This window comes from Lissotriton helveticus, chromosome 7 (genome assembly GCF_964261635.1).
Source record: "Lissotriton helveticus chromosome 7, aLisHel1.1, whole genome shotgun sequence".
Classification (NCBI taxonomy): Eukaryota; Metazoa; Chordata; class Amphibia; order Caudata; family Salamandridae; genus Lissotriton; species Lissotriton helveticus.
In genome coordinates, this window is record NC_136068.1 from 604532955 (window position 1) to 604605043 (window position 72089).

Below are 72089 nucleotides of genomic sequence, written 5' to 3' on the forward strand. Positions count from 1 at the left end.
ACCTTGAAGCTGAGGTACCGGGTTTTTGTCTGGGCAAAGCCCGTGAAGAGGATGTAGATTAACGGCTAGAGTGGTCGACCTTGAGCTGAGATACCGGGTTTTTGACTGGGCAAGGGACGCTCAACATCAGGTGATTCTGGGCAAATCACTTAATCGCCCTGTGCCCAGCAAAATTAATCAAGTTGAGTGCTACTGGTGCTCATGTAAAGCGCTTGTGCTATATAAAACTTTGAACAAATAAATAAACTAAGCTCTGAAAACATCTCCACTAGCCTGAAGCCCACCTGTGAAATGGAAGTGTGGTACAATGGCACCTCCTGGACCTGGTGGCAGAGCATCGAATGCACAGTCTGTGCTAGTGCCAGGTGGAGGGGCTACCTTAGTCTGTTCTGGTGCCAGGAAAGGCACAAGCCCCAGGGAGAGGGACACCTCCATTATCCGCCTCCCTAACAGAAGTTGACTCCACCAGTGTGAGCTTCTGTGTAAGAGGGCATTCCCCCAAACACTGCTACTGTCGTAGACGGTGCCCTTACAGGACAATCAGTTTAGAGCAAGCAAAGTCTTCTTTTTGGCTGTCCAGCATTTCTATCAATCCCCTGCAATGGGCGTTCTAGATTTTTGTTTTGTTTGATGGTGTGATCAGGGGCGGCCTTAGGCATGTGCAAGCTGTGCACCTGTACAGGGCCACCAAACCCCAGGGGCCACCACGCCAATATATCCTTAATATAATAATCCTCTGAGGATGGATACATATTTGCGTGGCGGCCGCTGGCAGGGATTTGGTGGCCTCCGGCTCTGTTCCACTTCCAAACACCCTGACCCCCCTCTTCACTGGCCTCCGCGCTTCGCCCCGCCCAGGCCCCCTCTTCAGGGGCCCCCTACCTACGCTCCCTGCCCAGGGCCACCATGAGCCTAGAGCCGCCCCTGGTGTGATCTTGGGCTTTGAGGTATATTACGACATCATTCACTGGATGGCCACTTTAAGGGGAGTGTGACAGAAGGTTCCATACTATTTTCTGTTCAAGAGCCCAATTTCGTGCGTCATAGGGGTGCTCCCAGTTTGTGTGGTGTCACTCATGATGTACCTCTGAGGGCACCAGTTTCTTACACTCAAGAGCGATGCCCTCGCAGGTAAGTAAAGCTCAGCTCTCATAGCTGTGGACACCCCTGTAGAAGATTCACCTCTTCGTGCGTGCTCTGCAGAGAAAGGGGGGGGGGCTGTCTACCCCATGCCACCCCTCGGTGCCCTCCACATTTACCAACCCTCCAGGTGGGCGAGAAGCAAGTGCGCTGCCCATAGACACGCGGCTGGGTTTATGAGACTGAAATACCCGAGCAGAGTAATTTGCAATTTTGATGGTGTTTTACGACACGGCTCCTGCTGAAAGCGATTTTGATCCATTTACATAATGGCTTGCAAATTGCTGAACAGTGAAGTAATGCGCCATGAAACTGCCTGCACCAGAATCTGAGAGATAGGAAGGGAGCCTGGCACAGCCCTGGCTGCCTTGAAACAAGCAGAACCTCTCTTGAGGCCGGCGACCGCTCCTAGGAGATTGTACCCTTATTCGGACCACTGGCTTCAGGTGTATCTCAGAAAGCCCCTGTCTACCCCGCATGGCCGCAGCTACATGGCCCTATACGTTTTGGCTTTTTGATTTTCGAGCTCCTCCCCATTTTCATCTTATACATTATTATTATTATTATTATTATTATTATTATTATAAACCATTTTATAGCGCGCTCTGCTACTGGGGAGTATCCCGGCGCACATTATGATCAGAGATCTACCCAGGGGCATTTCTAAGGTGCAGCCAGGCAGGCCCTGCCTGCTCCAGGAGTACCCAAAGCGCTCCTCCTTTCATCATCCCAGGGAGTTAGCTCGGACGAATAAAGGGGGTGTGCGTGTGTGCGCGCGTGCGAGAACCAAGTGGTTGATGTTAAATTCCGACAAGAGGGAGCCCGAGATTTTGGCAGGCCTTTTTGGACTCTAGGGGGTATATTTACAAGCCCCTTGCTCCGCTGGCATGTCACTTATTCCCATATTAATAGTGACACACCGGCGTCGCACGGGGCTTGTAAATAAGCCCATGGGTCTCTGCCTTTCGGTCTCTGAGCTTTAGCAGTGCTACTGAGGTCTCTATTGCTAGAAATCTATGGTTGTCCCTTTGTATTTTTATTATTTCGCTTTGTTATTGTTGACCTCACTTTTACGACAGGAGGCAATATTTTTGGTAGTTCGTATTGCCCAGAACCAATGCTTGATTCGGTATGAATACATTTGAATGTTTTGGCTACTTTAGGAATAGTTAATAAAAATTAAATTCCCAAAAATACATTTGTAGTACCGTTTGATGGTGAGAAGTGTCTACTCTGACTGCCCAGGACACCTGTAACTGTGTGGGAAGCACCGAGGGGCTTCCCACGACGTTGACAGATTAAACAATCAATCGATCAATCAGTGGCTTGTAAAGGGCAGATACTCGCCAGTGAGGGTCTAAAGGCGCTGGGTGGCTACTGGACCCGCTGGGTGTAAGATAATTCGAAGAGCCAGGTCTTGAGGTCTTTCTAGAATTGGGTCAGCGACGGGGATTGCATGAGGTGGAGGGGCAGGGTGTTGTAGGTCTTGGCAGCGAGGTAGGAGATTGAACTTTCAGTGGTTCTGGTCTTGTGGATTCTGGGGAGGGAGGCTAGTGCAAGTTGGGCGGAACGGAGTTGTCTGGCGTGTACGTGGAATGCGAGGTGGTAGTCAAGTATGCTGGTCCTTTGTCGTGGGGAGCTTTGTAGGCATGTGTGAGGAGCTTGAAGGCGATTCTCTTGTTGACTGGGTTCCAGTGGAGTTGTCAGAGGTGTTGCGTGATGTGGCTGCAGCAGGTTATATCAAGGTTATGGCTACAGCCTTTTGGATATTCTTTAGTTTCTTGCGCTGTTTCTGGGCTATGCCGGCGTAGAGTGCGTTGCCTTAGTCTAGTCTGCTGGTGATGAGTGTGTGGGTAACCGTCTTTAAGGATTCTGTGGGGATCCATCTGAATGTCTTTCGAAGCAGGTGGAGCGTGTGGAAGCAGGCTGAGGAAACTTCGTTGATTTGGCGGTTCATTGTAAGCAATGAGTTCAGTATGATGCTGAGGTTGCGAGCGTGGTCTGTTGGGGACAGAGAGGTAGTACAGACGGCTCTTGAAATCAGGGAGATTCAGGTGCTGCCTGACAATCTATGGAATGGATAAGTGTTCTTCCCTGGTCAACTAATGAAGAAAATTAGGTCTAACTGTAATCCAAAAGCAACAAGGGGATATGATATACCTCTGTCGAAGGCCCAACTTGTGTAAAAGGATGAGAGTAGCTAGGTGGTTTGGTCTTTTCTGGAGCCAATAACATCCTGTGCATCATTCGAGAATGCATCAGAAAGAAGATTGATCCCATTATCACCTTGTCCTAAAACTGTTGGGATGGGTTCACTGAAAAAAATTAAAAACCAGAAATATTGTGAGACACAAATATCGTATTAAAACTATCGAAGCCAAAAATGTTGTTATCCTATACTTATAATAAAAATGACTAAAATATTGGGGGGAAAAATCGTTGTCACTAATATTGTTGTCAAAAATGTTTTTTTTAATAAATATTAAACATTTAGGGCCTCATTACGATGTTGGGCAGACACTGGCGGTCCAGACACCGCTAATACAATACAACCGTACTTGGTGCGGTCTCATAATCCCATTTCTCTATGGAAGCTTGTGCTGCGGCTGTAAACTGGCCACAGCACAAGCTCCCATAAAGAAATGAGAGTTTCTGTTAATCCCTGCACCACTTGGCAGGCGCCTCACGGTGTCTGCCACACGGTGCGGGGATTAACAGGGGGACTCGGCCCCCAACCGAAGGCTGCAGGGAGAAAGGGGCCCTACTAGGGGCCCCCAAAGTTGCTCTCCGACAGGATTTTCATGTCAGAAACCAGCATCGTAATCCCGATGGCGGAAACGCTGTCTTTAAGGGATTACATGCTGGCTCCGACTGGCCGATGGACTCCTTGAGGCCATCGGAAGCCAGCCGTAACGACTGGCCTGTTTCACTTCCGACCGCTGTCATTGTAATATGGCGGTCGAAAGTAAAACATATGATATCAGTCGGAAAGCCTCTGACCTCAGGTAGAAGGCTTTCCGACCGACATCATAATGGGGCCCTAAATATATTAAAAAGTAACAGTAATATAATTAACATTAAAAATACTTAGTTAATTTAAATATATATAACTATTTCACTTATTTCCCAAAATACAACACACATAATAATACATATATATATATATATATATATATATATATATATATATATATATTACCTACTGGCGGTCGCCAGTAGGTATATATAGTTAGGATTTTTTCTCTATGGGATTTTTGAAAATTCTATGTCTAATAACTTTGGCGTTTGTGGACGGAATTGGCTGAAATTTTCAGGAAAATGGCACATTTTGTTTCTGAGCAGCCCTTGAAAATTTGGGGGGGGTTCGTCAAGGGGGGGCCGAGAATAAAGGGGGGTCCCAAAACGTGTTTTTAACATTGAGTTTTCCATAGGGCGGTTGGCCTCACTTTTAGCCCGAACGGCTGAATGGATTTGCACGAAACTTGGCAAAATTGTAGGGACTGGTAGCCCGATGTGCCTTTTGTAGGTCTCAATATATGTGCTTCAGTGGATTTTGAGAAATTAACGTTCAAAAAAAGATATATATCTGTAACAGCGGACCGGGCAGTGCTCCAGTTCGCGTACTTTTCGCGCAACGGAGCTTTGTGAAGCGAAGCTGATTGGTTCTCCGGCGTCTGTAAACATTCCAAACAGTCCGTAGCGGCCGCCATCTTGTCTCTCGGTAGGATCGAGAGACAAGAGGAGGCCAAAGCGAAGGGGCAAATGACCATAAGGGGGCATAGTAGATCCTCCTTGACCTCTTAGGTTTGATGTGGAGGTTTTAAAAGGGCCCCGCGAGGCAAAAAAAAATAAAATAATAATAATCGAACGGCTGAATGGATTTGCACGAAACTTGGCAAAATTGTAGGGACTGGTAGTCCGATGTGCCTTTGCTAGGTCTCAATATATGTGCTCCAGTGGATTTTGAGAAATTAACGTTCAAAAAAAGATATATATCTGTAACAGCGCTCCGCTTCGCGGAGATAAAATTATATCTGTATTACCTAGCTGTTGCTAACACCAGTTAGCGACGGCTAGTAGGAGATAGCGACCATCTTGGGCCCCACTTTGCATGTGAGTGATATTTATCACTAATGACATGCAAAGTGGGCATGCCAAGATGTTAGCGACTGGAAACAGTCGCTAACATCGCTATCTCCTATTATCAACTTTTGGAAATATTCGCGATAAGCGCGAATATCTCCAAAAGCTAGCACCTGCCCTGAGCAGTTCTAAGGCATGTTATCCAATGGGAGGTGGATAACATGGCTAAGAGCATTAGCTCGGTAATGCATGAATATCGCTGAGTTTTCAGCGATATTAATGCATTGCGGTCGTTTTTTATCGTATTTGCGATAAACCTTGATAATAGCAAGGTTTATCTGCGATAATTTCTGACGATGCTTAGCGGTAAAAAAATCGTTGCTAAGCATCGTTAGGGATAAATATCGCTTAACTTTGGTAATATGCCCCAACGTCTGTTAACGTTCGATTCGAAGGAAATCAGGAAGTGTTGAAAAACATTGTCTGCGCCATCTTGCCTTTTTTCAAATGCCACACTTTTGTCGTGCACGGCAGTCATTTTAGATGCCTTGACCAGACCCACTCTGTGCACGCTGTCGACCCTTAGCATGACTCCCCACCCTCGCAAGCATCTCCCCCAGGCAGTGGTCCCCCCCGCTCTCTGTCTTATGCATGGGTAATAAACCACCCCCCATCTGCGCTGCTCTTCCCTGAGAATCACACCCTGTGCCCGCCCGACACCTCCCTTTCGCCTTATTCACTACCGCACCCTCTGACACTCCTTTTCCTCTGTGTCCGATTGTCCAGGCCGGTCCTAGGGTATCAGCTAGCCCTGCAGATGTAGTTTATGGCCCCAGCTGTAAAGAATCACCCCTCTTCAAAGGAGTTATAGTAGATCAAGGCCCACACTCGATGAGATCCGTCACAGCAGACGCGTTCCTATTATCTGAAAACCATCCTGTATTGTGATTGGGGAGGGGACCGAGCCTGAAGCGGAAGATTCCAGGGATGACTCTTTGTACATCAAAGTTTTTACAATTATGTGTCACATTAAAAATATATAGCACTCCAACAAAGTAGTAAGATTATAAAACTTTAATAACTTATAAATATATACAAGAAAACAAAAACAGTAATAACATATAAACATTTTTAGGGAAAAACAACGAAGTAGCGGTCGGCTGTGCGAATAGTCCCAACGCAGCACAACGTCCAGATTTCTGGCGTGGGGCATCGCGGGGGGTGGGTCATCAGTAGCAAACTGTTGTGCGAATAGTTCCAAGGCAGCAGAAAGATGGCACCAAGGTGATGTCCAGTAAGTTGCCGCACTGGTTTTGGTATCCTACAATGCTGCTCCGAATAACGGCGTGGGGCGCCCCGGGGGAGGCGGCGTGAACGGGCCTCTCCAGGTGGAGTGTCATCTGTTGTAGTAGGGCGCCCCTTTACCGTTTCAGTTGCCATTCCGTCCGTTTTTGGTCCACTGTGTCAAAAGCCGCAATTCAGCTGAGTTGCGCCCACTCTTGCGGTGCAGCGATAGGCGGCTGTCACAGGACTCTCAAAATGGCGGCAGGCTGTTTCCTTTTTGGGCCTGGTCCACTGAAATGGCCCTGGGACACCTTGGAAATCGGACGCTTGTCTGCTAGGTATTGGACCCCATTCTCGAAAGCGTCCCCTCCGCCTTGAGGATTTATCAAAAGTTTTGGGGGCCCCCGACTCCTGTAGGCTTCTGGTGGGGAGCGGTTGCCATGATTGCTCGCGGAATGACCACGACGGAGCTACGAGATGGTGGTGCTTTCATGCTGAAGCCAGCTTCAGTCTGAAACATCCAGAAACAAGGTGGGGCTTTCATCGTTTGGGAAAAAAAAAAAGTTTTCATCCAATGAAAAGTGTTGTTTTTAGGTCATATGATCAAGCCTTCCATCATTAGGAAACCAAAAGTAAAATGAACCAATGAAAAGTTTTATAAACAAGTCACATGACCTGTTATGCGGCATAGGGTATAAAATGCGGAGAAAATACGTTGGCACGGGAGGCGGCGTCAGTAGCGGACCGATGTGCGAATAGGCCGAAGGCAATACAACGCGCCAAGATCCGGATGGCACCGAGGTGGTGTCCAGCAAGTTGCAGCACTGGTGTGGCCATCCTACAATGCTGAAAGTCGGCGTGGGGCGCCCCGTTGGCCTGTGAGTTTGCGTCAGTAGCGGACCGATGTGCGAATAGGCCGAAGGCAGCACAACGCTCCAAGATCCGGATGGCACCGAGGTGGTGTCTAGTAAGTTGCCGCACTGGTGTGGCCATCCTACAATGTTGAAAGTCGGCGTGGGGCGCCCCGTTGGCCTGTGAGATGGCGGCAGTAGCGGACCGATGTGCGAATGGGGCCAAAGGCAGCGCAACAATATTTTCGGAATAGAAGACACCACAAGGCGCTGAGATGCCAAGATCCGGATGGCACCGAGGTGGTGTCTAGCAAGTTGTGGCACTGGTGTGGCCATCCTACAATGGTAAAAGTCGGCGTGGGGCGCCCTGTTGGCCTGTGAAATGGTGTCAGTAGCGGACTGATGTGCGAATGGGGCCAAAGGCAGCGCAACAATATTTTCTGACTGACACCACAAGGCGCTGAGATGCCAAGATCCGGATGGCACCGAGGTGATGTCTAAGTTGCGGACCGATGTGCGAATGGGGTCAAAGGCAGCGCAACAATATTTTCTGTATGGAAGATACCACTAGGCGTTGAGATGCCAAGATCCGGATGGCACCGAGGTGATGTCTAGCAAGTTGCTGTACTGGTGTGGTCATCCTACAATGCTGAAAGTCGGCGTGGGGCGCCCCATTAGCCTGTGAGATGGCATCAGTAGCGGACCGATGTGCGAATAGGCCGAAGGCAGCACAACGCGCCAAGATCCGGATGTCACCGTGGTGGTTTCATAGTTGAGAGGCACTTCATCTGCAGTGGGGCGCCGAGATCCGGATGGCACCGAGGTGATGTCTAGCAAGTTGCTGTACTGGTGTGGTCATCCTACAATGCTGAAAGTCGGCGTGGGGCGCCCCATTAGCCTGTGAGATGGCGTCAGTAGCGGACCGATGTGCGAATGGGGCCAAAGGCAGCGCAACAATATTTTCTGAAGAGAAGACACCAAAAGGCGCTGAGATTCCAAGATCCGGATGGCACCGAGGTGGTGTCTAGGAAGCTATGCAGTTGAGTTGTGTGCGCACTTGCGGCGAATAGGTCGAAGGCAGCATAACAATGTTTTCTGAATAGAAGACACCACAAGGCGTTGAGATTCGGTTACCACCGAGGTGATGTCTAGCAAGTTACCGCACTGGTGTGGCCATCCTACAATACTGCTCCGAATAACGGCGTGGGGTGCCCGAAGGGGGGGGGGGGAGGCGGCGTGAACGGGCCTTCCTAGGTGGAGGCTCGTCTGCTGTAGTGGGGCGCCCCTTTACCGTTTCAGTTGCCATTCAGCTGAGTTTCGGCTGCTCTTGATGCTACAGCGACAGGCGGCTGCAACAGGACTCTCAAAATGGCGGCCTGTTCTTTGGATTTGGGCCTGGTCCACTAAAATGGCCCTGGGACACCTTAGAACTCGGACGCTCGATTTTTTTTTTCCTTTCCTGTACATGCAAAAAAAGGTAAATGCCCGGTACGTTACACGCTTCATCTGCCACGATGAACTCTCCAGAGGAACCGAAAAAATATATAGTTATGGTAACTATACCATGCATCGTCATATGGAGAGGTGGCACCAATTAATTATAGTGCTGCATAAAAGAGAGATTTGGAGGAGAACCCTTGACCTGCTAGTACATTCATCAAAGAAGTGGCACTGACAGCATCAGAGGCAAGGGAAACGGTCCCAAATATTTAGAAGAACTTTGGAAAGATTAAAATGACATGTTTAGATTGTGGCAAATTAATTTCATGTGGACAGATGAGTGTTACTCTAATAAATACAGCATATGAACATCATCATAGTCGATGGTTGGTAGAGACATTTTGACTATATCCTGGACCTGCCCGTCCTCGCCCAAAATGGCGCCGGAATAAATGGGACTCGTAACTCCTTGTTGTGTACTGGTTGCAGAACCTTGAAATCACGAGATACGTATGCAGTTTTGAAGCACATGGCGGGCAGGGACGAGAATTGATTGAATATTTCGACATCCCTATTGATATTATGTTCTGATGTGTTATTGATTACTGTACTATTGAAAGTTCGAATTAACGTCACCGATGGTACTTGCCCGCAAATGTATATCTAGATAATTTTATTGTAACTGGCCCTGTCGTATTTTAATTATAAAATGTACGTCCACCGATTCCGTAACTGTTAGACACCTTAGTTCTTGCAACCTAATGGCCCGCCCGTTACGTTCCTCTACAGTGTAAATGTCTACTCATCATATACGATTACAGTTTGCTCCGTGGCCGGCCCACGTGGTTATAGGCTCGTATTTGTATAATGAAATTTTCACAATAAAGGTTTTTAAAAGAAAACATGGTAGTAGTATATACATTGGTAAAGTTTTTAATAATAGTCACTGTTTTAGAATCAGTAAAAGGCAAGGGAAATAAAGCAGACCAATTACATGAAGGGTAAAAGGTATAATTCGAAGGAACGCAGTAAAGATAAATGGTCAAGGGCTGTTGTGTTTTCTACTCCTGCAACATAAAGTGATCGATAAGAATCTCATATTCAGGCGTATCGGCGACTAAGACAGCAGGTCGACCCTCTTTTGCTCAACGGCTCCGTCATGGGACGAAGAAACGCTCTTTTTCTCGAAAAAAGAATATATTTTACTTGCAGGACAGTTGTAAATTTTCCGGGAAAGTACATTAGCCTGGAACATTATAACATATATTTAAGAAAAAATAATGTTCGGAAGTAATAAAAAGCGTAATTTTTAGGTCATATGACCAAGCCTTTCATCATTAGAATAAGAAAAGTAAAATGAACCAATGAAAAGTTTTATTAACAAGTCACATGACTTGTTATGCTTGGCCACTCGCTACAGACTTTGCCGTTGTTGTTGTCCCTCGCTGGAGCCCTGAATCACCGCCTAAAGCTACAGGAGTAGCCAACTGACTCTCACCTGCTGTTGCTGGAGCGGCGGGGACGCCGGAAAACACCGCGTGGCCGCAGAGGAGAGAGAGGCGCCGCCCCCGGGACTGCGAGGACCAGCATGCACCATCTCTAGCTGGTCCTCTTCCCGTGAGAGGCGCGCCCCCTCCCAGTGCCACACCCCCAGCCAAGTCCTTAACATCTCGCGGCACCCGCTTCGCGGGTGCCACTCGCTACAGACTTTGCCGTTGTTGTTGTCCCTCGCTGGAGCCCTGAATCACCGCCTAAAGCTACAGGAGTAGCCAACTGACTCTCACCTGCTGTTGCTGGAGCGGCGGGGACGCCGGAAAACACCGCGTGGCCGCAGAGGAGAGAGAGGCGCCGCCCCCGGGACTGCGAGGACCAGCATGCACCATCTCTAGCTGGTCCTCTTCCCGTGAGAGGCGCGCCCCCTCCCAGTGCCACACCCCCAGCCAAGTCCTTAACATCTCGCGGCACCCGCTTCGCGGGTGCCACTCGCTACAGACTTTGCCGTTGTTGTTGTCCCTCGCTGGAGCCCTGAATCACCGCCTAAAGCTACAGGAGTAGCCAACTGACTCTCACCTGCTGTTGCTGGAGCGGCGGGGACGCCGGAAAACCCCGCGTGGCCGCAGAGGAGAGAGAGGCGCCGCCCCCGGGACTGCGAGGACCAGCATGCACCATCTCTAGCTGGTCCTCTTCCCGTGAGAGGCGCGCCCCCTCCCAGTGCCACACCCCCAGCCAAGTCCTTAACATCTCGCGGCACCCGCTTCGCGGGTGCCACTCGCTACAGACTTTGCCGTTGTTGTTGTCCCTCGCTGGAGCCCTGAATCACCGCCTAAAGCTACAGGAGTAGCCAACTGACTCTCACCTGCTGTTGCTGGAGCGGCGGGGACGCCGGAAAACACCGCGTGGCCGCAGAGGAGAGAGAGGCGCCGCCCCCGGGACTGCGAGGACCAGCATGCACCATCTCTAGCTGGTCCTCTTCCCGTGAGAGGCGCGCCCCCTCCCAGTGCCACACCCCCAGCCAAGTCCTTAACATCTCGCGGCACCCGCTTTGCGGGTGCCACTCGCTACAGACTTTGCCGTTGTTGTTGTCCCTCGCTGGAGCCCTGAATCACCGCCTAAAGCTACAGGAGTAGCCAACTGACTCTCACCTGCTGTTGCTGGAGCGGCGGGGACGCCGGAAAACACCGCGTGGCCGCAGAGGAGAGAGAGGCGCCGCCCCCGGGACTGCGAGGACCAGCATGCACCATCTCTAGCTGGTCCTCTTCCCGTGAGAGGCGCGCCCCCTCCCAGTGCCACACCCCCACAACTTCCCACTTCCCATAAAACACCCAGGGAACGCGCGTCGCGGGACGCGCGCGGGACGTAGCCCGGGGCGAAGACCGGGCAAAGAGCGGGCCGTTTGAGGCCGTTCGAGTACGAGAGAGTCCGGTCCGGCCCACCCCCCTAACGTCACCTCCACGGCCATCTTCACATAGGCATTTATTACGCTCTGATCCCCCCAAATTCACCCATTGGAAAATGAATACGCGATCTAACAAACAGAAAAAAGCCAAAAAAAATGGGATAGGAGATAAATTGCTTGGTCCTATGGATGATCTCCTCGCCCAAGCAAACACATTCATCGATCAGAGCATAAGCTTAATTGAGGGGAGAGTTTCAACTGAACTCGCTATTGCACGCCGATCCTCAATGGGACTACTAGCTACCGCAAGAACCCCAGATGCCCAGCCAACGCCAACTCCCATGACTGTGTCTGCGAACAGACTCAGTCTCCCAAACAATGTAGACCTTTCTGCCACCCAACTCTCAGTAGCTTTCTCGGACAGTGACCTAGAAAAAACCCCAGACATCTTCCCTGACCCAACCCCTGAAGAAATAAGGCAAACGAGAGGGAGGAGGGAGGGAGCTATTAAAAAAAGAAATGTTAGCAAACAACCAGACCATATTGAAAACATCGAAACGGCTGACCTTATAGTCCTGGTAGGCGACACAAATCCAGTAGTATTTCCCCTTCACTCTGCCCCCCCGCCCAGTAATATAGCAACGATACATCACCTACCACACGATCCTCAAGATTTCCCACTCCCGGAACCTAAAAGCCCACGACATCTAGGAAAAGAAAGAGAATCAGCCAAATTAATCAAGGAGATAGCTTCTCTGCTGAACTCTTATATTCGTCCCTTAGAATCTAGACTCAGTAACATCGAGAGTCTAATTTTAAAAATTTCCAGCCCTCCCAAAACCACACCCCCACAAGTCCCTTTAAAGCCTCCTTCAGATTCCTCGACCATAACTCACCCAAACAAGAAATCGGTAACGTTGCCTCCTCCACAGACCAAAGAACAACCTACAGTAAAGGTCTCAACAGTACCAAATCCTCCCACTGTTCAAAAAACCACTCCCAAGTCCTTGACCATCCCTCTACCACCCGTCCCACTCTCCGCACCAATAGTAAATACCCCAAGCATAAATACCCCTTCCTTTAAGACCCCCGCTACGACAAACCCCCCCCCCCCCCATAACCCCTGCCATAACCAATATAAAACAAACAATAACAAAAGGAACCCCGAGAGAGATTACTGACCAAAGACCCCCTGTAAACCTGCCCCCCGCGGCATGTCCATACGTAGTGGTCATGACAGGGGTCCCCGAACTTACTGGGGAGGGGGCTGAACCCAACTGGTCACTGAAGAACAAAGTACAGTATTGGCTGAACACTAATCGCCCTGTTCCCCAACACTGGAAAAGCACAATAGCCTCAGTCTCCCGGACCTCGTGGGTGGGACACAGAAAAAAAACCATCCGGGGTGATTGTGTAGTAATCACGTTCGAGGATGCAACCATAGCAGAATATATCTGCTCCCGGGAGTTTAACACCTCTGGGGGAATTGCCACAAGACCCCTGTCATACTTCTACCCAAAACGATATCACAACAATAACTATTCCCGTGATATCGATAGCATTTGGAGGAAACCAATATTACAACCATGGGAGCTAGACGTCGCGGGTCCAAAATTAAGGCCGCGACATAACGAGCTAGACCACCCTTGGTGGCCATCAAACCAAAACCACCAGCAAAGAGAAGCACCATGGCAGATCATGGGCCCACATAATAGACCTAGAAATTGGGAGCAGTGGGAGAGACCACTGCAGAATCCATATGGCACCAGCTACAGAGAGCCCACCAATGGGCAAAACTGGCAAGGGATACCGTTAATGAATCATTTTAGCGGCCTGGAAATGGTCGATTGACAAAGAAGTAATTCCCCGGAGTCAGCACTAACAACTGTGGACCTGACTAACCCTACAATAGAATTTCCTCAAATGGAAAAACCACCTCTAGACAACGCACTCTCATCGTTATCCATTACCTTCTGGAATGTGGCAGGCCTCCGAAACAAAATAGAGGATGGTTCGGCCGCCGGTTTCTTGAAGGACTCACAAATCATTTGTTTACAAGAGACCTGGACATTGATCCCTTTACATCTTGCGGGCTATAGGACATTTTCATCCCCCGCTCTTCCCAGCATCGCAGGTAGACCGAAAGGGGGTCTGGTAACATACCTGGCTAACACAATTTCTGATTTGAAGATTACTAAGGTAGACTTAACTGCACACTTCCAGATCCTCACACTTACAATTGGGAAAAAACTTTGTTTCACAATAATAAACCTCTATAACAACTTAGAGGATGACATCTTTTTGAATGTTCTTTCATTAATTCAATCAAAAATAACCGATCATTGGCACGCCAAACAGAAAAAGGAAACACCGCAGATAATCTGGGGAGGAGACTTTAATATACACCCTTGTCCCTTGAATGACATATGTGGGATGAAGGACGAAAACGATAACCCATTGGTACACTTTTCCCACTCAGGAGTGGGGGCTGTCATGAACAGAACATTAGCTGATCTGGATCTACAAATTCTGAACCCTATACAACAGCGTCATAGCAAACTAGAACCTACCTATAGGGGAAGGGGCCACGCGACCACCGTAGACTTTGTATTTGTAACAGAAGGCTTAAAAGACCATATCAAAAATGTTAAAATTCTGGAAAATAATCTTAGTGATCATTCTGCCTTAAACCTGACCTTCTATATCTATCAACCAAGGTCACTGATGGCATCGATAGCAAACACGCTGGCCCAGAACAGATTGGAACTGGGGAAAAACAATGGTTATACCATAAAATGGGAAAAGGTGGACCCAAACACAATAACAAAGCGGCTAGTAGAATCCTCCTACAACAGCTTTCTGATCTGCCTTGACCCTTACGCAGAGCCAAAACAAATTCTGGAAAACTTCGGCATAATAATAGAGCAAGTTAAAAAACAGCTGACGAAAACATCTAGTCAAACAAAAACAAATCCCACAGGTTGGTTTAACCAAGACTGCACAAAAGCACAAACCAAATTAAGGAAAGCTCTCGGAAAACCAATTAGAGATGCAACAGAGATCCAAGCCCTCCGACGAGCGTACATCATTTCCAGAAAAGAGAGGAAAAAAGAACTGAAACTATCCCTGTGGAATGCCCTACATAAGAGCGCACTCCTGAAAGACAGTAAGACCTTCTGGAAGATTGTTAAATCACCCGCGCTGGCTGATTCTGCCGGCCCAAAAATAGATGTGGCCATTGACGAGGAGACGTGGGTGAACCATTTCACAGAAATGTTTAAATTGTCACCAAACAGCGAAGAAAATCACTCCAATATCCCTTCAGTCGCCTATCCTATAACTATGGACCTTGATATGCAGGACCTAGCATTGGCACTATCTTCAAGCAAAAGCGGGAAAGCTCCTGGCCCTGACGGGGTTCCAGTCGACTTGTTCAAACATCAGCCGGACTTATGGGTTCCAATACTGACAAGAGTCTGTCTAGCCACAATGGAACTCGGTCTGTTAGAGTCATGGTCCTCTTCAATTATGGTTCCAATTTTTAAGAAGGGGGACCGTCAGGACACAAAGTGCTATCGACCGATTTCGCTTCTAGACTCTCTGGGAAAAGTAGTTGGAAGAGTCCTCCTTGAAAAACTACAGCAATGGGTAGAAGATAAAACCATTCTTTCGGACTTACAGTTCGGGTTTAGGGAGGGCTTTGGGACAGTTGAGCAGGCCCTAAACTTGAGTCTGCTAACTTCAAAATATACCCATGCTAAACCTGGCTCCATCTACATGGTCTACGTGGACTTGTCCTCCGCATTCGACTGCGTATCGCATGCGAAGCTTTGGTCACTGCTGAGCGTAATGGGGGTCGACCCTCCCCTTCTGAACTTTTTGAGGGAACTATACAGTGAAGCCACGGCGAGAGTAAGATACGGAATAAACGGAGAATTGACAGCACCATTCAGGGTAGAGCGGGGAGTAAGGCAAGGGTGTGTCCTTGCTCCCTTTCTCTTTTCACTGTACACAAACGGCCTAGAAGAGTCTATGCTGCGAGGGGCGAGGGACCTCCCCAGTGTAAAAGGTCGCTTGATCCCCGCGCTCCTATATGCGGACGACGCAGTCATTCTAGCCCGCACCCCCAACGAACTGCAGAAATCACTAACTAAATATGCAGACTTCATGGGGGCTTTGGATCTGCGCATCAACATCAAAAAAACGTTCGTTATGGTGGCTGGCGGATCAAGAAAAGCAACCAAGTCAACCAAGTCGATCTATCTGAACGGTGAAAAAATTGAAAAGACCTCACAATACCCGTACCTAGGCATCATGATCGATAATACCCTAAATTGGAAAGCGGCGGTTGAGACCAGGAGGCATCTCTTCAAAAGAGCAATCATGGCGCTGATAAAATTCTCGAATAAACTGGGAAAAAGAGCACCAGTAGAATTGCTTCAAATCTACGCCGCAAAATGCCAATCTATTGCATTATATGGAGCAGGGATTTGGGGCCATGTTTCCTCCAGCCCAATACAAAAAGAAGAGAACATCTTCATCAGTTTCCTTCTCTCAATTCCTAGAGGCACCTCCACCTATGCCTCACATTTAGAGCTGGGAATCCCCCACATTGAAGACTTAATAAAAATTCAACCTCTCCTGCTCTGGAGGCGAGCCTGGCTGTCGGAAAAAAACACTCTGACTAAAAGTATCCTACAGGACACTATGGATTTGGACCACTCTCATAAAATCGCATGGCTCTCGTACGTTAGACATTTTTTTACTGATTTGGGCCAACAAAAGTACTTTTACACCCCAGAAACCTTGAGAGAAATTTCCAAAGAAGAACTGAAACGACTTGCGCTGGGCCATTTGGAATCATTGAGACTGACTACGCAGATCACAAAAAAATCTGTTATGCACGCAATCATGACCCAGCAGTCCTTGAGAATTCAGTCATATCTGACCATGGAGCTAACAGTCTACGAGAAAATGCTCATAACAAGATTCAGAATGAATCTTTTTTTCAGGTTAGTGACTTTCCCTGATAAAAACAGCTGGAATGTACAGTTAGACCCATGCCCGTGCGACGACTTTTCCAAACAGTCCACCATACATACAGTACTGTTCTGTAAGTTTTATCATCCCCATCGGAAAATTTGGTTAATTCCTTTACTTAAAAAATGGGGCCACAGACAATGTCGTCCAGCCATGCTGGCACTCCAAACCTTGGACTCTGAGTGTACTGTCTATTATGTTTTAAACTTCTTAAAGTGTATTATGAGGCATCGAAACAACTTGTAAAACAGTGGACTAATTTCTATTAATATTTGAAAATGCAATACTTTTTTAAAACGTCTATTTTAAATTGTACTTTTCAAACAATTCTAATTATTAATTCTGTATTATGTGATATCTTTTATGGTTTTGCAAATGCTAAAAAACCGAATAAAGATTATTATTATTATTGTTATGCTTACGTTACGCGCTGCACGCCCCGGATGACTTCCGGATGCGCTAACGCGGCGCGTCATATGACGCATTACGCGACAACGCAGGTCCAGAATATAGTCAAAATGTCTCCACCAACCAGCGGTTGGAACACAACCCCTTTCAGCAGGCTAAATAGTTCTGTTAAATGACAACAGAAGGGACAGGCAACAAGAACCATCAGTCAAAGAGGGGAGGGCTAGTTCTTCTCTACCGGGTTACATTGGGGCGCTACCGGAACTGATCGAATTGGTAGTCTACAGTGTTTCTGGATATTCAGACTGAAGCTGGGGTTAGCATGAGAGCAGCACCATTTCGTAGCTCCGTCGTGGCCATTCCGCAACCAATCATGGCAGCCGCTCTTTATCGTTATTTTGGGCGGGGTGGGTGGCGGAGCCAAGCTGTTTTGCAGCCATCATTGTGTGGAGTTCAGTTCATCTCACTAGTTTTGTATTTGTCATGAGGGGTTGTTCTTAATGTTTCTATTTTAGCGAGGTCAAAAAGAGATCCCATTAGTGGCCTACTGATTTTGCTCGATTCCTTTTCTTTTTTTTTTACACGATTTTTCGTTATCTGCGAAGACTAAACAGAGTATTGCGACTCTGTGTTTGTTTGTAAATAGAGAATGAACCAAAGAGAACCAATTCTAAAACAGTAAATACTTGGATAACAATCAATCAAATGGAGAGAGAAGCAGGCACGACGTATTACAACAGGGGCAAAGGCCTGCGTTAACTACCCTTCACTATGTGCAAAGAGAGAGTACTCCTAATAGAAATGAGGGGGGGGGGGCACCATTCAAAGCAGATCAGTGTGCATAAACACGAAAATGTTTTCACTTACCACGTACTTGACATTCGACAGCTTATGATATTTGCTATTAAAAAACCATTGAAATTCACTGAAAAAACCATAGGTTATAGACCATATATAGTTAGGAATTAGCATTTACAAAACCTTGAAAATTCACTGAAAAAACCATAGGTTATAGACCATATATAGTTAGGAATTAGCATTTAAAAAACCTAATTTTACTCACACAAAACCATTGAAATTCCATATATAGTTAGTTGCACTAACTATATATCGCGCACCCGCAATCCACTGCTGATCATGTCACATATTACATCATTCATGACATGGTCAGTGACATCACTGATGACATTACTGATGACATCTCAAATGACATCACTGATGAGATCACTGATGACATCATCCAGTGACTGTGTGTTTCTGTAAAGTTTAAATATGTTTTACATATTGAAGAATGAGTAGATGTATAAGTGTCTGGACGAAGGATTTAGTAGGTGCATGACTGAATGTATGAGTGAGTGATTAAATATGTCTCACTGAGTGCATGGGTTAGTGACTAAACTGTCTTAATTTGTGCATCATTATGTCTGTTGTTCTGTAAACTGCTGCATGTGTTGATCAGTAGCTATATGATTAACTATATGGGTTATTGATTGATTGTCCAAGTATTTGTATGGGAGACTGAGTGTGTGTGTGGCTGGCTGGGAGGTGTGTGACTCTGTGCAGATCAATGTGTACTTGTATCAATGATTGTATAAGAAAGTAAGTATGTGTTAGTATATGTTTGAAAATGTAAGGTGCTCTATGTTTAACTGTATAGACAAGAAAATGGAAGTGTGATTGATTCTTTACAGGACTGACTAGGTGTGTGAGTAACTCCATGGATGAGTGGCAGAGTCTGAGTGTCTGTATAGGTGTATGAGTGCATATGATAGTGTTGTAAAGATGAGTGATTGTATGTATGAATGATTGTATGGGTGAATGAGTGAATGTGTGTGTAGACGTAGGAATCAGTGAGTACGTATGTAGTAACTAGTATTGGTGTGTCAATGGTTTCAAAAATTATACTCTGTATTTAACACTGGGTGTAACAGAGGTTATTATAAAGTGTGAGGAGATGCATTGTATTGTCACATTAATGATATCATCATTGATGTGACCATTGATGTCAAAAGAGATATCATCAGTGATGTCATTTGAGATGTCATCAGTGATGTCATCAGTGATGTCACTGACCATGTCATGAATGATGTAATATGTGACATGATCAGCAGTGGATTGCGGGTGCGCGATATATAGTTAGTGCAACTAACTATATATGGAATTTCAATGGTTTTGTGTGAGTAAAATAAGGTTTTTTAAATGCTAATTCCTAACTATATATGGTCTATAACCTATGGTTTTTTCAGTGAATTTTCAAGGTTTTGTAAATGCTAATTCCTAACTATATATGGTCTATAACCTATGGTTTTTTCAGTGAATATATATATATATATATTCCAACAACGTATTCCAAGGGAAAACAATAAAGCCGCCACTCCAGTCACGAGTTGTTTTTAGACACAATTAATTTATTCTTGAATCCATTATCAGCAGTTTAGCACAGCGAAAACCAACGCATTTCGGTAGCTCCCCACTATCTTGATCACGGTTGCTAACCCTCTGTTTGCTGATTGTGTTTTTTAAAACGGGAGATCCCACCCACATGTAACACATGATCAACCTAATTCTCATGTCCCTTTTGGGAATTCTGGGATATGTAGTCCATCTAATTCATGCGACATTCCTTCATTATCATTTTATATTTACAATCGTAATTGTTAAATTAAATTCAATAAACATTTAATTCACGGTGAATTATATCAATTGATAACAGTTGTTTACAATTGTGTTCCTTCACCCAACTAATTCGTTTATACTTGTTATCGGGATGTTTCACGACCATTGGTTTAATCAAAAGTTCTCTTCCTGCCCTCCAGTGGGCTTTCATTCTCATATTATCCCATTCATTGTTTATGTCCCTTCTATTAGGACTCAATTCATGTGTCAATTTTGGTGGAGCAATTTAGGACTTTTTTTAGAGAGGTTCATATTTAGGGCCAGATGTAGGTAAATCTCATTTACCGATTCTAAAATACCGAGTCATACCGAATTGGTATTTCAGAATCGGAAAATGAGATGTAGATAAAAAATCGGTAAAAATTACCGATTCGGAACCAGTCGGTATTTGATATCGGTATTTACCGAGTCGGAATTTACCTACTCGGTAAAATCCAATTCGGTAAAACCCAATCACACCAACGGGTCCATGGCCCATAGGAATGAATGGGTAATACCGAATCGGAAAATACCGAGTCGGTAGATACCGACTCGGTAAATACCGAATCGGTAAAATCCGAATCGGTAATTTGAAAGTGACAAACATGTGAGCCTGTGAACCAATCAGGAACTCCAACCACACCCAAATCCAAATCCACTGGGGAACTAACCAATCAGATCCAAGCACCCCTCCCCAGTACCTGGGACTGGCCACACCCATGCAGGTGCAGAAACCAACAGTCAGGAGAGCAGGAGGACAGAGTGTGGAGCAGGCTTCCCTGAGCTAACCAACACAGCGCCATGGAGAGTCAGGAGGCACAGAGGGATGCGGCAGAGCGCAAGAGGAAGCAGAAGTTCAGCCAGGAAGAACTTCATGTGCTTGTATCAGAGGTGACAAGCATTTACAGCAAACGTTTTGGAAAGCTATCTCTGCATGTAGCAGAATCCATCAAACGCAGCACCTGGATGGAAATACAAGGCAAGGTAAATGCCATTGGTGTCACCCACCGTGACCTTGAAGACCTGAAAAAACGGTGGTATGACATCCGCATAATTACAAAGAAAAAACTTGCTGCCCACCGCAAGGAAAGTGATGCAACAGGGGGAGGAAGAAACCGAGCCCCAAGACTCAGCGACATCGAGGAGATGGTGGCATCCACCCTTGAGCAGGAATGCATCCACGGCATCGAGGACGCAGACAGCTCAGCAAGAGGCGCAAAAAAACAAGGTAAGATGCAAGTACATTGTCATTTACCCATTTACCTATTCCCCTCACACACTCTGTGTGCCCTAATCAGACTCCAGAACAGGTTTAACTAATGTCCTGCAATGCATCCTGGGAAATGTAGTCATGTGTAGATACCTCAGAGCAGTTAGCATGCATTGCAGCAAGGGGACCAACAGACAACTAGCATAGGCAAATGAGAGACAGGCAAAGGTGCAATAGACGTGTGTTTTATCATGAGACACAGGTGAAAAACTCCACTGACACAATGTCCATGTCTGTCCACAGGAGAGTCAATGCGCAGCACAGCAGAAGATAGAGAGAAGAGGAGGGAAGGAGCAGGACCAAGCACATCACACGGAGGGAAGGACCATGAGCAGGCAGCCGTGTCACCAGAGGAGCCTACATCACCACATCCACAGTCCCCTCTCTTATTCGAGAGTCAGGAGACAGGAGCGGCTGGACATTCACCCACCCCCACAACACCATCCCCAGTGCTGGGAAGGGCAAGGTGCCGTGATGTGCCCCCTCGCAGAATACTAGAAACATCGGAGGAGGAGGAGGTGGAGGGTGACACACAGGAAACAGGCAACACCGAAGAGCTGCCCACTCCCAGAGTTACGCGGGCCAGTGTCAGAGGGCGAAGGCCACGGGAGGCAGAGGATGTGCGTCAGGTTCAGGGTGTCTTCTGCGGACTGGAGGCCACCATGGTCAAAGTTCAGCGCCTGCAGGCAAAAGCGATGATGGGGGTTCAGAGGCAGGCACGCACAACAAACAAAAAGCTAGATGCAGTAGGCAAGGGCATAGGGGAAATGGCAGAGAACATGCAGTCTATGGCATCTGGCATATCTGACATTACACAGTGCATGACTGCCCTGTGTGACAAGTTGGACAGGGACCATTTAGAGAGACGCAAGGCCCGTGTGGATGTGCGGCAACAGACAAAGGCCCTGAACAGGTTTGCCACTGCTACCACCGTGCTGTGCAGACGGTCAGTGACGATGCAGGATGCCATAGTGCAGTGCTGCAACAATTTATCAGAAGGAATGGCCAGGATGACCTCAGCAATGGAGCTCGTGCTCGCTCAACAGACTGGCACTGGAGGCGACACTTGTGTGTTGGAAAGTGAGGGGTCCACCAGCAGGAGTGGTGCAAGCACTCCTGTGCAAGACTTACGTCGGAGCGGCAGGCGTCGGGGAAGTGAGCCAGGCCACACTGAGAACATTGACTCACAGCCACAGCAGTCCCGCCCTGTGGTCCGTGGCCACAAACAATGACTTTGCCCCCCACCCAAGGAAGAAGTCACGGTGGTGTTAACCGTGACAACACAGTCATGGACTGTTTGACATTGTGTGCCCAATGTGTGCTATCAATGCAGTAGCGTAGTGCAAATTAAACTACTTACACAAATTACTTTGCCTGCCTGTGTATCATTACTCACTCAGAAATATTGCTGTGTAATCTCTTCCCGTCTCAGTCTCCCATCTGTAGCTGCTGCTGCCACCGTAGCATGGGGCTCTGCCTCCTCTGTGTCGTCATCTATGTCCTCATGAAATGTGATCTCCACCTCTGTGCCTTCCTTTGTTGCGAGATTATGTAACATGGCACATGTCGCTATGATCTTGCAGCAGATTAAAGGGGTGTACTGCTGTGCCCCTCCACTCTTGTGGAGGCAGCGAAACCTGCTCTTAAGGAGTCCAAATGTGCGCTCCACTACATTTCGTGTAGATCTGTGAGCCACATTGTAGCGCCTTTCACTCCTGGTGGATGGGTTGAGGTAGGGCATGAGCACAAAGGACCGCAGGGCATATGCACTGTTGCCTAGGGGGGAGAAAGAATGACATTAATTGCATGTACATGAGACGTAGATCTGCTGTGAGTGTCATGGTGTGTCAATGTGAATTACCTAGCAGGTATCCATTTCCAAATTCTCCGGCAAGTAGGCGTGTGTATATTCCACTATTCTGGAATATATATGAATCATGGGTACTTCCGGGGAACTTGGCAACGATGTCTGTGATGAGATTCCCAGCGTTACATATGACCTGGACGTTGATGGAGTGCATCGACTTGCGGTTTCTGTATATGTGCTCTGTGGCTGCAGGTGGACAGAGTGGGACGTGGGTACCTTCGATGCAGCCTATCACGTGAGGGAAGTGTGCCAGGTGATAGAAGTCTGTCTTGGTTTTGGCTAAATCTGCTGGTGTTGCAGGGAATGAAATGTAATGCCCCATCCTCTGCATCATTGCGTCGAGAAACCTCCTGAAGAAGCGGGACAGGCAGCCCTGGGACACACCACCGACTGCAGCTATCACACTCCGGTAGCTCCCAGAGGCCAGCAGGTGTAGGCTACATAGCATCTGGACATGGGGTGGGATGGCGTGGGCCCTGGGTGTTGGGTGCTCCAGGAGTGGTTGTAGGTCCCTGATCAAGTCCTTGATGGTTTGGGGATGTAGCCTGTACCTCTGGAGTATTTCAGGCTCTGTCAGTTGGAACAATGTTATCCTCTGCCTGTACACTTGTTCCTCCCTTTGCCATTCTCTCTCTCCTGCTGCCTGTAGTCTTTGCCGTCTTGCTATGACGTAAAAAGCCGCCATTATGGTTCCAGAGGTGCATTTTGGGTCTCTTTTTATGGCCCTCCCCTGGTTACCACCTGCATTCAATCCATGGTAAATACCGACTCTTAAATACCGAATTTCAGCAAAATCGGTATTTTTGGGATTTCCTACATCTCCATGGCCTGTTTTTACCGTTTCTTATTTACCGATTCGGAAAATAAGAATTCGGTAGATTCCGCCTCGGTAATTTACCGATTCATATTTACCGAGTTGGTATTATTCCGACTCATATTTACCAAGTCGGTATTATTCCGACTCATATTTACCGAGTCGGTATTATTCCGACTCGTATTTTCCGATTCGGTAAATATTGGGCTCCTACATCTCAATTCATGGTTACCGGTCGGTAACGGCCGATTTTCGGCCGTTACCGACCGGTAAATGCCTACCTACATCTGGCCCTATGTCTTTTATATATGTACATACAGTTCTTCTGACTGATTAAGTCCAAAAGGAGTCATTGTTCGAAAGTTCAGAATGTGTCGCGACTCTTTTTGGCGCAACAATTTTTTCCGATGGCCACCTCTTTCTGATAGGGACATGGTTTCCAGTCCATGAAACTTTAGTAAGTTCCAGTTACGATTGTAGTGGGTTTCCATACGTTTAGCCACTGCGTTTCCTCCGTCCTTGTTCACAGTGGCCCTCACATGTTCCAGTATGCGTTTTTTTAATCTGCAAATCGTACTTCCTATATAACGAAGTTGGCAAAGACATTCTATCATATAGATTGTGTACTGACTCTTACAGGTTATCAGTTTCCTTATTTTCCAGATTTTTTTGTTTGCCATCGTTATTTCTTTTGTCGGATTTGCAATTTCGCACACTTTACAGTTGTAACATTTTGTGAATCCAGTAGTTTTCAACCATATTGTTTTCTTCTTTTTGCTGATGAAATGGCTGTACACTAATTGATCCTTTAAGTTTTTAGCTCTCCTGTACGTTATCACTGGATGTTTGCCCATTTTCTGACCAATTATCGGATCAAGGTGTAGAATTCTCCAATTCCTCCTCAAAATTTGTGTTATTTTCCTTGATTCCTGACTATAATCTAGGATTAGTCTGATCGGTTCTTCTGAAGTCTTCTCTTCAAGTTTTGGTTTCAGGCAAACTGACCTTTGTTTTTGGTTGACTCTCTCCCAACATTTGTCAATTACTTTTTTGCCATACTTTCTTCTTTGAAATCTTTTGATTGTACCTGCGCTATGCTTTTCCCATTCAGTTTTCTCACTGCAGATGCGTTTTATTCGGAGGAACTCTCCATATGGTGTGCTCGAGATTAAAGCAGGATGATGGAAGCTTGTAGCTTCCAGAGTGGCATTGGTTGCTGTAGATTTCCGGTGTAGTGTTGTTTCTACCCTGTTATTCCTCACGTAAACCTCAGTGTCCAGAAATGTTATTCGCTCTTTGCTTTTCACAAAAGTAAATCTGAGGCCTGGAGTACTACTATTCAGAATCTCAAAGTATTGTTCGAATTCTGTTTCACTCCCCTTCCACACAATGAACAGATCATCAATAAATCTTTTCCACGTAACAATGTGTTGGGTGAAATTTGAATTTTGTCTGCACCATGCCACTTCCTCCTCCCACCAGCCCATAGCTATGCAAGCATAACTAGGGCTGAAGGAAAAGCCCATAGCGGCTCCATTTCGTACGCGATAAAGTTGATCCCCGAATGAAAAGATGTCATTAGTCAACACTAAAGAAATAATTTCTAGTAACATGTCATTGTGTTCTTTGTAATGTATGTTCCGTTGTTTTAAGTGGTATTGACAAGCCTGTAGACCTAGATCATTGTCAATATTGGTGTACAAGGCAACAACATCCATTGATATAAGGAGATAATGATTCTGCCACTCCAAGTCTGTTAACATGCACAAAAAGTCTGTAGTATCTTTAATGTATGATCTTAACTTTTCAACATACGGTTTCAGAAAGTGGTCAATAAAGTTTGCCATCGGTTCCAATAATGAGCCCTTCCCTGACACAATGGGCCTCCCTGGTGGTTTTGTGGGGTCTTTGTGTATTTTCGGCAGAAAATACATGGTTGCCGTGCGTGGGAAATCTACAGTTAGATATTTCTTCTCATCAAAGTCAATAAGGTTTCTCCTTTCCCAATTGATTAGTTTTTGATCAATGTCTCTTTTAATTCTATCAAGTGGATTTTTTAGTAGTTGTTCATAATATAGGGGGTTCGTTAATTGACTCATCGCTTCTGTGGTGTAAAGGTCCCTGTCCCATAACACCACGTTGCCCCCTTTGTCTGCCATTTTAATTTCCATCCCTTGATCATTGATTAAAGTGGATAAGGCCTCTCGTTCTTGTTGGGACAAATTATCTTTACAGTTAGTTTTCGTGATTTTATACAGTTCATGTATTACTGCCTCCTGAAAAATGTCAATTTTATTGCCAGGCGTTAATTGAGGATAGAATTTTGATTTAGCCTTTAATTTGCTTGTTCCTGCCCCTAACTGGGGTATTACAGTTTCTAGATGTATTTCCTGTTCCTCTTCCACCTCCAAATTTAATAGTGCAAGGTAGCCCTCTGCGTCTTTCACACGCAATTCTGAAGTTGGATCCAAGGGAGTTCTGTTTATTTTGGGTTTGTTTTTTCTCTCCATGAAGTGTTTCACCAGTTTTATCTTTCGTATATACAAGTAGAAATCAATTCTAGTTTGTGCCATATTCATTCGTTGCGTAGGACAAAAATTGATGCCTCTTTTTAATAGGGATATTTCTGCTGGTGATATGTCCCTTTGTGATAAATTGACTACTTGTAGTTCTTTATTCATTTGCCCCGCCTCTGTTTCATACCTCTTGTTTCTGTGCCAATCTTTTTGTTTGATGTACTTTCTTCTCCAACCTCTTCTTGTTGTCGTTGTTGGTTAATTAGTCTTTGTTGCCATGATCTCGCACTTCCTCTTCCTCTTCCCCGTTGTTGTTTTTGCGCCCCCTGATCCTGTTCCCACTGAGGTTGTTGGAGAACGAGGCGCATATCTCCTAAAAAAATCCTTCTGGCGTCATCCATTGTTGGATCTTCTTCAATCGGTTCGTTTGACGTGAGAGAAGATAAGCTAGTGGAAGAGGTTGTTGTCATTCCTAAGTGTTTTTTGAAAGGATCAAATTTGCGCGCAAAGGGGAAAATCCTTCCCTCTGAGTAGTCATTGGCATCCCTTACAAATTTATTATGTTTTCTTTGTCTCACAGTTTCTTCATGCTTGTCTATTTGTTTCTTTAAATCCTCCTTGAATTTTGTCATTTCTTGATTCAACTTTAATGCGTCAAGTTCTTTTTCTACCTCTTTCAGCTGTTCCTTTATTTTTTCCAAGGCAATTTCAATATGCTTTACTAATATCTTTATCAATCCTAGCGATGAATTTAATGTGAATTCACCCGATTCTTGTAGTAAATCGTTCGTGGCATCTTGTTGGCTTGGCATTAACATTATTCTCAGTCCTCTGGGGACTCTTTCTGCTTCCAAATACTTCTGTAAAGCAATTAGTTTCCAGGATTTCTTAATTTCCTTCCTGTTTAACTTATCCCATAGTCTTATTTTACTTTTTGTGTCGTTTTTATTGGTCTCATTCTGTTTATTTGGAACTTTCTCCATGTTTCCTTTTTCAAACATATATGACAAGTGTTCTTTTCTTTTTGCCTCTCTTTTCTCCATGTCTTAAGCTGTGTTTTGTCCGCTGTGTGGATATATTTTTTATTTCCTTGAGTTGTCTAAATGTGACTGTTGGCTTAGTTCCGATGTCAGAGAATGTCAATTTAATCGCTTATTCTTGATGTATTTATTCGGCAAGACCTTATTCTTTTTTCTTTCTCACCCTCAAATCATAGTGCTCTTTACTGAAGACAAGCCACTACATAACCGGCCGGCTGTCTGATCAGCCCTCTGTTTCTTATCTGTCCCAAGCTTTTATTGCAGAGAAAGACGATACTTTTCGGAGAGTTAGAAAAGATGGGGATCCCTTCTTACCTCGGAAGTGAATCTCCGGGCAGCGTGGGTCCCGTTTTACTCCGCTCCGGTTCTCTGCTCACTCTGGGTTATTTGCTGCATTCGGTGAGCACCAAGTATTTGAAAAAACAACGAGTTGGTTCCTGATACCTCCCGTCAATGGCGCTGCTTGTAGGTGCGTAGCTTTTGCGGTTGAACCAAACCGCTCTTTATTCCAACAACGTATTCCAAGGGAAAACAATAAAGCCGCCACTCCAGTCACGAGTTGTTTTTAGACACAGTTAATTTATTCTTGAATCCATTATCAGCAGTTTAGCACAGCGAAAACCAACGCTTTTCGGTAGCTCCCCACTACCTTGATCACGGTTGCTAACCCTCTGTTTGCTGATTGTGTTTTTTAAAACGGGAGATCCCACCCACATGTAACACATGATCAATCTAATTCTCATGTCCCTTTTGGGAATTTTGGGATATGTAGTCCATCTAATTCATGCAACATCCCTTAATTATCATTTTATATTTACAATCAGGATTGTTAAATTAAATTCAATAAACATTTAATTCACGATGAATTATATCAATTGATTGTTGTTTACAGTTGTGTTCCTTCACCCAACTAATTCGTTTATACTTGTTATCGGGATGTTTCACGACCATTGGTTTAATCAAAAGTTCTCTTCCTGCCCTCCAGTGGGCTTTCATTCTCATATTATCCCATTCATTGTTTATGTCCCTTCTATTAGGACTCAATTCATGTGTCAATTTTGGTGGAGCAATTTAGGACTTTTTTTAGAGAGGTTCATATTTAGTCTTTTATATATGTACATACAGTTCTTCTGACTGATTAAGTCCAAAGGGAGTCATTGTTCGAAAGTTCAGAATGTGTTGCAACTCTTTTTTAGATGGACTACATATCTCAGAATTCCCAAAAGGGACATGAGAATTAGGTTGATCATGTGTTACATGTGGGTGGGATCTCCTGTTTTAAAAAACACAATCAGCAAACAGAGGCTTAGCAACCGTGATCAAGGTAGTGGGGAGCTACCGAAACGCGTTGGTTTTCGCTGTGCTACACTGCTGATAATGGATTCAAGAATAAATTAACTGTGTCTAAAAACAACTCGTGACTGGAGTGGTGGCTTTATTGTTTTCCCTTGGAATACGTTGTTGGAATAAAGAGCGGTTTGGTTCAACCGCAAAAGCTATGCACCTACAAGTAGCGCCATTGACGGGAGGTATCAGGAACCATATATATATATATATATATATATATATATATATATATATATGTATTTATCCAAAGTTGCTATTATCAGCAAGTACGCACTCGGAGACAGATTCTGATAAAAAAGTATTTATTCCCAAGTTACGCTACGCGTTTCAACACAATCCTGTGTCTTGTTCACACGTGTGAACAAGACACAGGATTGTGTTGAAACGCGTAGCGTAACTTGGGAATAAATACTTTTTTCATCAGAATCTGTCTCCGAGTGCGTACTTGCTGATAATAGCAACTTTGGATAATTACGAATAACGGCTTGGGTTCGCCGTATTTTACGCCACCTGACAACGGGAGGAATGATCTCGGAAGGACCCCAAATGTCTGGATATATATATATATATATATATATATATATATATATATATATATATATATATGTTTATTTAAATATATCCTATTAAAAATATTATTAAACTAATACTTTCAAGGTATATTACAATGATTGAAAAAATGTAATAATATAACTATATATATTATATATGTATAAATATATTCATATATATAAATATAATATATAATATACCCAATAACATTAAATACATTAAAAACATGACCTATTAAAAACATTACTAATTAAAAATATAATTTTAAATACACAAAAATATAATATTATACATTTCAACAATACAAGCTAAACTATAAAATTCTACAAATAATACATATACTTTCCTACTCCAATTTATACAACAGTAGGGAAAGTGCTAGACTCAGAAGTACACATTACTATTCCCAGTCCAATAAGTACAACAGTATGGAAAGCGTTTGATTGCACAGTGGTAAAAATTACTATTCCCACTACAATCTGTGCAACAGTAGGGAAAGCGTTGGAGAGGTAACATTTGAAGGTCGATTACGATGAGTGTCGTAAAGCCTCATAGGTGTCCCCTTGTTGAGCCCTCCACCTTGAGATGCATTCTGCGGGGTGCAGGGATAAACACAGACTCCCATTCTTCTATGGGAGCTTGTGTTACAGCTGATTTGCGGTTTACATAGAGGAATGGTAATATACCACCGCACCATGTGCGGTCGCTCGTGATTAGGCGGTTGGGACCGCCGACCTAAGGTTGGTCAGTCCCGTTTCCGCGACGGTGAAAGCCCCATGGTGTTTCCAATCCAATATGTACAACAGTACAAAAAAGCGTTGAACCAAAATTGGGGAATATTCCTATTCCCTCCTCCAGTCGATGCAATAGTAGGGAAAGGGTTGGACTCAGGAAGGACAAAAATTACTATTCACATTCAAATCTCTACAACAGTAGAGAAAGCGTTGAACTCAGGAGGGGTAAAATTTACTATTCCCACTCCAATCAATGCAACAGTAGGCAAAGTGTTGGATTCCGGAGGAGTAAAATGTACTATTCCCACTCCCGTCAGTACAAAAGTAGGGAAAGTGTTGCATAATGTAGGGGTAACATTTACTATTCCCACTCCAGTCAGTGCAACCATAGGGAAAATGGTGGATTGCGGTGAGGTAAAATGTACTAATCCCACTCCAATCAGTGAAACAATAGGGAAAAAGTTGGATTGCGGATGGGTAAAATGCATTACTCCCACTGCGCTCTGTGCATCCTTAGAAACAGACTAGTTCACTTAAAGAAAACAAATATTTTCAAAACTATACCAAATAACAAAAAATATAAATATTTGAATATAAAAATTCTATATATGAATTTCTGTAAATAAAAAAACATTAAATATTTATTACAGTGTGTAGTACAGATTATAAATTAATACAAATATTATTAATATAATTAAAATACCAAACTATATTCTCAACATAACAACCAATAAAAACAATGTTATTTACAATTAAAAAGCACAACACAACATAATTATTAACATAATTTTTTTTTACTATTTTTAAATGTGTTATTACTTAAAAAACTTCCTACCATATACCTTTACAAACTACACCATACACACTTAAAATATATTTTTTAAATTATATCTACACATTTTACATCATTATCAATTAAAATATTAATAATAATTAATAGTAAAATAATTATATTTAATTACCTTCCTACCCTTTGTAGCTACAAAAGCATCAACCCACACCAAGGGGGTCATTAGGATGGTGGGCGGGGAAACGGGACCACCCGCCATAAGGGTGGGGGTCCCATGGGGGCAATTAGGAGGCGCCCGCCACAGTGGCGGGCGCATCCTGCATTCCTGTCATTGTGGCGGGCGGTGCACTCAGCACCGCCCGCCACAATGCCAGGAAGGCATGTATGCACTTCCATGCACAACATGGCAGGCACCGCGCTGTGCCTGCCATGTTGTGCATGGAACTGCTGGGGGGCACCATAGGTACCCTCCCATGTGCACCCCCCACCCCACAGAGTCCCTGGGGGCCCGCAACGGGCCTCCAATGTCAAACACCACATGCCTTTCCGTGGTGGCGTTGCCGCCACGGAAAGGCATGTCCCCGCCTGCATAGTAATATGGATGGCGGTGTCTAACAGACACCCCACCATATTAAACCCTTTTCCACCCGGTCAACTCGTTGGCCGGACGGAAAAGCGGCAGACTGTCTTTCCGTCCGCCACGGTCCCCCCCGCCATAGAAATGTGGCGGGGGGGATTGGGTAGCAGGCGGGGTCGGATCACGGGCAGGTCGCCACCGCCATGCGGGCAGTGGCGATCCGCCTGGGATCCTAATGGGCCCCCTAGTATATATAAATAAAAATAAAAAATTCGTAATTTACATATTTAATTATCAATGAAACGATGATTAACTAAAAATAAATTCAGTGCATTTAATTACCTTCTTAACCCTACAAATCCAATAATTCACACCTAATATATAACCTAAACAATACATTAATTGCACAATTTACGTAATTAATTATCAATTAATTAATTATTATTATACATTAACATTAATTATTAATTATTATAATTGCTTTTCTACACACCCTTTACCCATACAAAAACCACAACCCACACCAAAAAAATACAGTTTACTTAAATAATTATAATAAATATGCATTAATTATAATTAATTTACTTCACGCCCTTTACCCCTAGAAAAACTCACAACCAACACCTGAAACATAACTTTAAAAAAATTGTACATTAACATAAATAATGATCAATTAAATAAATAATAATAATTAAAACATAATTATTAATGCATTATAATGTATTTGCTTACAACCCTGTATCCCTATAAACCCCGGTACGGTAGTAAAATGACAAACAACTATTAAGTTACATTTAAACACTATAAAAAATTTACAAACTATATTAAAAAACATTAACACTAATTCTAATAACAATTGATAACATATACAATTAAAATATATAGCAAAACACATACAAATATTTCAAAATGATATTATTAACAATGCTATTTTTCTAAACAATATTAAAAAATATAGATATTTTTCACATCGATATTAACAACATAGATGTTTTTGTATACAATAATGATTTAGATATTTTTAAACCAATACTACTTACCTTGACATCGATATACTTGTCAATGATATTCTTGCACACAATATTTCTGTATCACGATATTTCCAACTCAATATTTATGTATCTCAATATTTAATATTTTGTCCGAATACCATCGGGATTGTTGTAAAAACATAGGTCCACAAAGAGAATATAAATAAATCCTTTATTTACTACAGCACAGTACTACTAGACTTAACTCTAGCCAGTCTATTGGAAACTGAAACTCTCAGCTTCATTCTGTTACATACATAGTGGCAGCAGTAAGGAACCACATTCAAACATAAACAAGGAAGCACAGCATAAAAAAGCTATGTAAAATATAATAATTGTTTAGACAGTTTGCCATTAGTACCCGAGCAATTCAGTCCACCTATGGTTCATACAACTAGTGGTATGTGTTGAGAGAGGGCAATAACCTTCCGGTAGCTGGAGGAGGTAGATACTGTTGTCACATGGATGCATGGTTCTATGGAAGTCCATAGTCAGTTAAATGTAAGGGAGGCCATCCAAGAGAAGTAGAGTTCGGCCAAACTGGGTTTATCAGCAGTCCCGCTATATGACTTGCCTCAGAAGAATCTCCATCTCTTTTGTATTCTGTCAGGAGTATTGGTTGATTTAAAGCAAGCACCCAGAAAAAATTACAGAGAGCTTGCCCTGGCGGTCAGTGGTTCTCTAGCAGTACAAAGTGCATCTCCTCTTGATAGACCAAGCTCCTCTGGGAAAAGACACTTGGTGGTATTTTAAATTCAATGTTTTAGAGGAGTTACTGTCTGCCAGATGATTGGTAATTTTACGTTTACCATTGAATTAAACCACATGTCACTCAGAGGTGGTTTCTTGGAAGTCTATAGGGATCTGAATCTGAAGGCCTCAAGGTGCTCTTCTTGTGGGTGCGGTTTGCAGATTAGATTATTTCTAATCATGTCAACAATTTATGAGTAAAATAATGCATCCTCTCTGACTGATTTGTGTGGCTGTCACCATCACAGCACCAGTTATCCTTTTCAGAAAAACAGTCTTGGGGCATGTGGAATGGCACTCTTAAAAGGATGCTGAGGCAGGGCTCAACATCAGGAACGGTTGTGCTTGTGATGCCTGCAGATCACTTACCAGGAGTCCAATGGGCTCAGCCCCTTTAAACATCTTGAAGCAGAAGCTCAAGGACCCTGCTCAGCTCTTTCACACTGTTTGGTAGACTAAGCATATGAAAGAGAAGGAACATGTGAAATGCGAGTTATTGACTTAACATGAATGGAACTCCTGCAGCCATGGTTTCTTCTTCTTGCTTAGCATACCTAAAGGAAGTGCCTGCTTACGATATTTAGTACCTCTCAATCAAATATTGGCTCCTCAATGAGAAAGTGTTGATTTTCATGCTTTGCCAAAAAAGTTTACATTGTTGTAACTATCTGAAGTTCCTCTTCTTTCTTTCTTATGAAATCAGTCTCTGGGCACTTGTATGCTCTAATGTTCAGATATACCATGTGATTTCTACTACTGCATTGGATGTTGAATCCTTCTCGTGTGTCTCTTCTTTACACTTCTAGACAGCTGTGCCCCACCTGCTTAGTGTATTTCCTACCAGCTAAGACTGGGATTCACAGTTGTTTTTTTGTTAATAAAACTTTCAGATTTCAATTGGTGTTCGCGTAAACTTTCTTTTCAAATATGTTTTGCCCCATGTATCCAACATCCAGGAGCCTTTGCCAAGGCCCCGCAGCTTGGCAAAGGGCGCTCCTGGAAACAACTCATTCCCATGCACATCCTAGATCCGAAATCCAAATGTGGGACACTTGGCCGCTATCTTTTTAACTAGTCTCCTAGAATGATCCTTCCAATGTGATACGGAAGGAACATTACACCAGTTATGCGGTGGAGCATGCCAGGGGCACATAGCTTACATCATATGAAGAAGGTCTATCCTTTAAACAGGTGTACAGAGTTAGACCTGTCTATGTGTGAGCTCATGTTCTTCCTGCTGATGAATCCACCACCCACCATTTGTTGATCATCCACCTTTGCATTCCATAGGTAGGGCGTTTGCAGGGGCGATCTATGGCTTTCTTGCCATGTTACCAAGCCGCCCAGGTATAGTGATGGACGCTGACCCTGGCCCTGATACAATGGAGGAAGAACCCCTGACCTCTCACCTTTAGAGGATCTCTGGCAGCTCAGATGAAGGAGTTGATGAAGTTGCTTGTTTAGCTTTCATTGAAGTTGCTTGTTTAGCTTTCATGTAGTACCTGTAATTCTCGTGAGCACTGAGTTCTGTGCATGATTCATAGGAGGGGGTGGGACTGCCAACATGAAAATATGAACTTTCATTTCAGGATCTCCATTTTCACTATATGTTCGCAAGAATAAAGGCTCTCCTTTTCCGCACACCTTGTCCATTGTGGCAAGATATGTCTGCTCGGACCATCACTCCCGTGAGAGATTAATCTGCATTTAGAATATGTGTAAGAAATGCAATTAGGCAAAAGGTAGCCAACAATCAGGATCTATACGAGATTACACTTACATCATGAAAATGACGCACTGGCCTCTTCTGATGTATGACATTCACTTGGAAATAATTTTAAAACTGGGTACTACACGGATCCTTTTTCTTTCGGAATATCGACAAGTCTGATTATTATATTTTTTCTTCTCCAACGTCTACATGGCTCTGGAGTCCGCAGGCAACTTAATTACCAAGGTTGAGTCATATTGAACTTTCCGAAGACTCAAAATATGTTCTTGTCCCTGGAAAAATAAATTGTCTGTATATTTTCAGCCATTGCTGTCTGTGCTGAAGGCTAAGCTTCTCACACCTCTTATTTTAATAACAACTTCTCTTTCTTTTCTCCATTGCCTACCACTTTCTTATGTTGCCACATCTCCAAAGGAACTCAGCTTAGATGTTGCCAATTATTTTTTATTTTAAACACGTTTAAGCCCCTCAGCTCTGCTGCTAATATTAGAAGTGCAATTCATGAGCTACTTCTATGATTACCAATGAAATGTTCTCCCTTTTGCTACAGAACATTGCCAGTGCTTGATTTGGGCCAGTGTCAAAGTTCTTTATTGCGATAACTTAATATCATATAAAGACAATGGCACAAAAAACAACAAATAACATAAATGAAAAGAAGCAGATTAAAAACAATTAAAAAACTATTAAAACTTTAAAAAAGAGCATTTCAGATAAAAAGCAGTGTACCATGTACATTTCATTAAGACTTTGTAATTGCGTAGTGTTAAAGTACATTAATAGTAAAGTACATGATAAAGTGCAGTATCCCAAGGAATAATCCCCGAATAATTGATCTACTAAGATACACAATTTGATCTAAAATTCATTAACCTGAAGTTGCCATCAGCCCGACTAGTTAATAAGCAAGTCTGCACTCTTGAGTCTGGTATTCCTGCTTCTTATTGCTCTTACCAGGAAATTTGCCACAAAAAACATGATCCTGGGAGTTTGCAACATTTGTAGGTAAATAAGAGCAGGTCGAACCAGAATGAATCCCGCTTCCTTAAGTATAGGAACGAGAAACTGCCTCCGGACATCGTTATAATGGCTACAAAACATTATAAAGTGCATTGTGCTCTGATCTGAAAAAAGATCACATGAACATGGCGGGGCCTTTTCCGGGGTACTCCACTCAGAGTAAAAACCCAAGTTAAAATGAATTAGGTTAAGTCTAAAACGGGTTAAAATGAACCTGTGATAAGAGTTAGTCACCACATTAAGGTAGTTGTCAGGACCACTAGGTATAGCCAGCAGAAGGCTGGCCCTAACACAGGGTTTCCGTAGCTCGATTTCCTCCCTCTCCAAGGAAAGAAGATCTTTCATGGCGGCCTTGATGAATACAACATCATTGGATGTTATAGAGTCAATGGCTGTATATAGTTCAGGCCTCCCCAACCTACAAAAACTGTCCTTAATGTACTTTAACCATCCAATCTTATGTACCTTATCCAGGGTCAAACAGTCCCTTATTATGGAATGGTTTAGGGAAATTTCAGGATTAAGCCACAGCTTGAGCCATGCGATTAATGGGGCTGTTCTAACCATATCGCTAATGAAGCCTTCTCCTATTTCCTGGTGGACAGTATAGGATGGGGTTGACTGCGGGACGCCCAAAACTAATCTGAAAAATCTGTTTTCCGCGGTCTGTATGGGGTCAACTCTTTTATGCCCCCAAAGGGAGCTCCCATATGAAGCTACAGAGATACATTTGGCTTTGTATATTTTACTAATAGCTTCAAAAGGCCTTCCCCCTAGTCTTTTTGAAAAACCATGAAGAGCCGCGGAAGTTCTAGCCAGTATAGCTACTCTACTTTTTACATGAGGGCCCCAACTACCTTTGTCGTCAAAAGTGATCCCTAGATAGGGGAAAGTAGTAACCCGAACAAGTTTTTCCCTTCCGCAGAGAAAGGTTTTATGGGCGGATTTCCTTGAGGCCAAACCCATAAGCATAATCTGGGATTTTTTTGCGTTGATTTTCAGGTCTAAGGAACCCATAAAGGATTCAAAAGCATCCAGCAGCCGTTGTAGCCCCACTCCTGTTCGTGCCAGAAGCACCGCGTCATCCGCGTACAGGAGAACTGGGATACCCTGTCCCCCCGCACGTGGAATATCGCAGGTGACCCCTCTTAGGGCGGGCTCTAAAGCATTCACATACAGCGTGAACAGTAGAGGTGCCAAGATGCATCCCTGACGGACACCTCTTTCCGAAGCAAACACTTCAGTACATCTTCCATCAGTAGAGACTCTAACTTTAGCAGACAGGCCAGAATGCAGGTCGGACAGTAAACTAACTATAGATCTGTCCAGACCCATCTCGACCAGTTTACCCCAAAGCTTAGATCTATTGACCATATCGAATGCAGAGGAAAGGTCCATGAACCCTAGGTACATGGACCCATCCTTAGCTCTGGTGTATTTCTCAATCAGTAGGTGGAGATTGAGGCACTGGTCCAGGGTGCTTCTCTTGGGTCTAAACCCGTATTGCACATTGCTCAAGATATTATTCTCGGTGGCCCATGTATTCAGTTTTGCTAATAGAACTCTCCCCAAGATTTTAACTGAGGAGTCTATCAGTGAAATGGGCCTATAGCATACAGGGTCCTGCCTATTGCCTTTTTTAAAAACCGGAATAATAGTTGAAGTTTTCCAGGACTTCGGGATGTTGTCACGGTTTAAGGCGTTAAAAACCCTGCAAAGCAATCTTGACCAGAAGTTGGGAAAACATTTAAAAGCATCGGCCGGAACACCATCCGGTCCCGGTGCCTTTTTTGTCAAAGTTCGACTAATGGCGTCTAAAATCTCCTCGACTTCAAAGTGCAAGTGGTTACCCAGTGTGATAGTAAACTCTTCATAAGCACTATTCTTAGCTAAAGACTTGCCTGGGCCAGTGGTTTCAGGGTAGTGTGACTGGCATTCGCATTTGGGGACTTAGGACCCTATTTTGAGTTTGGTGGCCATAGGACCTACAAACCCTTGGTAGAAGTCCGACCACCACAGGACCGCGGCAACCACCCGGGATCAAGGATCTCACAGCGGTTGTGCAGCAGTCAGGAGCACTAATATGCTGGTGGTGCCACTGCGGCACTGCCAAGCATATTAGTAGTTGCCTGTCCACCACCCTTTTCAATGCGTTGAGCCTGTCATGAAAAGGGTGAGGGAGAGGCAACAAAGGAACACTAACAGGGCCCCTGCTGCTCCTGGGGGAGCATGCTTACGGGCACATGTAGTGTCCTCCTGGTTTTTCACCCCTGGTTCCTGCATAGTGTGGCATGTATGCCACACCTTACAGGAAGTTGTAGTTGGCGCTTTGACAACAGCGGTCTGTATGTCAGGCTCTTCAATGAGCCTAACAGACTGCCTGCCGCCTTAGAAGGCCCGTCAGACCATGATTCAACTCCTATTCTGGCAGGGAGCAGCACCACAGCTTTGGCAGTCCTACAGCTGACGGTACGTTGGTTCTGGTGGCTTCACACTCTGATAGCCTTTAATTCAGACCCCTGTTTGAGAGTAGGACTGTTTTAAAGGCTTGTCAGCCTTTTGCACAAGTAATGCATGGAACCTCAGTAACTAAATAGTAAACAGTATTGCTCACCCTGTGAAGAAAAGAAGACATAGGGCTCAAAGTTCTTCCAAGGCTTTACAAAGTGTACCATACACATTAACATAACTCCACTAATGTAATAGCCACTTCACGTCATATTGGTTATTTAAAGTTGTTCCTTCGATGTTGTGCATCTGTATGTGTCACATGCTTATGCCTTACCTGACATGCTTTAGCCTTTCCTGGCCCTATCAGGAACAAATAGGAAATATATCTTATCTGTTGTTGAAATAAAACACAACACATAAGGAAGCAAGCAAGTCTACCATGCAATAAATGCAAAAATAGCAAGCAGCACCACAAACAAGCGAGAGACAATTGTTTCAGCCCACACCCTAAAAGGTCAATTGGAACCTGAATGGGCATCATTTTGGGAAGCTTTTCTATACATTTGTCAATAAAAGTCTATGTAGCATAAGCGCTTCACAGAAACGTGTTACTTCAGGGACACATATCTACTGAGCAGGTGGCAGCATCTTCTCATTGAGAAAATGCAAATATTCACGAAACTAAGATAACAGTACATGAACACATTGCTCAATCCATTGATAGTCTAAAATCATGCTTGTGGTTGCCAACATTTGAAAGCAAGTCAAAGCTGTACTGCAAGATGCTGGAAATGTGCAAATTTAATACTTTTAATAAAATGGCTTATAGTCCTACTAGCATCAGAAAACTTCACATTAATAAAACAACATTTACATTTAATTATAACATGTGCCAGCATATGTTATGATATACAGGTGTAGGGGATATTAACGTTAAAGTGACAGAAATACATGATTATGTTTTCAAACTGTGTTTGGCCTTTGGTTGGTCATCCAAGTGAGAATGCCTTGGGGACCAGCTGTAGAGGTGAAGTAGGATGGGGAGAGATTTCTGCAGCGGATTGGCTTCAGCTCCTTCTGGTGCCACAGGTTCAAATAATCGCTCCCTGAAAGGAAATATGGAATTAGATTACCATTGCAAACACTGACCTAAAAGACATATTATTTTTAAAGCAATACCTCTGACTTAACATTTAGTGCCTGTGATTTTGAAAACCTATTTTACCCTGTGTTTGGTACCAACCTTTAAACGATCTCCATTGAGTAAGCCTCGACTGCTCAACCTTGGTGAGTCGCTGAACGTGAATGAATGAATATTGGATTTGTAGAGCGCAAACCTAGCCCAAAGGTGTCAAGGCGCCTAAGGTTACCCACTGCAATCCGAGTATCTAGTGTCTAGGTTGAGAAGGAAGAACAGACAGTTTCACCTCTGATGCTACTGTGAACACAACCCAAGGGAGATGAGCGGCAAAAAAACCTTGTCTGTGCCCAGCATGCTAGGACATTGTATTGATTAGCGTATTGGACTTCCCTTTAGTATATTGATCAAAAATCCCTGAAGCTGTTTCCATGTAACAAGGGCACAGAAGGTAATTTATAACAAAAAGACTTAATGACAACATAACATGGTACATGACCTCTCTAGTGGTATGCAATCTTTCTCGGAGATGTCATTTTCCCTTAATCCACAGTGTCTTCTTGAGTTCTCCTTGGTCCTAAGTCTACTTCTGGACACAGAAACGTCCCCCTGGGATTGTCATGTGACCCACAAACCCCGGCAGTGGACAAAACCTCACCTGTGTATGTGAAAGCAGTCTGCATGCTAGCCTGGAGCCTCAGACCTCTGGTCATGCATCCACGCTTTGACCCTGAGATCTCGCATAGGGCAGAGACATAGCGAGGTGTGACAACATCTGTAATGCACTATTTGGCGACGGAATCACTCTTTCTTCAAGGGGTTGAGTATGGTTCTCCTTCACACCTACTATTAGCTCAGCCCATTATTGCAGGCTACCTGCCCTTGCAAAAGAATAAAATTGAAGGACACCATCACACAAGTCTTGACCCTAGCATGACTTCTGAACTAACTTAATACCAGCTGTACCCTACAAACTGCTACTTGGTTGTCATACCTTCTACCAAGCTTCTCATCATTGAGTTCCCCGGCTCTTAAAAGCGCCACCCAGAAGATCGCTGTGTGCAGTGTGAGACCATTTCCAACACATTAGAGGTGCTGACAAACCCACAGGATACAAAAACTGTATTAAAAAGGCCTTCTCTGTCTTTACTTGAAATTCAGACGAAAGTGGAAGAACAGCCGCACTGTGCCAAATAATATTACATTTAAATCTGTAAATCAGACACTGTGATGCAGTATCCTTTCCACTTGACCATTGCTGCTGTACAGAGTTTTTTAATCCGTTTTTTTCAGTTTCTGCTACAACAAGCCCCAGTTAATCCTTCAGTGCTGAATCTATTGATTGTAAAAAAACATATTACCGAAGTCTAATTCGTTTCTCAATTATTCCTACAAATGAGGATTTTTTTTCTTCACTTTTCTGTTTTTCAATGTTTTTTAAATTACTTTTTTCGCAAGGGTGCCTTCATTTTCCAATACTGCTGGCTGCTTGTGATGCCAGCAAACAAGCACTGCACCTCTGTTTAAACTACCCTTCACATAATGCAGTTTCATGCCACCTTACCCTAGTACTCACAAAGGACAGAGAATCTCATGCACTTAATATCCTGACTGGAACAGACGAGCAGCACCAAACAAAAGCAGTCTGATGCTCCTCCCACAGAGTGCAGCACTTGGCTCTTACAGCAGCTGTTGATAGAAATCAGTTTGTTCCACGTCCTCGCACAACACATATGGTGGTGCCTCTTGTGTGCATTAAAAAGAGCAAAGGAAGCAGTGCAACTATGTCGCTCCAGAGTTCTCTACCACAGTTGTGCCATCGGGAGTGTTGGAACTGGCACGTTCTGATTGGCTGAGGTGAGGCCCTAGCCAGGCAGAACCTACCTATCCCGTAAGGGTTGTGTGATTACAATTACTGTATAATCTGCGCTCACCCGTGGGTAGCTTGGCACTGAGCAGTCGGGCGTATCACAGAGGCAATATGTAAAGCATTGGCACAGCACTATCATACAATAAATACACTGAGCATCACAAAAGAGGCTTCACACATGGTGTACGTATATAAAGTTTGTATTTAACACACACAGTAATTAACACAACATGAACATCATGTATTTCTGGGCATAAATCACATTTGGAAATTTCACTAGCAGTGCTAGCCACAACCGTATTAAAATGACATCAGTAATATGCACACTTGTGAAAGATCCTACTTTACCCCCGGCACCCTTATGTAGTACAAAACGTTGTCGAACGAGGCCCACCCTGGCAATTATCATAATTTGTTTCATTTAGTTTAATATGATAAAAGCAACACAAATTAGGAGGCACGTTGTGATATTAATCAAATAAATACATGATAAACATTTTTCAGCTAAAAGGACCACAATGTAAAGTTTTAAGTTGAAAAAAATCACTGCACAAGGTCGATTTTCACATTTAAAACACGTTTAAAAATAGAGCTGCATTAAAACATCATTTTGTTATTACATTCTAAATTTCTTAGCAGGTTATATTTAATAGTCAGTTGGGCAAAGATGGATGATAGCAGCTATCATGATTATAGTCAATTTCAATACTCAATGTTTGAATTCTAGCGTTTGCGTAAGTATACTGGCGCACACAGGCCAGACTGCTTCTAAGAATATAGCAAAAGAAAAGACCAATCAAGACCTAGGGGCCTATTACGATGGAGGATTTTCCGCATCCTCCGGGCCGGCGGATGGCTACAAATAGAGACCTCAGATAGTGATGTTGCTTCTACAAGGTCCCCTTCTAAATGCAGGCTGCCTCATTAAGTCCAAGGGGGTACAGCCATTACAGGTTCTCAATTAGCATGAGAGAGAGAGAGATCTATCAGTAGTAGAGCAACCTTATAGGTGGTTGGGATACAAGTTCCTTTCTGCTGGAGAATGCCATGGTGGCCATCTTCATCTCTAGCTATATCTCAATTTAGAACTGAAGGCTTGAAAGATATGTTAAAATTGCCCCCAATTATAATAGCAGTATCTCTACTAGGAATGAGAAGGCATTCTCTCAAGTAAGTTATAACCCCTGAATCTGAGGGGGTTTTCCTATTTCACACAGTAAACAAAAAGAGATTTGTGCCGTCCCACAGCCCAAGTTGTAACTCTAAGATATCCTTGGAGTTAATGCTTAGTTGTTTCACTTAGCACCCTATCCTAATACTGGCCCATATTGTGAGGTCCTCTGAGGCCTTACCTGAGCAAGACTTCTGCGCTGGGGTCAAGAAACTTTTAAAACCATGCCCATGAGAAGCTGTTACGACCCAAGTCTTTCAAGACATGATAATATCAACCTTGTCGATGAAGACCCCCCAGTCCGTTTGGGACCGTTTGCTGTAAGGCCAGCAACATTCCAAGATGCTATCATCAGGTTATGGCCCCCCTGTGAGTTAAGTGATAAAGTCCCCTCGCTGGGTGATGTTAATGTTGGCGATGGCCCAGCATGAGGAGCATCAGAGGATGTCACACCATTGCCTAGGTCAGAGGAAGAAAGAGTTAACAGGCTGGGGCAGTTTGCTTGGTGGTTTAAGTGAAGAGACTGACTTGGACACAAGTCAGTCTGACCCATCAAGATTACTTAAGACACAAAACCTGTTACTCCATACGAGCTGTGACAAAAAATTGCATTGGTTGTAAGAACCCAGTTGGGCATCTGGTGCATAGAAGTACCCTAATGGGAGGGATTATATGTTGGTGTTGATTTTGCCAGAGCCCTCCTCAGGGGCGTAACACAGGCCCCCGCAGCCCACGTGGTGCGGGGGGGCCCGAAGCTCCAGGGTGCCCCCTCGGCACTGCACTCTGTCCGGAGAGCTCCTAATTGAGCCCGGAGGGGGCCCCTCTAGATACCTTGCAGGGAGCCCCCCTCAATTTTCATTACGCCAGTGGCCCTCCTTCAATCTCGAAAAATTACTTACAGATTGGCGTCTGTAAAAATTCCGCACAATACAATACCCCACTATGTCTTTCTTTGACCGATCCACCCAGCCCACCCTTTGCACCATTATTATCTCATTTATATTTGCCAGGTTGAAGTGTTTGTGCTTGGTAAGCCAGTCAATGCTTTTGTTTAGTAACTCGACCCAGGATTCTCGCTGTGATTCCATTAGAGGAGGAACTCCGGCCAGGGCTAAGACATAGGGACACGAGGCCGGGGGCAGGTCCAATCGGTCTCTGCATGGAGTGGAGTGGGTTCCAGAATACATCAGTTTGGCTGTGACAGACTCCAACGGATTTAGGCTCATAATGGCCGTGTGGCCTGAGCACAAGGTACCACCCTCTGTCACCTGGGGACCCAATTTGCCAAATCCCTTCAAGGCCCCCAAAGTGCCATCAGTGTCTACAACCCTGGCACTTGCTGCTTTTCGATTTGTGGTATCAATCCTGCTGGGACAAGCAAGATTAACATCGTTGGTGGTGATTGACCATGTTGTCAGAGCATTCTCTTAGGCACTCATCTTAGTAGAAATGATGATCAATCAGCGTAGCTGCTCCCTAATCGGTTTGAGTTGATCTTCTAAAATAGTATAAAGTTTCTCACACAACATGCTGAAGCTAAACAGACTCGGTTCTCTGAATCGAGTGTCTGGGTTGACTCAACAAAACCAGGATTATGTGTCACAGTTGCAGGGAGGGCTGGTTGAAGCAAGTAATCCGGATTTTTAACTTTTCGTGATATTTGCAATTTTTGCGGGGCTTGCCTGGCTGATCTAAGTTTAAGGCCGAATTTTACGGTGTTGGATGAAGATGGACCTGGTTTCATTTGCCTTTTCTTTCTTACTGCTGGCTGAGATGGGCTGTGACTGAGGCTACGGCTAGGGAGAGGCCGAACCATGGGTCTGGTGTAGCTCCATTAGCCTGGGCGGGCTGGATAGAATAGATACTGGTTCTTCTTCCATCTCTGCCCCTAACCCAGAAACAACTGCCATGGGAGGTGATTTTCTTCCAGGGACTGTCTTAGAGGGAGCAAGTTTTACAGACTGCGAAGGGCTTGGCTGTAGGATATGAAGGATTGGGCCTAAGCCCAACCCGAGAGACAGCCATCTCTCTGCCAGCTCAGTCTCCTTGGACACCACTCTGACAGCCCGACCTAGAGATGAGTCCAAGGTGGTACCAGATTTAGGGCCAGGCTAATTATAGTGGCATCCTTTCCCTTTGGCAGGTTGCGTTTGCCCATTCTGTATAAACCACGGGGTGAACTAAAGTGGTTTATAGGTTAAAAAGGGATTGGAAGACAAAATCCAATCTGACAGCGTCTAGCAGTGTCTGGCCATGTCTAGCACTTGCAAAGTTGGACCAGAAGAAGCACAAGTAGTCAAAATCAAAATCGTTCAAATAGGCCTTTTGCGAAGATGAGTTGAATTAGCTACCGGAAACTTACCTCTACTCCTGGTCCTGCTGCCGCCTCCCCTGCACACACCAGCAGTTTCATTTAGATGACTGGAAGGCTGGAAATGGACCACCTGCTGGCAGTCTCTTCACTCTGCGCTCTGGGCTCTGCGCTTGGGCACTCTGGGCTGGTCCGAAAGACTTTGACAGGGCCTTAAAATGTAAAAATGTAATTCTTATTTCTAAATCGGGACCATATCATCCCTTAAGGCTTCAAGGCGCTGGAGGCTGTCTGGGAGATTAAGTGAGCTGTTGCCCAGAGTCACAGGTGCTGAGCTGAGCTACCGCCTGCGCCAGGGATCGAACCTGTGAGCACTGTGCCCTGGAGTCAGCCACTCTGGCCGCTGTGCCACACCTATCCCGGCCTTAAGATTTTAGGAGGCCAATTACCACTGACTCCAACTGGCTCCCATCTCGAAGCAATGTAAGGTGTCTGGGCAACCCCTGGTAGCAGTTCATCAGCTGAGCAGGCACCTGCCGGTGATCTCCTCCCTTCCCTGCCGTACACCTCAACCCACTCACCTCCGCAAGGGGGGCAAGGCGCAGTGACAGTTACGGTGCCATCCATGGTGCAAGCTGGGCAAGAGCGGGGGACATGCAATAAAAAGGTCCTCTACCGCCCGGCTTTACCGCAGCATCATAGGTGGCAAAGAGTCAGCTTGTGACTGTCCAGGGTTGTCCCTCGAGAGGAGAGCTCTCTTGCTCACGGGCTTACTTCTCCTTTCTGCCCAGGGTATCAAAAAAATGGTAAGCAGCAAAACGGACAAAATGGACAGCAGAGACAGTCATGGCAGCACACTTGCCGGCTCGCAACAGGTCATCCGGCGAGTGATTACGGGGTGGAGGCAGAGTCTTCAATCTGCCTATGGGTTATAATTCAATACCACACAGCTACAGGGTGCATCCCAGATCAAAACGATATCATAAATGTGACCACACAGATAATTACAACACTTTAAAACAGCACCCTGGGCCAAGGCAACATGGGTAAAAAAAACAATGTCAAACGTAGTATTCTTTTGGCAAGGAATCAATGTGTAAAGCAACACTGTCGTGTGGTGCAATTAATATCAGGCAATCACTTCCACAAACTCACTTAGCACCGATCCACAGTGCCACTGATATCAGGCAGGTCCGTATGGAGCTCACTCGCACTCACACACACACGCAACAAGTTAATGAGGGTGATGTTCATTTAATCAAAAGGTTCCACACTGTGGTTTATGGCACCAGCCCAGTTCCGTGAAGCACAAAGAGGGTACCACAGTCTCTTGATCTGGTTCCGATTGCTCTCGGAAGCGTTCTCTTGCCAAGACAATTACTCTGACCGACCCGACCCGAGCAATGCTACCTGGCAATACAAAGTCGTTGGGACTGGGTGAGGAGAGGGCAGTTGGTTCGCCGCACTGAGAGCATTGAAGGAACAATTGATGAATGGGATATGAAGCAGGGGAGCCTTTAGGAAGAAGGCACCCCATCAGAAACATGTCAATCAAAGAAGCACCCAGGCACAATGTAACACGAATCCGCTCCTCTGCACCTTCCAGTTGCGCTTTGATACGAGTCGCACCAGACAATTATGGTCACACACAACAAAGATTTGCAAATACCATGCCTCCCTGGAAATGACACACAACATCTGGTGCGCGTTGATCTGAGTCGCACCAGACAATGCCGGTCACACACAATGAAAAGTTGGAAATTCTGTACCTCCCTGGAAATGAGGCACAAAGTCTGGTGCGTATTGATCTGAGTCACATCAGACAATTTTGGTCACACACAAGTGCAAGTTCAGCAGTGCCGCATGAGGTAGTATGAGGCACTACTATGAGTACGCCTTCACCTCCGAGGGTCGCAACCTGTGAATCGGACACCACTTGCAATGAGCATGCAGTCGGTGTGTCTCACAAGAGAGATGCGACACCATCAATGAAGCGGACCACGTGGGGCCCAGCAACCAGTGAATCCGCTCAACACCAACAAGACGCTTATGTGTGTTGAGACCCCAGGATACAGGGGCTACATTCCTTAGATGTGGGCAGTACTTTTTGGGCTCCGAACAAGGCCATCCAGTTTCCAGGCGCAATACTTAGTTCCATGCTCACTCTACACTACCAGTTGGGATCCAGCAGGCGATGTGGACACTTAAGAGGGCACAGCTCTCCAGGTGTTACAAGGAGACGGTGTGGGACCCTCGCATTTTGGATGTTCTCGAGGCCTCCACAAAAGAACAGGGGGCAAGCCAACAAGCCCTTAAAGAGCATACTTCAGGGTGCTACACAGCAGCAGGTAGTCATCCCAACCCAGCTACTATTCAGGAAGGATGCACAGTCCCTTCCAATGGCAGTAATCCTCGTTGTGCAAAACAGATTTCTCTGGCAGTGTCCACCATGCAGTTCCAGGATTTCCTGTTCCAAATCCCCACTAGTGTATCTCCACCTTGCTGAAGTGAAGTGTGGCACCAGTAGTTATACTGTAGTGTCCATTTGAAGTTGGGAGTGGTTCAGAGGGTTTCCCTCCGAGCCATTGATGTCTCCCCTAAATTTCAGTTCTACCTGCCATGGGGCCATGGAATGCAGATCTTAATCTTTAATGGGGCCATGATCTGACTTCCCAGAGGCTAACCGTTAAAACCTCTCCATCCAATCTAACTAGCCAAGCCCTCAATTGGCAAAGGTCTGTCATTCCAGTTGCATGTCTAAGACAAATTGAGGGTGTAGGTAAAACCAACAGCCCTTAAACGGTGGGCAGGTCCTCTAGTTCGAGGATGGAGGGATACATCCTTCCTTTGATATACCATAGAACAAAAAGTATCCCTTTCTGAGTGCGACCAGCTCCTTGAAGGCTTAAGTAGGACCAATGGTTCACTGAGTGATGCTCACCCACTGTTAGGGGTGGAAAGGGACAGTGACCCTTTCCTTAATATAACCCTCACCCTCTCTAGTAGTGGCATACTTCATCATTGGGTTGAACCCGACTCCTAAAGGTCAGGGTGGGATCTACATATTCCATGGAGCACTTATGAAGATAGGGTGTAAGGTTGGTACAACTATAAAGAAACATTTTCTCACCCACTCCAAAAGTATCCTTTATTAGTAGAATGGGAGGGGAGGATAAAATATATTATACAGGTTTGAGGATATGATGGTCGTATGACCCTAAATCACCAACATGTTTCAGCCCCGTTCTACTGGCCAGTATGAGTTCCTGGGCTTTTGTCAGGGTGGGTAGCAAAGAGGTCACTCCCAAATGACTTGACTAAAGTGTGGTTATTACTGAGAGCATACGATTTAACTTGTATGGGCGAATTTTGCAAATCAGCGGTCCACGAATTTGCGCGAAATCGCAAAAAATTCCACAAATTCGCAGATTTTCCTGCGAAATTGCGGATTTTTTTGCGATTTGCACCATACTTAACTGGAGTACTTTCTACTGGCTAATCAGTAAGTGCTACCTCATTGGGTAAATGTATTGTGCTTTTCCTACACTAGAGCTGCGTAAAGGCCCCGAAGAGTTGGCCAGTCACCACGTGTGTCTGTAACTTTGCCACCGCGCCCAAAGGCGCCGAGGTCCCTCAAGTGAGTTGTCCATCACAGTGGGGGAAAGGGCGGGAAGAGGTTGCATAGCCTAGTGTGTGTGGGGCCGGGCTTCTGTGCGAGTTCACATGCCTCTTGTTTATAAAGGGTCAGAGACCGATCAGAGCAGCAGGTGGGGAGAAAGCAGTAAGTGCTACCTCGTTGGGTAAATCTATCGTGCTTTTCCTAACTACAGCTGCGTAAAGGCCCAGAAGAGTGGCAAGTCACCACGTGTGTCTGTGACTTTGCCATCGCGCCCATAGGCGCCGAGGTCCCTCGAGTGAGCTATCCATCACAGTGGGGGAAAGGGCGGGAAGAGGTTGCATAGCCTAGTGTGTGTGGGGCCGGGCTTCTGTGCGAGTTCACATGCCTCTTGTTTATAAAGGGTCAGAGACCGATCAGAGCAGCAGATGAGGAGAAAGCAGTAAGTGCTACCTCGTTGGGTAAATGTATTGAGCTTTTCCTACACTACAGCTGCGTAAAGGCCCAGAAGAGTTGGCCCGTCACCACGTGTGTCTGTAACTTTGCCACCGCGCCCAAATGCGCCGAGGTCCCTCGAGTGAGTTGTCCATCACAGTGGGGGAAAGGGCGGGAAGAGGTTGCATAGCCTAGTGTGTGTGGGGTAGGGCTTCCGTGCGAGTTCACATGCCTCTTGTTTATAAAGGGTTAGAGACCGATCAGAGCAGCAGATGAGGAGAAAGCAGTAAGTGTTACCTCGTTGGGTAAATCTATCCTGCTTTTCCTACACTACAGCTGTGTAAAGGCCCAGAAGAGTGGCAAGTCACCACGTGTGTCTGTGACTTTGCCACCGCGCCCATAGGCACCGAGGTCCCTCGAGTGAGCTGTCCATCACAGTTGGGGAAAGGGCGGGAAGAGGTTGCATAGCCTAGTGTGTGTGGGGCCGGGCTTCTGTGCGAGTTCACATGCCTCTTGTTTATAAAGGGTCAGAGTCCGATCAGAGCAGCAGATGAGGAGAAAGCAGTAAGTGCTACCTCGTTGGGTAAATCTATCGTGCTTTTCCTACACTACAGCTGCGTAAAGGCCCAGAAGAGTGGCAAGTCACCACGTGTGTCTGTGACTTTGCCACCGCGCCCATAGGCGCCGAGGTCCCTCGAGTGAGCTATCCATCACAGTGGGGGAAAGGGCGGGAAGAGGTTGCATAGCCTAGCGTGTGTGGGGCCGGGCTTCTGTGCGAGTTCACATGCCTCTTGTTTATAAAGGGTCAGAGACCGATCAGAGCAGCAGATGAGGAGAACGCAGTAAGTGCTACCTCGTTGGGTAAATGTATTGAGCTTTTCCTACACTACAGCTGCGTAAAGGCCCAGAAGAGTTGGCCCGTCACCACGTGTGTCTGTAACTTTGCCACCGCGCCCAAATGCGCCGAGGTCCCTCGAGTGAGTTGTCCATCACAGTGGGGGAAAGGGCGGGAAGAGGTTGCATAGCCTAGTGTGTGTGGGGCCGGGCTTCCGTGCGAGTTCACATGCCTCTTGTTTATAAAGGGTTAGAGACCGATCAGAGCAGCAGATGAGGAGAAAGCAGTAAGTGTTACCTCGCTGGGTAAATCTATCCTGCTTTTCCTACACTACAGCTGTGTAAAGGCCCAGAAGAGTGGCAAGTCACCACGTGTGTCTGTGACTTTGCCACCGCGCCCATAGGCACCGAGGTCCCTCGAGTGAGCTGTCCATCACAGTTGGGGAAAGGGCGGGAAGAGGTTGCATAGCCTAGTGTGTGTGGGGCCGGGCTTCTGTGCGAGTTCACATGCCTCTTGTTTATAAAGGGTCAGAGTCCGATCAGAGAAGCAGATGAGGAGAAAGCAGTAAGTGCTACCTCGTTGGGTAAATGTATTGTGCTTTTCCTACACTACAGCTGCGTAAAGGCCCGAAGAGTTGGCCAGTCACCACGTGTGTCTGTAACTTTGCCACCGCGCCCAAAGGCGCCGAGGTCCCTCAAGTGAGTTGTCCATCACAGTGGGGGAAAGGGCGGGAAGAGGTTGCATAGCCTAGTGTGTGTGGGGCCGGGCTTCTGTGCGAGTTCACATGCCTCTTGTTTATAAAGGGTTAGAGACCAATCAGAGCAGCAGATAAGGCGAAAGCAGTAAGTGTTACCTCGTTGGATAAATCTATCCTGCTTTTCCTACACTACAGCTGTGTAAAGGCCCAGAAGAGTGGCAAGTCACCACGTGTGTCTGTGACTTTGCCACCGCGCCCATAGGCACCGAGGTCCCTCGAGTGAGCTGTCCATCACTGTTGGGGAAAGGGCGGGAAGAGGTTGCATAGCCTAGTGTGTGTGGGGCCGGGCTTCTGTGCGAGTTCACATGCCTCTTGTTTATAAAGGGTCAGAGTCCGATCAGAGCAGCAGATGAGGAGAAAGCAGTAAGTGCTACCTCGTTGGGTAAATGTATCGTGCTTTTCCTACACTACAGCTGCGTAAAGGCCCAGAAGAGTGGCAAGTCACCACGTGTGTCTGTGACTTTGCCACCGCGCCCATAGGCGCCGAGGTCCCTCGAGTGAGCTGTCCATCACAGTGGGGGAAAGGGAGGGAAGAGGTTGCATAGCCTAGTGTGTGTGGGGCCGGGCTTCTGTGCGAGTTCACATGCCTCTTGTTTATAAAGGGTCAGAGACCGATCAGAGCAGCAGATGAGGAGAAAGCAGTAAGTGCTACCTCGCTGGGTAAATGTATTGTGCTTTTCCTACACTACAGCTGCGTAAAGGCCCAGAAGAGTGGCAAGTCACCACATGTGTCTGTAACTTTGCCACCGCGCCCATAGGCGCCGAGGTCCCTCGAGTGAGCTGTCCATCACAGTGGGGGAAAGGGAGGGAAGAGGTTGCATAGCCTAGTGCATGTGGGAAGGGGCCAAATGGGCGGGGCTTCTGTGCGAGTTCACATGCCTCTCGTTTATAAAGGGTCAGAGACCGATTCGAGCAGCAAATGAGGAGAAAGCAGTAAGTGCTGGTCACTGGAAGTACAGGGGGATTGCACTCGAGAAACTCGTGGATGGCTAGACCCCCATCACGGATTACAGCTAATTGTAGACGGTAGATCTAGGGAGAAAGCACACCTGCCTAGCATCGACCGTGCTCATTAGATTCTTGGGCTGTTTATAATGTGTTACTGAATTTGAGCTTTAACTGGGGCACCTGCTTTATTTATCTGTAAGTGCTTCCAGCTGAGGTTTAATTTTAGTGACAGGAGCCTCGTTGCCTAATTGTAACTATTCTCTGACCCTGCTTCGAGGGTCAGAGCAGGGTCAGAGAATAGTTGCAAGTAGGCAATGAGGCCAGGGGCGTAACAGAGGCCCCCCGCAGCCCATGCAGTGCGGGGGGCCACGGGGGCCCCGCGCTTCAGGGGCCCCCTCGGGGCCCCCTCACTCATCGAAGATAGCAACCAAGCCTCTTCGGTGCCATGGCCTCTTCATTAATGAAATGGTTGGTGCGCATGCGCACGCCCGGGCCCTGGCGTAACAGATGCCATTGCTAACTCAGGACTGGGCCCCTCCTCGCGCCGCCCAGATCAGACAGGGAATGAATCTCTTGAGGGGCCCCACGCTCCCCACATGCAGTGAGTGTGGCTTAGGCAGTGGCACGTGATCCGAAGGACGCAGTGGGAGGAAGGTGTTAAGGTAAGTTTAGTTGTAATTTTATTTACTTTACTCTGTCGCTCCCCCCACACTCGCGCCGAGCTCCCCCCCCTCCTGCCGGCCGCGACGGGACTCCTGGAACGGAAGGACTCCGAGGCCCAGAGAACCGAAGGATGGAAGGAGAGAAAAAGAGAGACCCCATTTATTTATTATTATTATAGACCCAAATGGACGTGAGAACCGAAATATGTATCAAGATAAACGAAAGATGCAGGGGGTGAGAACCAAAGGTTGCAAGGAGAGCGAGAGAACGGAAGAGTGGATGCACTGAGAGAGGCGAAGAGAGGAGGAAAAGAGTGAACCGTAGGGTACAGGAGGGCCACAGAACCATAGGGTGCAAGAAGGGAGACAGGGCCGGCGGGAGCAGAGCTAGACAGACTGCCATAACAGGTCCCAGGACTGATGGCTGCAGGAGAAGAGAGCTGAAAGGTCCAGGGGCCCAAAGAAGCGCATGGTGCTGGGAGAGAGAGAGAACCGAAAGCCGCAAGGGCCACGAGAACCAAAGAGTGCAGGGGCCAAGAAAACTGAAGGGCCCAGTGGTGAGGACAACCGAAGGGTGGAGGGGCCAGAGAACCGAAGGGTGCAAGCAGCAGCGAACCGAAGGGTGGAGGGGTCTAGAGAACTGAAGAGTAGAGGGGTTTAGAAAACTTGAAAGAGAGCAAATGGAACCAAAAGTTGTAGGGGGGGGGGGCGAAAGCTGCATAGGCCCACTGTACTGAAGGGAGTGGGGCCACAGAGAAAGAGAGGGACTGAAGATCCGAAGGCTCAAAGAGAACTGCAAGATGCAGAGGGAACCAGAGGGAGGGGGTGAGAGAACCCAAGGCCAAGGGTGGAGGGGCCTAGCGTACCAGAGGATGCAAGGAAAGAGAGAGAGTGAAAAATATGGGTCGTGGGCACAGAGAAACAGAGAGTGCAGGAAGGAGACCGAACTGGAGGCCCCAGAGAGAGAGGCCAAAGGGTCCCAAGAAGGAAGGCGCAGGGGCTAGGAGAACGGCCCAGAGAGCCAGAGCATCGCATGGTGCAGGAAGAGGTACAAGGACACTGAGAATAGAAGGTTACAGAGGCCAGGAAAATCCAAGGGTGTAGAGGGGCACAGAGAACTGAAGCATAAAGGGCGAAGAGAAGCGAATGGCGCAGAGAAAAGCACAGGGACGAAACAGTACGAAAGAGGGCAGAAGCGTAAGGACAAAGGAACAAAGGGTGTGCGGAACAAGAGTTCTGAATGATGAAAGGGCACAGAGACTGGTGGTTTGTTTCCAGTTCAAACATGGCTGACTGCCGTCCACTTTTCCTAGTCATGACAGACTCACTGGGATTCAGGTATCAGCCAGGGGGTAATGCCGAAAACACTCACGCACTTCTGGCGTGAACAGATGCAGATTGTTCAGCATAGACTAGTGAACTCCGAGCACGCACGAGTGCGCTCTTAACAGCTGCTTGCACACAGGGATCTGAAATGAACCCATTTTTCTGACACTATACTGAGCGGAATGTGTGGAACACAAAATGATGAAAGGCAGAGATAAATCACCTCCATGATATCTTCAGACCCTGAGAATAATTCCAGATTCGAGCTAACCGGATTTGCTGCAGAACTGAGGCGAGCTGCAACTCCTAACACTTATACACTTTTGCAACTTATGTAATGTTCTCGCTGCCGTGCTTTGAATGCGCTGTGTAGAGGTTGAGTGCTGTTTTATGGGAACACTGAAAGAAATTCAAATGTACACTACAACGAGTTAATCTGCAATTGTTAAGGCTAATATGCAAGTGTAAAGGGTGGTTGGGAGCTGGGTATTGGGAAATTGGCATTTATTGATCAAATCACTCCAAGGTTTGTGGCAAATATTTATTGTTTTTGAGCATCAGTGCAAAGAGTTAACAACTGAGCTGTAAAGTAAGTGTGTGCTTTTAATTGTAAGTGTGTATATATATATATATATATATATATATATATATATATATATATATAGCCTTTACTACCCCTGACCAGGTATGGAAGGGACAGTTAGGTTAAACAGCAGGTGCCGAAGTTGAAGTTAATTTCTTTGTAACCATTTTGTAAATGGTTACAAAGAAATTAGCTTCAACTTGGGCACCTGCTTTAACCCTGTAAGAGCTTCCTGAGCAAAATTTGTCCCGCTTGCGGATTCGCTGATTTTGCCGCGATTCGCGGAATTGCAGAAAATCCGCAAAATCCCCGAGCGTAACGAATTTTACGCCCATGCTTAATAACATTTGGAAATTGTGCACTTGCCGCTGTTGGGAATTACCTGTTACAGAAGATATATACAGTTTAAAAAACATCAGATGTAAATGAAGATAATGCATTACTGGATACAGTCAGTCTGCATCTGGAATAGCAATTCATACCAATAAGGTTCCAAGAGTGCATCCAATCTTGCAAATCATCAATAGTGTATGCAAAGGATCATTCCATAGTTTGTGATCACATTGATACACAAAAATAGGCTTGCATGCACTGAAGTATTATTTAACCAGAGGCAATGTGCTACTATTGTCAGTCAACGTGTTTTCATATAGTACAGCAATATACATTTAGTATATGGCTGCTAAATCATACATGCAAACCAGAACCCTATAGTGGGGTGATGGCACTCTTTCACACTAAACAGTCTCACCAAGTGTAAATATGTGTTAAACTAGAAATAGGGCCACTCACCCAAACCGAGTGGGGCATACGTTCCCATGGGGGGGTGTGAGAGGGAGGCTTTGTAATCACACTCTATAGAGCGGGGGACAGGAAAATGACAGAATCAAAACAGTGTCCCCCTCTTAGAGGCATAGTGTAAATTGAGTAGGAAGCGTCTTGCATCAGGCTCTTAGAATGGACTTACTTCGTCAAAGGTCCCATCCGGTCTGCTTACCTAACTTAGGCTCAGCTCCCCTGCATTCGGTGGGAGGCTGACTGAAGCAGGGTGTATTATATACCCTTTGAGTTAGGCTTGATCCGCCGACCCGCGCTCTAGAAATGTCTCATTTTCGCACATAGCAACACCCATGGTTGCAACCAGGGGGTTGATATGGCGAGGCTGGAGGCTCATCAATGGAAGGGGGCCGGGCAACATGTCTTAGTAGTTAACCTCGGTACGGCGTGGAGAGGCCGAACACAGAACGTCCTGGCCATGCCATGCTTACGTGAAGGATCCGCCGCTCGACACGTGTAGAGCGACAGTACCAGGGGTGTAACACAGGCCCCCGCAGCCCACGCGGTGCGGGGGGGGCCCTAGCTCCAAGGGGCCCCCTCGGCACTGAACTTTGGCTGGGAGAGCTCCTGATTGAGCCCGGAGGGGGCTCCCCTAAGTACCGTGCAGGACGGCCCCCTCACTTTTCGTTACGCCAGTGGACAGTACGGCAAAATAAGGGGCTCGTCCAGAGGGCGGGGCTGATCATGCTCACTACGGCGTGTGTACATAACAATCTTACTTCTTATGAGTGTAATGCTGGAGGGAGGGATTGTGGTTAATGTAGTTGGCACGGATTTGTACCCGTGAGCGTTTAGAGTGACATGGGGCTAATGCGAGGGCTATCAGTATAAAAAAGCACCTAACGTCACAGTTGTAATTAAACACTGAATGTCATAGCTACAGGCAGTCATATGTAAAGTATTGGGCCATATGTAGAGTGAAGGCATAGGGTTAGGAACTAGGGTGTTTACATATATTCTGTAGGCAGCGTATGGAAGAATGGTGATGCTAAGTTTCAAGATACAGAATTCAATTGCTTCCCGGGGATGTCATCATTTAATCATCTTTTATGTATTTGCAGTCTATACACACAGCATTGTTCTTTCTTAAAAGGTGTTTTACTGTGCTCAATCTGTGAGGTTACTTTCTCTATAATTGACCAGGATATTTAGATGTCATTATATTTCTTTTTCAGAAAACGCGCTGTATGTTTGGTTGTCATTCTTTGACATCTTTTAGTACTCCTGTGTTCGATGATGCGAGGTTTAATTTTTCTGGTAACCATACCAACATATTTGAAGTCACATGGGCAAGAGATGATGTATATCACATTGCTACTATTGCAATTTTTATGCACTCTCTGTTTCCAGGGAGTGATAAGTCCAAGGTCAATAGTTTTTGTATGAGACGTAAATGTACAAACTGAGCAAATCCCACATGGGAAATGTTCTGCAACGGGGGGCAGGTCCCATAAAGTTGTCTGGCAGTTTGTATTTCCCTGTATACTGCCACTATGCACCAATCTATCTCTGATACTTCTGTTTGTCTTGAAAGAGAAAAGTGGTTTTTCAAACGTCAATTGGTTGGACGTTAAAATGCGCTAATGTTTGTTTATGGTGCGTTTGATCATATTTGATGATGAGTTGTATGTACTCACAAAGATCAGTGATTTTGGCTCTGGTTTGGTCGTGGACTCAAGTAAGGCTTCTCTAGGGATGTTGTGTGCTCTCTTTTGTGCTTTGGAGATAATACATTCTGGGTACTCATGTTCTTTCAGCGTTTTAGAGAGGCTGTTATCTCCTTTTTTGTAGTCGCGTAAATTGGAGCAGTTTCGTTTAATGCGTAAGGTTTTCTCTTAGTGCTCATGGATGAGCACTGTTGAAATGTAACAGACTGTAACGGTCTGTAGGTTTCATGTCGAGTGATGTGGTCAATTTACCATCTTCTGCTATAATATTCACATCTAGAAAGGATGCCTGTCTTTTGTTTGAAGTCATAGTAAAGCACAGGTATGGATTTCTTTCATTGAGCCAGGCATTGAACATTTCACTCGTAATATTGTTGTCACGCCACATCATGAGGATGTCGTCAATGTATTGCCTCCAAAGGTGTATTTGGTCTTTAAAAGGTTTGTTGGTCCAGATGTTCTGTTCTTCGAACCAGCTCATGTAGAGGCAAGCTGTACTTGGGGAAAATGTACTGCCCATAGACGTTACATGGCATTGTAAGTAAATCTAGTTTTCATAGCTGAAGAAATTCTCTGTCAACGCCAGTTTCACTAGCTCCGTAATCCAGCTGATAGGGACTGTCCATCTCCAGTCTTGATCCTGTGGGAGGCCCTTGATGACTTGTAGACTTTCTTCCTGATTGATACTTGTGTATAATGCCTCCACATTGAGGCATAGCAATGTTTCATGTGTAGGGTCATACTCTGTTTCTAGTAGTATGGTCAGTAGGTGTCTTTTATGTAAGATCTGGCCTATGTTACCAATGGTCTTACCCTAGGGGTGCCCCAGTGGTAGTGAAAGGACCCCTAACGATTGGCCAGTGGTTTAAAAAGGACAACCTAAGCATAAGTGAAATTGTGCACACACAGGCCTGCAGAGACAGCCTTGACAAGTGTTTAAACACCTCATAGGTTCAAGTGCACACCCACAGGCCTGCAATGGCAGGCTTGAGGCATGTTTAAAAATATCAGGTGAACACCACTTCCTAACATGTGTAGGAAGGGCACGCACACTATCACACTGCATTTACAGTGGTAAAGTGCCCGAGCCCTAAGGCCACTAAAAGAGAATCAGCGAAACCCCGGTGTTGTCCCATGGGAAGAGCTGATTTCCTAGGTAGGGAAAACTGACATGGGAGTTCTTCACTACCTGGGCATGGAACATCCATCTGAACATGCCCTGCCTTTAGCCTACCACTTGCTCCACCCCTCAGGGCTTACTCTAGGGGTGCTCTTGTGGTGATGTAAGGCCCACTCAGGGTTAGCTAATGAGTAAGAAATGCCAACGTGAGCATAGGCGCAACTGCATACCCACAGACCTGCAATGGCAGGCTTGATACATGTTCGAAAGGCTATTCTGATGGGTGGCACCATCAGTGTAGCGCCCCACCATTACAGAGTGCAGTACCTGCTCTGGGTATGTGGTGTACCTTTTTACAGAGCACTCACAGGTACTACACCTAAACCAATCAAGTCAGCACCACTTCCTAGCATGGGTAGGAATGGCACGCTCACTTTCACACTGCATTAGAGTGGGAAAGTGCCCAGAGTTCTTTTGCCCCAAAAAGAGAATCAGTTAAAACCAGGAGGAGAAAAAGCAAAATGTTTAGGGTCATGTCCAGCAGGGCGCCTTTTTGTTTTTCCATCATTAAAGCTCCCCACCCCATTGTGCAATGAATTTACCCAATGGTTTCTGATTCCCAGAAACACTCAAAAGGAAATTAAAGAGGATGAAAGAACCAAAGAGAGAAATTCAAGAGAAAAAAAAAGAATTACGGAAGGAATAGAGTACGACCAAGTACATGCAAAGACAGAAAAGAAAAAAATAGACCAAATAGAGAGGAGGGTAGAAAACAATATTTGAAGCCTGGAACAATAGTGGGAAAACCCATCACAAGAAGAGGGAGGTAACAAGCAAGTCTGAGATATAAAACAATGAGTGCAGTAAGTGTGAGTGCGAATCAATCAAAATTTCTAGGTAAAGTCTAACTGCTCTTACGGTGTATTTTGTTTGCTTACTTTGCATGGGTTGTATTGTCTTGAGGTGCTCGTACTGTTGAAAAGTGTGCACACAGATGTCATCTAGGTAGGAAATGGCGGAGAATATAAAATTGACTGGGTAGGTTAGACTGTGAGGAGTCCAGTGAACAGAAAATGCATAATAATGCGAACCCATGGTTTAGATCAAGCGGGCTTTAGAAATAATGCAGGGAAATGAGGCAGGAGCAAAAGGATAGAAAGCACAAACCTTTGATGGATGAATGTGTGTGAGAAAGAGGTCATCTGAGCTAGTCGGACAACCTCTTCACAAGCCCCTCTGGCTGTTGACTCAAGGTTTGTCAATGCCATAAGACCTTTGGGTGTATGTGTGGAATAACTTATCCTCAAGCCCTCCCTCCTAAATATGACTGAAGGGAACCCTAGCAGATTTCCCTTTTCCTTCCCCCCTCCCTCTATGTGTTGAACGGTGGGCACAATGCCTGCAGGCCCCTTTACTTGTAACCCAGTTGCTAGTGAGCTTCAAGGAGCAGAGATGGGTGTCTGAGAAATATAAATGTAGTGAGTCTCCACAAAAAGGGACTGCTGCCCTGCCACCGTATGTATCAACAATATGGTAGTGGTACTGGAAAAAACGTACAAATGTGGATAGGACTCACTAACAGGACGGGAAAACATCCTATCCTGAGCATGGTACATTTGATATAGAAAGATTAGCAAACATAGAGTAGAAATTGAAAGACCCTAAAAATAAAATAGATGCTGCTCAAAGGCCTCTCTTTCTAAAATGGCTTGAGGAGGCACACAAAGGAAGCATGAATCCGAAGTCTGAGTTATGAGAAAAAACTCAGCATAAACTAGAATAACAAATCAGTCACCTTAGGGACGAAGTTAGGACCCGTGCTCCAACTTCTCCACCTTCTTCATATCTATCCTCTAACATCCCTGAACCAGAAGGAAAAGAGGAAGAGAGGACCTAAGTGAAGAGGATCCGCTGGCTTTGCTCTCCATGCTGGCTGAAGAAGCTGGTGGTGTATCTGTTGATGCACTTGGAAATGGATCAGCGCCTGTGGGACTGTCGGCGGCTGGAGCATGAAGAGGTAACCTGCAAGTGAGAGCTGCGATATGAGAGCAACCAGTAGAAGGGAGTGAGCAAGAAGAAAATAGTCTAATTCCACTACTATGGATCAGTCAAGGACCAGGATTGGGTCTGTCCTGGGGCGTAGAAACCACAGCCCAACTAGTACTCTCAAACGTTTGAGACAGACTGCGGAACAATTGTGTAGTGAGCATTTCTCATCTCCTCATTCAAGTGGTGCTGATAATTGATCATGACCATTGATAATGACCATTCCTCCTCCACCCTTCTCTTCTTGAGGGACTGCTTAGCAGTTGGGTAGAATTAAGTGTTGCACCCACTCATCTGAAAAGCAGGTGTCTTCTGCAGGGTTGATGCACCTCTCACACTCCTGCAGGATTGAGAGTCTAAGCAGGTGTCCAAAAAGGGCAGAAGGAATGGGCAGATAGAGAGAAAAAGAGACTGCGCTCAACATCTTTGACAGCTCTGAGCTCACTTGCGACCTTCGGAGATCCTCTTCATGGTAGAATTGCTCACATAATGAACCCTCTGATATCTAGGGAAAGGGAACAGGTTAGGCCCTGCAATTTCAGACTTGAATTATATTTGTTCATAATAGTGTCCCGTAAACATTATACATTGCATTGCTTCACATTTAAAATTGGGGCTGTGACGGCCAGGAGAGCGAAGTGGGGGCCTGGATACGCCCCCCGCTGAACACGGTCCGAGAGTTGCCTGAGGCTCGGCTCCCTGTGCCGCCGGTTTGGATCGCGGGGGCCCTACACCGCGGTGGACTGGGAACCAGGGGCCCGACACCCGCTCCGGTGAGGAGTTGAACGTGTTGCCGCCTACCCTTTATTGTGCACTGCAGCGGTTGCTGACAGAACGACCCCTGGCATTGGAGGGACTGGGGCGCCCCTGGACCTTGACAGCGAAGATCCTTGCTTGGGCCATAGGCGACTACCCCACAATACGGATAGGCTGGCTCCACTGTACCCCCTGCCGAACACGGGTTGAGTGCTGCTTGTGGCCCGCTCTCCAGAGTCACCGAGATGGGCCGCGCAGATCCCCAATTTGGTTTGGGTGGCGCCTACTACAACCTAGCACCTGGCGCAGGGGAGAAACAGGTACGACCTGAGCAGACGGAGACTGACCTGAAGATTCCTTTGCCCCCTTGGACCATGGCACTACATTAAAAACCTGTCCGCATGCTCTAAAGATCAGGGGAGGAGAAGTGTGGCTCACTGGTTAGAGGAGGCAGACCTGGAAGCAGAGGTCAGCCCGGGACCAGGGTTCATTTCCCGGCTCTGCGGGGTCTTGAGTCCTAAAATGTCCATGGACTCGACAATTCTCGCTCCGGTGCCTACTCGATTCACGGGTTCACACTCTGTGACTCTGGGCAATAGTTTGCTTAATCTCCACAACGGCCCCTCGCGGCGGGATGCCTGGCTTTCACCTTGCGGATACCCTGCCAGGGTTATCTCACAGGGGAATACCAGGACGGGTTCCCTAAGCAAGCGCTTAGAAACCGCTTGGTGATTTGCGCTATATAAATTCCTGTACATGTACATGTACATGTACAGGGGCACCCCTGAACCCTCCCCACTGAGTGCGGGTCGAGTGCTGCTTGCAGCCCGGGTCCCTACGCCAACGGGCTGGGCTGCGCAGATCCCCGGCTTGTGGCGGGCGGAAGGATTGACTTTGAAACGAGGGTCACCTGCCCAACGTTTAGTAGCATTCTCTGGACCTTATACCTGTTGGCCCCTCCACAGCTTGCTCTGCACCCCCTGTTGACGACTGGCCCCTCCTGACGGACCTGGGCTCCTCGGGACTCTGGCCCTGCTGTGTCAGTCGCTGGTAGGAGTTGGGAAGCATGTCCAAAGCTCGGAACGCAAAGGCAAAACCCCTGAAGGACATCTTTGTCCACGCACAGTCCACACCGAACATGGCAGCTGCAGCACCGGAACCCGCGACGCCAAAACAGCTTATGGCTGCTGGGGATGAGCCCATCATGAAAGCCTTTCTCACATTGAGGGAGGATATCCAATCTGTAAAAGCCAAATTTGCCACAGAACTGAAAGAGGTGCGCCGGGACGTTGACAATATTGGTGAGCGAGTAGCCACACTCGAGGAGAGGAATGATGCCACATCTACGGAATTGACGACGCTGCAGCAGGAGGTCATCAGGTTGCAGGAGCAGAACATGGATATGCAGCTCCATCTGGAGGACATTGAGAACCGGTCCCATAGACACAACACCCGTATCCGGGGAGTGGGGAATTCTGACGATACAAAGGACTTGTTTGCCTTCTCCACCGGCCTCTTTAAGCATATCCTTGGTGACACCCACGTGGCAGAAGTTGTTCTAGACAGAGCGCACAGGGTGGGACCGCCCCGCAGCCCTCAGGCTCCACCGGGGGGATATCTTGGTGTGCGTGCAGGACTTCAAGACTAAGGAAGCTATATTATCTAAGGCAAGGTCCCTACACCCGATTTCATTCCAGGGCCACTCCCTGGTACTATATCAGGACCTGGCACTGATCACCCTACAAAGACGTAGGCAGTTCCGCCCTGTGACCGACCACCTGAGGCAACAGGGGATTTCATACTCCTGGGGGCATCCATTCCGCCTCATTTTCCGATTTAACAACAAACTACACCAGATGCACTCGCTGATGGACGCCTGCCACCTGCTGGGCCTGGCGCCACCTACGGAGGAGGACGACGCCGAGGGCCCGAGTGGGGGGCCAGATATCACTCCGTCATGCTGGCAGCGGCAGACAAGAAGGAGGCACCCGCGGAGACCACCAGCTTCTGAAATCGCTCAGAGCCAGCGAGATGCGCTGGCCACAGCAACTGAGGCCCTCGCCGGGGATGGCTCGGAGGCCAAATGAAGACCCGGTGTCTGCTTCCATTTTGGGCCCCCTCTGCTGCATCCTTGCCGGGTTCAGGGGGTGGCGGGGAGGGGGTAGTCTCTCCTCATTGACCGACTATGGACCCCTCGTGGTTGTCACTCCTGTCGTTTTGGGACGACGGACTTCATTCAGGCACTGTTGTTGACTACATTCTGTTTTGGGTTAGGGTGGGCTGGATACTTTTCTGTGTGGGGTTTTTGGGTTTGCCCGTTTCTTCCTCTTTCCCCTTTTTTCGATTGTTTGTTGGCCCCCTCGTCCACCTCCCCTCCCCCCCTTGCGGGGCACCAGATTTCACCATTTATGTCCTCCGCCTCTCCCCTCTAGGCCTTGGACTCGCAAGACGCTCACCTAGGGTCCGATTTCACCTATTTCACCCTTATGTAACATATGTCGCAGGAACCACTTAAGGGTACTTACTCTTAATGTTCGTGGTCTTAATAATCCAATCAAATGCAGAGCGGTTCTAGACTATCTAGAGCAGTAAGCTGCTGATATTTGCCTCTTGCAAGAGACCCACCTCATCCCCAGAGACCACCACAGAATGAAATCCCGTGCATTCCCCACACAACTCTATTCCTCTAATTCTTCCAAATCAGCCAGAGTCGCCATCCTAGTATCCCGCTCCTACAGGGGCAAGGGTCTCCAAAAAGTAGCTGAGATTTGGGGCCACCTACTTAGTTACCAGTTTCTAGTAGCAGGGGTGTCCCTTATAGTCGGCTAGGTGTATGCTCCTAACGAGGGCCAGGTGAAATATTTCCACAAGGCACTCACAGAGGCGACAGCCAATTCTAAGCGGCGTCTGCTACTAGGGGGAGATTTAAACTTAGTCTTCGATAACATCGCTGACCGCTCCTGTCAACGCACCTCACAAGTTGGAGTTCTTTCCCAGGTTGAACTAGATCAGGTGCGAGAGCTAGGTCCACAAACATGTGGTGACACTTTCACCCTCGTAGCCGAGCTTACACATATTACTCAGGAGCACACAAAACATATGCCAGGCTTGATTACCTTTTAAGCTCCCCCCTTTTGCAAACTATGGCTACGGACACTGAGATCCTTACCGCATCCCTTTCCGACCACTCTCCCGTCATGGCCACCTTTCACTTGACTCATACTCGCCCACCGCTGAGACACTGGCACCTGCAAGACACGCTATTGCACCGGAATTCCACAGTTACCCAAAGTAGTACTGCTATCAAGAAACTTCCTGACCACAAACGCTAACTCCGACACATCCCTGGCGACACAATGGTCTGCCCTTAAAGCCGTCCTGCAGGGGGAGTTCATCGCCATATCCGCGGCCGAGAATGTAGAGCGCAGCCGAAATCGAGCTGAACTATCTAAACGGGTAGCAGAGTTAGAACAGATGCATCAGTGTATGGGGGAGAATAGGGCTTGGCTCCAACTCTGTGTGGAACGGAAACAGCTTGCAGCGCTGGATCAGGACAAGGCCGAGTTCTCTGCCCTCCGCCTTCACCACGCTTATTACACCAGCGGTAATAAATGCGGCCGTCTCCTTGCCCACAAACTACGGGAGGCAAGACAGCGACAGGGAGTACAGGCTATTCGAGATTTGGGGGTGGGCTCACCTCGGAGGATGCTGACATAGCCAAGGCCTTTCGGGATTTCTATGCAACCTTATACTCGAGTGAGTCCCTTGATGCCCTACATGGCACTGACTACCTTGATGCCACAACGTTGCCAGCGCTCACCCCAGCGCAAGCTGACAACCTAGACAGTGATATACGAACGGAGGAAGTTATCGCCGCTATCTCACGCCTCCAGCTCGGGAAATGACCTGGGCCAGACGGCTACTCTACGGCGTTCTATAAGACCTTTTGTGGCCAAATTGCCCCAGGGCTGGGAGACCTCTTTAACGCCTTTGTGCACACCGGAGCGATCCCTAGGGAGATGCTAGAGGCATCTATACTGGTCATCCCCAAGCCTGGTAAGGACAAGACCCTCTGAAGCGCCTACGGACCTATCTCTCTTTTGAATATTGACATAAAGCTTTACACAATCACTTTAGCAACCCGTCTAGTGCCGCTTTTGCCCCAACTAGTTGAACCAGACCAAGCAGGGTCCATATCACAAGGATAGACCAGCGATAATACTAAGAGAGTTCTGCACCTTATTGAAAAGGCCTCTCGCACCGCAGGGGAATATATGCTACTGGCCATTGATGCAGAAAAAAGCCTTTGATAGGGTGCACTGGCCCTATCTTGAGCAGGTCCTGTCGAGGTTCGGCTTCGGGGACAAAATGCGCACGCGCATGTTGAATTGCTATCGCTCGCCGTACGCCACAGTCCGTGGAAACGGCCAGACGTCGTCCCGCTTCCCTATAAGTAGGGGTATGAGGCAGGGGTGTCCTCTATCCCCCTCCTCTTTGCGCACTATATATAGCCGCTGGCACAATGCATAGGGCAACACCAGCTCATTTCTGGGATCAAGTTCGGTGGAGACACTCATACCGTCAGCCTCTATGCGAACGATATTCTCCTTTCCCTCTCTGATCCCATTCAAACGTTGGGGGGCTCTTCATTGAATTGCATAGCTTCGCACAGGCTTCGGGGTTTAAGATTAATATGGACAAGTCCACCGCCCTCGACATCTCCCTCACTCCACACACTCTGGCCCACATTCGGGAAGAACACCCAATGCAATGATCCTCCTCTACTATATCATATTGAGGAGTACAATTAGGTGCCTTGATCCCTGCAACTATTGCAGCCAACTACAACTGACTTCGTACCCCCATCCGTACTTAACTGGATCACTGGAAACATCACACTTGGTCGGATAGCAGCGATCAAGATGACTATACTCCCCCAGATCCTATACCTTTTCCAGACCCTCCCCTTGCGTCCCCCGGTGGGTTGGATCCAACACACCCAATCAGATCTAGCCCGTTTTATCAGTCAGGGCCGCAAACCCCGATTCAAGCATGCCATAGCGATTTTGCCCCCTGAGAGGGGGAGTCCCCGATTTACAACTATACTTCTATGCTGCTCAACTTCGTTACTTGGTGGAGTGGAGTCGCCTTGAGTCCGAGAAACATTGGTTATTCTAGGATCAGGCGGTGGCTGGTGTGCCCCTGCAGGGTTTTCCCTTCCTCCACAGAACACATAGGCCGCCCAACCTCTATGCCTCCTACATCACGAGTACCACGATGGAGGCTTGGGACCGCACTGCCATGGCACATGAACTTACGACGTTCCCCTCCCCACTCACACCACTCTTCAACAACCCAGACTTCCACCCCGGTACAACCCCTAATGCCTTCACGCACTGGTGCTCCACCCCTTGTAGAGCGCTGGGTCACCTGTTTGACCTGGAAGGAATCATTCCATTCCTACAAGTTCAGACAGATTACGGAATCCCGGAAACAGAGCGGCTGTCTTACCTACAGCTTAACTGTGTTGCCCTCGTGTGTTGTGAGCTCGGCGTGCCATTTATGTAAAGGACGTGGCTAACTGATTAATGTGATGTGACTAGACCCCGTGCTAGCCTGGTGTGCTGTGCACTCTGCGTGGGAGTAAACAGCACGGCGAGCTCACGACACACGAGGGCAACACAGGTTAAAGTCACTGTGACATTCATCAAATAGGTTTGCATTCAAATTTCTTTCACTGTGTACCACACGCATTTGCATGTATCCAAATGTTGTAGTCATGTTAAGTATACAGTCTCGTTTCTTTTCCCCAGCACTTCAACCACGCATTTTCACACACACTTGCACGTTTCTAAACTTAGAAATCACGTTTCGATCACTGACTGTATCCCCACATCCTCTGCTCTGGCTTAGTCCTGTGTGCAGTATCCCTATGTACCAAAAAAAGTTATTTCAAGAATGTGTATTGCATGTTGTAAATACCGTATATATTGAAACTGTGCTATACTTGTTTTGCCCTCAGATCCCAAGTCCCCTGATGAATGGCAGAGGCCCGAAATGCATTGGGCACAAAGGATGAACAATATATGATGAACACATATTATGACGATAATAATATGAAGAATGCAAAAATGATATGAAATAAACATAACAACACATCAGAACAAAGAGACGAATCTTTATTGAACATTTATTGAACATTTATTGAAATTCAATCAGAGTGCATTGAGGAGACGTTACTCCCAAGGGAAATAGCGCATCTACCAGTTATTCTCACCCACAGCGCAGGCGGTTTTACCTCCATAGCACCACAGAAAAGACTCACAAGTAGTTCACAAACAAACACACGAGAGTGCAATTTCCACACTCCGTCTATTGGATCATAATTACCTACAGCTTCGACATTGGGCCCTCCAACCACAAATCAAACCTGGCGCTCAGAGGTTCTTGACTGCATATGAAAAGTGGCTTGTTACCAGATCGTCCGACAAGAAACTAATCTCTGATCTTTACAAGCAGTTACTGCTCACCACAGTCTACACGCACAATGCAGGGCAGGAACGATGGGAAAGGGATCACAAAGAATGGGACAGTATCTATTACAGGGCTCGACATTCAGCATACCACATAGGCCTCACCGAGACATTGACTAAGGTGGTGACTTATTGGTACTACACGCCTGAGCGTCTCCATCAGTTCTATCCCGTCAGAGTGCTTTGTGCTGGAGAGGTTGTGGGAAGGTGGGCACGTTGGAACATCTCTTGTGGAGCTGTAAACATATCCAACCGTACTGGTCCCAAATTTTAGACGAAATTGACTCCCACCTAGACGCGCAACTCCCACGCTTCCCAGCCTATGTCCTTTTAGGCCTACCCAATCCACTGATGTACCCGGCTAAGTCTCGACGAGGTCGACTGATCGCAATCACCTTGGGGGCAGCTACCCAGAACATACTTGCGCACTGGCGATCTCCCCAGCCTCCGCCCTATTCTGGATGGCTACAGAGGCTGTGGGTGATAAAGGGGATGGAGAAACTGACTCTCACTCTAGTGGGTAAGGGATCTGAGTTCCTGGAATTATGGTGCCCTTTCCTAACGCTGCTTATAACAGAATTCAGAGAACTGACCTGCCCTAGATACCTAAGATTGCTGCGTCTGACGGACACGTCAATCCCACAGGAGAATCCTAAACTCAAGACCCATAGACTGAATCACATTATGTCTCGCACTTTCCGAGTTCCCTTCCAACTGTATTTACCCTGGTGGATGAGGGGAGGGGGGGGGGGGGGGGTAGTTGGGGCTTTTCTTTTCCTTTCGCTGTCATTGTATTGTTTCTCTCCGCACTATGATCTGTTTACTCTTAGGCCCGCTCCAAGCATTTACTGAAGTAATATTGCCCAACGCGGCACTTGTTGTCTGTATCTAACTGTTGCTGAGAGCCGGGGGCCGTGTGCTCTGTTTTGTTCTCTGTTTTTGAATCAATAAAAAGATTTAAACCCTAAAATTGGGGTTGTAAACTCCACAACCATCTGGAGGCTTTTCGTTTCACAAGAGAAATTCCCCCTGAGACGCATGTTCTTAAAAACTGTTAAATCCAGAGTTTTAGACAAATTTGAGGGAAGACCACCTATTAATGTCTCCAGTCCTGTTTGCTCACATTGGTTCTCAGGGGACTCTGCCAAATGTTAATTGTTCTTAACAAAGAGTTCTGCAATGCAAATAAGGACTTTAAATTGAAATAGTGCGATTTCTCTCAATAATTGTCTCAACTAAGTGGTACATGCCCGCATGGTAAAATGCAAAGGAGTGTTAGTTCTATCAGTAAATATTCAGTTCACTTGCTATAGTTATTTCAACTGAGCGGTGCACATCCACACAGTAAATGCAAAGAGAGTGTTCCCACGTATCTGCTTTGTATTTTCTTGTCTCATTTTGCAGGGTCATTGGCGGAGATCGTAGGGTCAGAAGAAGAAGAGAACTCCAGCAGGTAATTGGGGAACAAGGGAAAGCAGCCACTCTGAGAAACCAGGCGGCAAAGCAGAGGGGCGGTGGATGGGACATGGCTTTTATAGCTGCCCCCAGACAAGATGGCCACCAAGTCACATGGTCTGGCATGACTTGGGGGGGCCTGCAGTAGCGGCTCCTGGAGGGAGTGCGGGGGTGGGGTGGTGAGGCAGGGCGGGGGAGGTGGAGGGTGGGGGGTAGTGAACTCCGGATTAAGGCCGAACGGAGGTAAGTACATTAAAAAATAAATAAAATGAATAAAACTGCACCCACTGCATGCCAAACCGGCGATGCAGTGCGCAATGTAATTCGTTTCATTTATTTATTTAGTTACTGAAATACGTTCGGCCTTAATCCAGAGTTTTCTACCCCCCATCCTGCCCCTCCCCCGCTCCGCCCCACCACCCCACAACACTCCCTCCAGGAGCCGCTACTGGAAATCGGCATGACTGAGAGTTGCCCATGGTAAGGAAGGAGAGTTGAGTGTAGCAAGAGCCAGATTGGGACCCCAAAGCAACCCTGGCAATTTTGATGGACCAGCCCCTCTGATGCTTTTGTTACTGGGGGCTGATATAGCAGTACCGCTGCAAAGCCAGCCCCCAGTAACAGTATCTAAAAAATTGTTCTTACTCTAGGGGCGGTAGCATAAGCGGTCAACAGCGTCCCCAGTTTTCTGACAAAGCGTATTCTAATATTGCCAAATGAAGATATGCCACCACATACGAGGTAATAGGCACTAGTGTTAAATATGTAATATAAATGTGCTTCCCCAATGAAATTATATCAACTTATATGATACTTTTTGTCCAAACCATTTCAGATATTAAATACTTTGATATATCTATGACTGGGTAAATTCGCTGTGTGACTCGCCCTTAGAAAATTGAAACCTAATACGCACCAACGCCCATTTGAGACACGCTATAAGGTGAGACACTTTTTAGTGTGAATATAAAGTACTATTTAATAAACAAATCGCGTAATATAGGTTAGAGACAGGGTCTTGTGAAATACGTGTGTATCTGAAATATCTGTCCCCTAGATAAAAATAGTGTAGGGTTTATATGTGTGTTATCCAGTGATACAGGCAGATACTGGCTCACAGGCAGATACTGGCCTACACGTAGGAGCTAGTCATCTATTTAGTATTTTTATTATTTACCAAGTTTTATTTATTTTTGAAGAACAAATATGATGCTGGATACCCTTTTCTGCGAGGTTCACTCTGCACAGTGAACACAAACATACCTACGGCTGTGCAGACTGATACGCCCTTGGGGTATGCCTATACTTAGTCTATGTATATATACAGCACAGTATATACTTATGCCAGCCTAACTTGACAAAAACGTGTCTTCAAGTTAACAAAATAAGTTTGTCCTTAATCTATCAATGAACCACCAGGGTCACCAAACAACTTTAAGTGTATATGGACAATAGTAATAAGGTAAAAGAATGATAAGACATGTTTGTGCTCTATTTTTATGATGTTATATAACCAAAGTTGACACTGTGAGTAGCATTTTAAATAAGTTGAAGCTCCACCTTGAAGATGTATAGATGCACATATGTATAGAGACAACAGACATAGTCAGATGTTTTGAGCAATAGTGCGGTATATCAATAGCCATGGAAGAATGTTTAGCGGTACAACGAACATGTTAGAAACAAGTGCAAACTGCTTTACCAGGAAAAGAATCATATAGTAAAAAATGTCCATGATTATTATTTTTACAGAACACCGATGGTACAGTCCTGAGGAAGACACTACTTACGTGTCGAAACGCGTCGACAGGAAACCATCAATTTTAAAATCTTTATTGAAATTTTTATCTGAACAAATCATGTATAGTTACAATGAAGTTACTCTGAACATTGTAATGTACTTTTATCATATGAATTTTTTATGAATATCTAGAAATTAAAAACCAATTTTTATTGGAGAAAGCAGTTTGACTAATGTTGTTGTAGATAATTTTATCTACATGTGTACTTGCTAGTACGTTTGTGTATGCCTGGGAACTTTTGCTTACAAGTAAAACTGCACCCACTGCATGCCAAACCGGCGATGCAGTGCGCAATGTAATTCGTTTCATTTATTTATTTAGTTACTGAAATACGTTCGGCCTTAATCCAGAGTTTTCTACCCCCCATCCTGCCCCTCCCCCGCTCCGCCCCACCACCCCACAACACTCCCTCCAGGAGCCGCTACTGGAAATCGGCATGACTGAGAGTTGCCCATGGTAAGGAAGGAGAGTTGAGTGTAGCAAGAGCCAGATTGGGACCCCAAAGCAACCCTGGCAATTTTGATGGACCAGCCCCTCTGATGCTTTTGTTACTGGGGGCTGATATAGCAGTACCGCTGCAAAGCCAGCCCCCAGTAACAAAAATGGCCCCACCCTTCCAGTCCCCCAGGGAAATGCCTGATGCCAACTACGGCCAGTCAGACCCTAACTGCAGCAAAGGATTTGTTGTTTGATGCTTTTGCGGATGAGTGCCTAGTGAAAACCAACTGGACTAAGATCTTGAATTGCAAGCAAAACTATGGTATAGCCCGTTCAATAGAGATGGTGCAGGAAGCTGTAGTTGCTGACTTTGTGCAGGGATTGTTATAGAATGTCTGGAGTCAATTGATGACTATCTGCATCAGATGACATACTAAGAAGTTGGGTGACTTGGTGATGGTCATTAACCATTGCATAGCAAGAGAGAAACGAAAGAGAATCGAAACGGATGTCACTGAAGTTGCAAAACATACGGAGAACCATGAAGGGCATGGGGATCCTGACAAAAAGAGGAATAAAGAGGGCTGGAAAACAGGTGGGCAATGGAAGGGGCCATTGACAGACCCATAGGAGCGGGAGGGTTGTGTTTTGCCTGCGTACAGCTGAGGCACTGGAACACAGTGTCAAAACATTGTATCTAATGCACAAGCACTTCCCGATCAGTCTGGTTTTCAGCAGATTACTCAAAACTCTTATCCTAAATTTTAGGACAGCCCAATAGATTCCTGTTGTGCCATGAATACCTTAATCCCAGTAGATCAAAAGGGCCCAAATGTAAATTGCATTATTATTAGTAAGTGTGCTACCTGTCTCAAACAGAGACAAACACTAGTCACTCGGCTCTAAAAATCTATGAATTACCCGCTTTACCTCTCTCAGGAAGTCCATAGATGCAGTTGGTACTCCAAATCAATAAGTTCCTCACTATATTTGTGATCCTGTGTCCATTTCTATTTGTCCCATTGGTCATAAACCTTCCTTTCTTCCAACTAATTTGCCATTCAGAAAAATACTCTATAAGCTGAATTGTATTGTATTTTGCACATCAAACAGGGTGTTCTTAAGTATACCTTGACAACAAGAAAATTGAATACTCACATTTTTATGTGAGAGTTAAAGTTACCAAAGTGAATGGGTAAAACTTTCATGTTCCCCTGATTTAACTGAATTGCTTTTACATGCACTGTCCACATTGTGGTATAAAGGTGCCACCTATTTAGGGTTAATCCCTGCGATTAAATCGTAAGGGTGAAGATGGATCCTTAGAAGAATCTACCTAGAATACCTCAGTTCTCTGTACAACTCGAAGTGCAGGAGGGGATCCACCCTGTAATCGAAGATTTACTTAAGCAAGAAGTTTTAGTATCTTTTGCTCATAGAGGTACGACACGACACAGATTCCCCTGATAGGCAAGGCAGGGAACGGCAACATGTG